This window comes from Eschrichtius robustus, chromosome 10 (assembly GCF_028021215.1).
Source record: "Eschrichtius robustus isolate mEscRob2 chromosome 10, mEscRob2.pri, whole genome shotgun sequence".
Taxonomy (NCBI): domain Eukaryota; kingdom Metazoa; phylum Chordata; class Mammalia; order Artiodactyla; family Eschrichtiidae; genus Eschrichtius; species Eschrichtius robustus.
Window position 1 is genome coordinate 6,694,845 of NC_090833.1, and position 70,651 is coordinate 6,765,495.

Here is a 70,651-nt window from a genome sequence, read left to right on the forward strand (position 1 = left end):
GTCCCCCAGCACTAAGATAGAGCCAAGCAAGACCTGCCTTCCTGGCTGCAAGGCCATGGGTTTTCTGTGACACCCGCCTCCCTCCTGCCCCATCTGACATTCCACCTGCCGTCAGTATGTGTAGCAGGGGAGAATCAATGGGGAAGGAGGGGAGGAAGAGGAGGGTGGGAGGAAGAAGAGGAGTAACCATCCTGAAAGCCCCCCTCCCCAGCCACCGGGCCCATCCCAGCCCCACTCACTCACAAGGGACCTCTGGCCACTCCCCAGACTGTCTGTCGCCCTCCTGCCTCTGAGCTTTTGCCCAAGCTGTTTCCCAGTGTTCGGCTCTGCAAACCTCTGGGCACCACACCCTGAGCTGGGCTTCAGGGGTGCAGCTGTGAACGAGGGGGCCACAGTCCCTGCCCTCATGGCGCTTTCAGTGTAGCATGAATGTGTTGAGCGCCTTTAGTTAGGCTTTTATAAGCATCCAGATATATATGAGGACATATCTGCACGTGCATTTTTGTATGTGTGTATTTGTGCGTTGTGTACCCGGGCATGGCTGTGCACGTGTGCATGCATGTACACATATATAAGCATGAGTGGCTCCGTATATGTACAAATAACTGTGTGTGTGTATGCATGTGTACATTTATGTAAATGTGCATCTTTGTGCACGTTTGTATGCACGTCTTACATGTGCCTTGTACGTCTGCTTGCACTTAGTTTTCAGTGCACATTTGTGTGTGGGTTGAACGTCTCTGTGAATGCTTATAAGCACATGGAATGGGCACCTCTGTGGATGCGCGGAGCTACAGGGATGTGTATGAAATGGCCGTGTGTGCCTGGACATCTGCTCTATGTTTGCATTCTGGGTGCGTAATGTGTGCACGCTGGCATGCGTGGGTATGCAGGTGCACGTGGTGCAGGTACTCACCTTTGTGGTTTCATGCCTTCCTTGTGTTTGCATATGCCCATGTGTAATTCCTCTATACACATGCCCGTTGGTGTAGGTAGCTCCTCCCAAGCGCATGCACATTTCCGAGGTTGCTTACATTTGTGCCTGGGTCTCTGTCTCCACGCACGTTTGGAGCATACACACAGCACCCTGGGTGTGTGTAACCCCACATTCATTAGGGAGCGCAACGCGCTCCCAGGGGGAGGAGGGCACTTCCCGATCTTTCAGCAGAGTGCAAAAGGACAGAGAGACCGGGGCAGGGCTTGGCTGCTGCCTACCTGGTAGAAGATTCTGAAGAGGGAGGTAGAAGCTGGCCAGGACGGCCAGCTGCCCCCGGCACCCGGCTTGGGTCCAGGGAAACGGCATCCTCCCTGCACCCCCCGGGGCCTCTAGGGCTGGCAGGGGCAAGAGACAGCAGGTGGCCCTGCCGAGCAGGCTGAGTCCTCCCCCGGGCCCCTTGCCAAGAGAGGCTCTCCTGAGGCTCTGAGCTTAGAGAGGCAGGCCGCCGCATGCCACGTCCCTGCTTGGGCCTCTCACACCTGCGGCCCGGCCCGTCTGCTCTGAGCATACTCGGGCACCAGTGGCAGGCCGTGGGGCCTGGCTCCTCTCGACTTTTGCACCATCCCACCGCCCTGGCTTCAAGGCCCAGGTTAGGGATGGGCCAGAGCTCTCCTCTCAGGAGCTGGAGCGTCCTGTGAAGGCATGCACAAGCGCATCCTTCCTTAAGCTGCCCGCCTGGGTGGTAGTGATGGAGCCCGGTGTGCAGAAAATGAGCTTGCTTGCACTCTCTTTTTCTCTCTTTCTCTCTCCATAGGAATCTCTGTGGTTCGTAACCCACGTCTGTGATGCTCTTCCACCCACCACAGCTTGCCTCTCCCTCCACCCCCACCCAACTCCCTCACCCCTTTGTGGTTCCTGCACCCTGGTCCCTGGGATCACCTCCTCACCCCTGGCACAATGCTTCATGCTCAGAAGACTTTGGGGCCTCCCACAGTCCTCCTCTCCTGGCTCAGTGTTCCTCTGGCACCACCAGGACGCCCTGGCCAATATGCTGGTCTCTCCCTTTCTCCATCCTGTTGTTTCCGGGGGCCTTGGCTTGGCCCCTGCACTGTGGTCCATGCTGACCTGGTCCTCACTTCCACGGCCGCACTTCTGAGGTCTGAAATTCAGACATCCCCGCCTCCACCCATCTAGTCCTCACTCTTGCGAGAATATTTTATGCTTGCCACCCTCTTCCAGACCCCTGGGGTCCCAACCCTCCCCAGGACATCTACCACTTTCTGTACAATATCCTGAGACAGTCCCGCCCTGGGGCCAAGCCAGCCACACCAGACTTCACCTCTGAGTGACAACATGGCCACTTTAGACCAGTCTCTCATCAGGGCCAGTCCACCTGGGTACCGTGCTCCTTGGGTTTCCCTCCTCCCTCTCTGCATGTCCCTTCTCAGCTCCCCATGTGGCCCTTCAGGCTCTGTCTCTTGATTAACTGATGGTGTGTCCTGGGGTCTGCCCCTTCAGCTCTCTCCAGCACGGCCCACCAAGTCCATGGCCTCCTGGACTTCTATCTCCATTCCATTGCCTTCTGAACACTAGACCCATCATGCCTGCTGCCCTTGACACCTCCATCTGTGTCCCTAAAGCTGACACAGATCCCACCCTACCTGCCCCCCTGCAGGCCTCCCCCTCAGAGAATGGTACCCCAGCCATGCCTCCTGGGCCAGAAGCAAGGACATCACCCTTGTCTTTTCCTTCTCCTTCACCCTCCACTTCCAGTCGGTCACCAAGCATCTGTGCTTGGGGTTCATTGAGCTTCTTGGATACAGGTTCCATTAAATTTGGAAATTTTTCATCCATGATTTCTTCCAATATTTTTTGTTCCCCTTCCTCCTTTCCTCTGGGACTCCCCATATATTCGGCTGCTTGGAATTATCCTACAGCTGACTGGTGTTCTTTCCATTTTTTAAAAAATTCTTTTTTCTCTGTTTCATTTTGGATAGGTTTTATTGCTGTGCCTTCAGGTTCATTAACTTTTCTCCTGTCTTGTCTAATCTGCCACAAATCCCATTCAGGGTATTTTTCATCTCAGACATTGTAATTTTCAACTCTTAAAAGTTAATTTGGATCTTTTTTTATAACTTCATGCCTCTAACATTTTGCAAATATGGAATACAGTTATAAAAACTGTTTTAGAATCCTTCTCTGCTAATTCTAACATCTGTGTCAGTTCTGGGTCAGGTTCAATTGATTGATTATTCTTTTCTTTATGGGTCATGTTTTCTTGCTTCTTTGCACACCTGGTAATGTTTAGTGGATGCCAGATGTGATTTTTGGATATTTTTGTATTTTTATAAATCTGCTTGAGCTTTATTCTGGGAAACAGTTAAATTACTTGGGACCCAATTGATCCTTTTGGGTCTTGCTTTATGATTTATTAGGTGGGTTTTTAGCAATGCTCAGTTTAGGGCTAATTATTCCCCACCTCTGAGACAAGACCTTCCTAAATGCTATACCCACTTCCCTGTGAATTATGAGTTTTCCAGTCTGACTGGTGGGAACAGGCAGTATTCCCAACCCCGTATGAGCATCAGACACAGTTCCCTCTAATCCCTTCAGATGGTTCTTTCTTGAAAACCACTGTTTCATGTATTTTTTGTGTGTGTGTCTGAATTTTTTTGTTGTTTCAAGTGGGATAGGAAATCTGGCCTCTGTTACTCCATCTTGGCCAGAAGCAGAAGTTAGTTACCAAGTCTTAATGATTCTACTTCTTAGTAACTCTTGGATCTATCTACTTCTCTCCCACCCCGCTGCCAGCGACCCGGACTCCACTGCCTCTTGCCTGGGGTGACACTCATAGCCTCCCAGGCTGTGTCTACTCCACTCAATCATTCCATGCGGCAGCAGCAGCCAGAGCCATCTTTCCAGCAATCTGACCATGCCTCTCCTTAGTTCGAACCCTTTTACTCCTCATTGTCTTGGAGTTAATTTCAAACTCCTACTTGTGGCTCATCAGGTCCTTTTTTTTTTTTTAAGATTTACTTTTTAAAATTAATTAATTAATTTATTTTATTTCAGCTGTGCCGGGTCTCAGTTGAGGCACGCAGGATGTTCGTTGCGGCATGCGGGACCTTTTAGTTGCAGCATGCAGACTGTTAGTTGCGGCTTGCGGACTCTCAGTTGCGGCGTGCAGACTTCTTAGTTGCGGCATGCGGGATCTAGTTCCTCGACCAGGGATCGAACCCAGGCCCCCTGCACTGGCAGCACGAAGTCTTACCCACTGACCACCAGGGAAGTCCCACTCATCAGGTCTTGATACAGCCAACCAAACTGAACTGCGTGTAACTCTCCCAAGGGGTCATTCTTGCTCTGTGGGGCCTTTGCTCTGCTGTTACTCCTGCCAGGAGCTCCTGCTTCCCCTCTCCTCTTCTCCTCCTCCTCCACCTGCTCTCACCCCTCCCTTTTGCGAACCTGCACAAATTTCTCTGGAGTGTAGCTGCCTGGGAGGTCTGTGTCCCCTAGTTTGGGCCTCCCTGAGCGCAAGACCCTGGCCCCTCATGCTGAGCCCTGCCTAACTTATCACTGAATGAATGAATGACAGGAAGAAAAGAGAATAATGGACAACAAGGAGGGCTGCCATGGAGGGGAGGGAGACCAGGACGGACTACGGCTCAAGGGACTGTGTCCTCCTCCCAGCCCTCCGCCGGTTGCTGTGTGATTTCGGGCCCTCACTGCACACGACGGAGTGGTCTCTGAGGTCTCCTCTGGATCTGTCACAACACTCGCCCGTTTCCACAGCATCATGGAATGAGTCGCAGTCATGCTGAACCCATCCTCCCTGTTTGACTGATGGGGAAACCGAGGCCCAGTGGTGGGGGCGAGCTGGACCCCCAGGTCACTCAGCGCATCATCGGCAGAGCCCAGCTTGAGGCCCGCGTGCTGGCTCAGTTCAGGGATTCTGGGCTTTGGTAAGGAGAGTGAAGAAGAAGGAGTCCCTACTCTCTGTGTCCTGGGGTGGCGGGGCGGGTGGCCTTGCAGGCAGGCTGGGGCACTCTGGGGCTGGGGCCAGGCCTTCTCTGTGCCTGGCACTTCCCCAGGATTCAGAACCCACCAGCAGAGAAGAGGAGAAAAGGGTCACTACGAAGCAGTCACACATCCGACTGGGGGAGGACCTGCGGAGAGGCTCAAGGTCAGTCTGAGGTCAGCACCTGTCCAGCCTAATTATTTATTAACCAGGCAAGTCCAGGCACTGAGTTAATGACCAACACGAGGCTGGGGACGGGGTAAATTCTTCCCCCGAGTGTGGGCATGACCTGCAAGGGCAGGGAAGCCTGTAAATGAGCAGCTGGTGGAAAAGCTCTTCCCTCATTCATTCATTCGTTCGTTCATTCATTCACTCGCTCACTAATCCACTTCTCTCTCTGTGCCTGTCAATGGGCAGAATCCTGGAGCCCCAGCTGGTGGGGGGACAGAGCCTTGGAGACAAGGACAGAGTGGTCAGTGATGTGGCAGGGGCAGCACAGGGGTCTGGGAAGGGCAGGGGAGACCCCCAGGCCAGCTTGGTGGAGTCGGCGAAGCTGCTTGGAGAGGGGGAGGCCCCCGAGGAGACCAGCAGGTCTCACGTGGCTGGACCACATCTGCTGGTTTGTGTGGTGTGGAGGGCCTTGTCGGGCTCTCAGCCCCACCCCACCCTGGCTCAACTTCTGTAACATCCCTGCCAGCAGGGACGACGCCATCAAGCCCACTTCTATCCTTGCTTTCCCTTCACCAAGAGACTAAGCTGGGGATTTCCTCCAATGGTCCGGCCAGCTCCTGCCCCCATCCCCGGCGCCTGGCCCCCAGGTAATACCCCTGGACCAATGGATGAGGAAGGGGCCCAGGGTGGCCAAAGTGCGGGCTGAGGAGGGAGGCAGGAAGTCCTCCCTTGGGGTCCAGTGGGGGCACCGCTGAGGTGGAGGTCCTGCCCGAGGGGCGGCTCCGTGGATGGAGAGGCTGCAGGGGCCATGTGGGCCTGGCCTTGGGGAGCCTTGTGTTTTAGGGTTGGGGTGCAGATGGGAGCTGAGCTGGGGGGTGAAGGTGGGGCTCAGCGGTGGGAGGGCAGGAAGGGCAGAGGGAGGGGGAGGGGAGAGACTGCTGTAGGGCCAGCGGGGGGGCAGGGGTCTTCTGGGAGAGTGGTGGGCTCTGCTGGGGCTTTTTAGAGGACACTGCAGGGGCTGGATTGTTGGGACTGGCCTGGGAGCTGGGGGAGCGGGGGAGGGGGGCCAGGTGCCTATGCGTGTGCTGTGTGCACACTCGTGTGTCATTACATGCGTGTGTCACTGCGTGTGTATTGCTGGTTCCCCACTCTCATGCTGCCGGATGGATGGCTCCCTTCCGAAGGCCCTGTCCTCTCCTGGTAAGGTCTCCTGCCTGGCAGCTCCCCGTCACCTCTGGAGGCGTCGTCGGAAGGAGGAGAGGGGCTGGAGCCTCACTGGTGCCCCTCCCCACCCCCCTTGTTTATCTGCTGAGATTGGGAAGCTCGCAGAGCTGGGCCCCGCCAGCGGCATCCTCATCCCATCCTCACCGCGCTGCAGGGAGCTGTTGGAAGGCCCCCGAATAAAGGCGGCTCCTCTTATTGAAACTAAACAAAACAACGCTGGGGACACTTCACAGCCCCTGCCTCAGCCTGTCCGGGTTTGAGAACCAGAATCCTGGCGCTGGACCCATGCAAGCAGGCCTCACTGGGGTGGGCAAGGGGAGAAGCGACCAGGGTGCATGTTCCGCCCAAGCTGGCCTTTAACCCCGCGGCCTCAGTCTTGGCCTCACTGCCAGCCTCAACCACTGCGGGAGGCCCCTGATGCCTCCTCCCCCCGGACCCGCAACCTGTGGGGCTGAATGTCATCCCGACGACGGGTGGGCCCAGGATTGGAGCCCATCGAGTTGGGGAGGAAGCGCTGGACCTCGTGCGCTGGTGGGCTTCGGGCAGCCAGCGGGCGCAGCTAGGCCTGGAGGTTGGGTGGTGGCAGGCGAGAGTGGAAACGCAATCCCAGCCCGGGCAGGGGCGGGCATCGGACTGTCCCCACTGCACTCCCGATAAAGCCCCAGCCGGCAGGAGAGGGAGTGTTTGTTCAGCTCTGGGGCTGGGGGGCAGGAAGCAGAATTTCAAAGCGGTTGCACCTTTGTTACCCCTTCCGAGGCCACCCTCCACGCCCCAGGCTGCATTCCAGAACCTGGGGGGTGGGGGTCCCGCCCCCGGGAGAAATCCGCGTAACCGGAGGCTCGGGTTACAGGCTAGCTGCTCGGGAGGAGCCGGGCCCTTCCCAGCCTGACACCGAACATTCCGGAAAGTTGGTCTCCAGGTCCACCCCATCCCCACCCTGGGACCCACTCCCGGCCCTCGAACCTCGAGGGGGAAGAACTGGGAGAAGGAGGCAGAGTCAGGGAGGACCTTCATCCTCACGTACGCGTTGGGCAAGACGGGGTTTGGGTGGCTTTTTGCGGGGGTGGGAGGGGAGCCAGGACTCTTCTGCCCTGGGTGTGACATCAGGCAAAGCCTGCAGGGTGACTCCTGATTTGGAAGTGGTGGGCTGGGGTGACGCGGGAGTCTTTCTTTCCAAATAGGGCAAACTGTATTTCTCTGCCTTTCAGTACTTTCTTGAGGTATACTTTACAGAAGATAAAACCAAACGCTCTCGTGTTAGTGTACAGCTCCGCAGTTTCTTACGTTTGTGTCACTGTGTGAGCGCCACCCTGAGCAAGAAACCATCCAAACACCCCCATCACTTGGGGGAAGTTCCCATCGTGCTCCACTCCACGGATCCACTAGTCTGACCTCCATCCCCACGGACAGTTGTTCCTTTACACACAAGTGTAATCAGAGGACGGTCTCTCTTATGCTTGGCTTTTTTACTCCGCATATTCTGGGGATTCGTCCATGTCATTGAGCCCACCGGTACCTTCCTTTTTCATTGCTCTGTTGAATTTCACTGTTTGTTTACCCCGTCTCCTGTCAATGGCTATTCTGGTTTCTGATCTCTGACTCTGATGAGTGAAGCTGCTGGGAACGTCACGTACCTGTCCTTTTGTGGAGAGGGAGAGACTTGTGACAGTTTTGCTTATCCCATGATTCCCGACTAGGAGCATACAGAGCCACAGGGCCTTTGCACGTGCTGTTCCCTCTGCTCTGATGCTCTGTTCCCAGTCCTTCTCAGAGAGGCCCTCCCTGACCCTCTGGTCTAATGATGTCCCCCCAGTCCTTCATGCCAGATTCCTGTTCCTGGATCTGTTGTCTTTGTGGCACTTGTTCATCTTACCCCTGGACTTGTTTCTTGGGTGCCAGGCCCCTCCCCAAAGGTTCCTGCTCTCTGAAGGCAGCCATTTCTGCCTCGTGTATCCCAGTGTCTAGCACAGAGCCTGGTGCAGGGTGGTGGTCCATCAAACATTTGTGGGTGTGTCTGTAGGCGCTGGGAGGTGGGGACCCTGCTGGGCTCTCTCCTGGGGAGGCTTCCTGCAACCATGACCCCTGTCCCAGGAGGCCAGCCAAGGAGGGGTGGGAGGTCTGTGGGCAACACTCATACCTTTCTTATCTTTTGGCTAATGGTTTGCCAACATTAGCAGACCATACAAGGAGAGGGGAGGTTAGGGGCAGAGTCCAGCCTTGCCCTCACTCCTGCCTCAACCTGAGCTGCTTAGCATTCATCTGTTTTATAAACACAGGTGTAGGAAAGTCTCCCTGCTAGAAAGGGAGGTTTGGAAACGGCTGCTGTAACCAATAGGGAGCCATGGAGGGTTTAAGCGGGGGAGTGATACGGAGGTAGCCAGCAGCGGCCATCTATCCCAGGCTGGTAGAAAGAAGGGCTGGACTTGATCATTTCGCCATCAGCCTTCCATGGGCTGGCAAATGGCCACACTTATTTGCAAGGTTGCTTTAAGCCCAGGAGCAGAATGGGGAAAGACCCGCAAGTCTTCAGAGCTGGGGGAGTTCAGTGAGTGAAGGCAGCAGGTTTAGGTAACACGGCCTGGCGGAGCAGACCTGCTTGGAACTGGGGAGTAGTACATGTCCCCACAAAAGACACTTGGGGACTTCCCTGGTGGTCCAGTGGTTAGGACTCCGTGCTTCCACTGCAGGGGTCTCGGGTTCGATCCCTGGTCGGGGAACTAAGATCCTGCATGCCGTGTGTGGTATGGCCAAAAAAAAAAAAAAAAGACACTTGGATATTGTGCATTCTGATGGGATGCAGGGACCCTGCTCCTGAGCTCTGGGGACCCCTGCTGTTGAGCCCCTTTGGCTGAAGGATGGAGGACCAGGGAGGGAAAGGGATGGGCCCACGGCCAGTCACCCAGCTGGTTAGAGGCAGGAAGAGGTGAGAAGTGGTGTCCTGAATCCAAGGCAGTGCTGGTCCCCTCACACTCCTATCCTTTCCAGCCCCCAAGAGCCAGGCTGCTGTGGGTTCTTCCTTCCCAGACTCCTCCTCTATTTACCTGCTGGCAAGCCACCCAGGGTGGTGCTGGGGGAGAGGCAGGGAGGGTGTGGAGGGGCTCTGCGTGCATTCCTGTGAGCATCTGGGGGGCTGGCCTGCTTCTGCAGGAGGGGGGCAGGGTGAGGGGACCAGACAGCCAGTACTTGCCCAGCCTCTGTCTCACTGCCAAAAGGTCTGGGGGGTACAGAAGGGTCAGTGACATCATGGGCACATTCAAGTGTTTACAGAGCTCTCAGTGTATGCCAAGAGTAATGTAGGGACCCCTGGTGGTTAGGATAGGACTGGGCCTGTCCTGGGGGGCTCAAAGCCCCGGGGAAGCCACAGTCCAGTGCTGTAATCTGTGATAAGGGACACTGAAGACCAGTAGAGGAGGGGAACAAGAAATGAGAGGAGGGGAGGGGAGGGGGCCCAGGCCAGGACCAGTATATGCATAGCCTTGGGCAGGGCTCCTGGGAGAGCTGCTGAGTTCCACAGGACTGGGTCCTCAGGACCCCAAAGAGGCTGCCATGAGTCGAAGCTAATTCTTGCCAGTGTTTTCCTGTATGGATCAAGCCCAGGTCACCCTTCTGTTCCAATGCAGAGTTTCTTCCTCACACTTCAGTGTGCAACAGTCATGCGGGACGAGGGAGGGGGGAGAAAAGCTTGCTTAAAATGCAGAGTCTCTGGCCCAGCATCCAGTGTTTTTAGTTTGGAACCCAGTAATCTGCATTTTAATAACCATCCTGTCTCCTAGGGCTGCGGTAAAACGTGACCTCCAACTGGGTGGCTTAATACAACAGAAATGTATCCTCTTGCAGTTCTGTAGACCGAAGTCCAAACTGAGTCTCACTGGGCTAAATTTAGGTGTTGGCAGGGTGGGTTGCTCTGGAAGCTCCAGGGGAGAATCTGTTTCTTGCCGCTCCCAGCTTCTGGTGACTGCTGGCATTCCTTGGCTTGTGGCCACATCACTCCAATCTCTGCCTCTGTCTTCAGATCACCTTTCCTCCTCTCTATCAAATCTCCTCTGCCTTCCTCCTATAAGAACACTTGTGATTACATTAGGGCCTGTCCAGACAATCCAGGATAATTTCCCTATCTCGAGATCCTTTATTTAATCTCATCTGCCGTGTCCCTTTTGCCCTATAAGGTAACATCCACAGGTTTCAGGGATTATGACCTGGTATCTTTAGGGGTGATTAGATTATTCAGCCTGTCACCCATCCCCTTAGTGATTCCAATGTAGAAGGTCCAGACATTCTCCTGAGAAACCCTGGTCTGAAGGCTTGTTTATTTAACTGATGGCTGCTCTCTCAAGATTCTCTAAACTTACAGAAATAGGGCACCGTTCAGCATTCATTTGACAAACCTTCATGGAGCACCCACTCCATGCCAGGCCCTCTCTCCCTTCCGCTGGACTCCAGGAAGGAAACAGGTGGCCTCCACTATTCCCTGAGGATTAAGCTCTGGCTGAAGAAGGGACGGCACCGACCCAGGAGCTGGCCTCACCTCTGGGCTGCCTGTTATGTTCTGTTTGGGTATACTTATTGCTTATGCCAGCCTGAGTCAGCATGCCCGTTACCTGCAGCCGGAAGCATCCTCACTGATGCAGCGTGTGGAAGAGGCAGCCAGCTGTCCAGATCTGAGGCTGCTCAGATCCAGGCCCACCCCCTCTTCCTCCTCAGTTACCCCTTGCCTATCTGCCACTCCCCAGGTGCCCCTCTGCTGCCACTCCCTTTCCTTGAGCCCTCCAGTTCTTTGTCCTACAATGTTCAGTTCACATGGTACCTCCTCTATTCTGTCTTCCCAACCTCCCAGGGCAGAAACACCACAATAATAAAGGCTCACTGACAGCAGAGCCCTTGCTGGGGCCAGGAACTGGCTAAGGCCTCTCCAACTTGATCAGCTACAAAGGAAGTGCTGTTATTATCACACCCATTTTACAGATGAGAGGGTGGAAGCCAGACAGCAGACCTGAGTTCTGCCTGGCTCCAAGTTCACAGTGGAAATTAACCACCAACCGTGAGACTCCTCTTTCTCTAGGCTCAGAATTTAGTTCCCCATCCTTGGGGATTCCTTGCCCCTCATCTCTCCTACACGCAGCCCAGGAGCACGGTGGGGATTGTAAAAAGTAAATTCTTGCTGAGGCCAGGGGCGCAGTGAGCAGAATCTCCTTACCAACTCTTGATGGGCAAAACTGCAAACAGCACCGCTAGAGCTGCATGTGGAGGGTTAGACAAAGGTGGGTGCTTGGGGAGGTGAGTGAGGAGAGGGCATCAGGCAGCGTCACCACAGACCCTTTAGCAAAAGGTGGCGGCAACCCCTCACTGCCATTCGCAGCAACAAAAAATCCTGTCTAATTTTTGCCAGGTTATAGAAACCGCTTCTAAAGCGACACTTCATTTAATCTGGCGTCAGCTACGATCACACTGATCGCTTTCTGGGTGCAGAGACCTCTGTTAAACACTCTATGCCCTTGACCTCGCTGGACTGCAGCCTTGTGAGAGGCATGCCTTTATTATCCTTGTACACAGAGGGGGAAACTGAGGCCCAGAGAAGGTAGGTGAATTGCCCAAGGTCACCCTGCTGGGAGAGGCAGAGACAGGATTAGAGCTCAGGCCTCCTAGTCCAGACTAGAGCATTTTGCACTGTACACCGTCACCCACTGCTGCCTCCACAGAGAGCCTGCTAACCAGTCCTCAGGAAGAAGGTGGGGGGGGTGGTGAGGGGGCAGGAGGTGAAAGGGGAAAGGGTGGGGGGAAGGCCTGGATTCCAGGGCCTGCTTTGCCTGTTCCTAGTGGGGTGACCCCAGGCCAGAAGGAATTTCACTTTTCTGAGCCTCAGTTTCCTCATCTGTAAAATGGGCACAGTGGTGGTGTCCACCTCCTAAGGTAGTTGTAAGAATGGCAGAACCTTTTTGTGGATTGTTACCCCTGCCTGGGAATTTCCTCTCTGGCCCTTCAGGGGACCAGCTCCTTCCCACCCTTTACATCCCAGCTTGAATGCCCCCTCCTCAGGGATGGCATCCCTGACCATCCCTAGCCAGCCTAGCTACCACCCGCCTCCTGCCTTGCCCACTGGTTGCTGTCTCTCTCACTGCCTTGCTTTTTTCATCCCCAGCCCTTGTCACCGGCTGTGACATCCGTTAATTGTCAGCTGTCTCTTCTCTACCAGACTGTGAGCTCCATGAGGGCAAGGAGCACCCCCAGTGGTTTATCCTCAGCGTCTGGCAGGGTGCCTGGCAAGAGGAGGGGCTCAGGAGACACTTGTCGAAGCGGCGAAGAAGCCAATGAAAGATGACGCATGTAAAATGCTTAGCCCAGCGCCTGCTACAGAGCAGCTGCTCAACGGATGCTAGTGAATGTTCTTACTACAAAACAAGCACAGACTCACATTTTGAGCCTGTCTACATAGAACACGGTGACCTTTGGGTCACTCTGCCAGCTCTACTGCCTTGAAGAGGGCACAGGGTGGGGCCATAGTGTCCCCGCTGCCCCCAGCCCCAAGCATGCTTTGAGTGCTGTTTATGGCGGTGTGGGAACAGAGGCGGGAAGGGCTGCACCGGCCTGGCGCCTGCCCTGGGAGTGGGGAGGCTGGGGTGCAGGCTTTGTAGGAACCGGGGCACCTGTGAAGTCCTCAGACCACCCCTCCACCCGCCCCAGCCCAGGTTCGGCTCACCTGTCATTCCGCTCGACCTCTCCCCAGTTCCTTCCCAGCCCCAGAGTGCCTGTAATGACACATTTATAGTTTGTCTAATGTGAGGGTCCTCGTCTGGAGTTCATGGCTGTATGCCCAGGACTTAGCACGCACCTGGCACGTAGTAGGTCTCAATAAATATGTGTTGAATAGATTCATTAAGATGAATGGGAAGCATCTCTAGGGCTGTGATTTTTAACCTTTCTGAATCACTGACTGCTTTGAAAAACCCACGAAACCTTTGGACAAACCCCCCTCCCACCCCGCCATGCACCCAAAGTGGGACATAAAATTTTAGGGATTTCATGGACTCCTCCACCTTAAGGTCATTCATAAAGCTCAGCTTAAGATCTTTCTATCTGGGGCGGGGGCCGGTCTTGAGATCCCGGGGAGATGGTGGGGAAGATGTTACCAAGAGGCGCACTGGGGGGGCCCAACCTCCCCCCAATAGGCTGGCGAAGAACGGGGTGAATGAACCCCTTTTCTTTGACTTTCTGCTGTCCAGGAGAAGGAAAGGAAGCGAGTCCGAGGCCATCTGGCAGGAGGGGGAGAGAGCGGGAAGCACAGGGCCAGGAGGAGAGGGAAAAGACAGGAGAGGACGAGAATCAGGGAGGAGAAGGGGGCGTGATGGAGAGGCGCAGCCCCGCGGAGGCAAGAGCAGGGCGAGCCGGAGGAACAAAGAGCGGGCGCGCAGCGAGCGAGGCGCGGAGGCGCCGGGAGGGAGAGGGCCGAGGCCGGCCGGCCGCCCGGGCTGTCTGATTTTCTGTCAGCCGCCGCTGATTAACGGGCCGCCTTCCAGCTCTGAGCGCGCCGCGCCGCGTTCCTGGCAACCCGGCGCGCAGCTTCCTGGCGAAGGCGGGGCCTGTGAAAGGTTACATTTGCACAGAGTGCCTCGGCGCGGCGGCCCGGAGAGGCTGCGGGGGACGGCGGGGGACGGCGGGGGGCGGCGGGGGACGGCGGGGGGCGGCGGGGGACGGCGGGGGGCGGCGGGGGGCGGCGGGCGAGCCAGGCGGGGAGAGAGAAAAGGCTGCGGCTTGCGGCGCTGCCTGGGTAATGGAAAAATTCCTCTGGGGGCCGTGCAGAAAAATATCAGGTTACACACCGGCGGCAAATGGCTTCTCTGAGGGGCGCCTCCTGCAGCAGCCCGCCGTGGGGTGTCCCGGCCGGGGCGGGGCGCGGGGACCGGCTCCCCGGTGCTCCCTGGGCGCTGCGCCCCAGCGGGTGCCCAGGCCCCGGCACTCCAGCCCGAGCGCCCCAGCCTGTGCATCCCAACTGGTGCGCTCTAGCCTGTGTGCCTAAGCGTGCGCCCTACCGTATGCGCCTCGGCCCGAGCATCTGTGTTCCGCGCACACCAGCCCCTGCTCTCTGGGGCGTCGCCTCGCCTTCACAGTCTCCATCTCTGCCTCAGAAGACAGGTGAAAGAGCCCCACTTTCCCAAATCTTAATGTCCGGGTCTCCCCGCTGCCCGTCCCCATCTCCCCAAGAAGGCCGATGGATGGCTGGGACCAGGCCCTGCGGCGAGGGCTGACCGGATCCGTCGTGTTTGCTGTGACTTAGGAAGTGGGGTCGCCACGTGCGTCTGCCCTTGCCTTCCCTCGTGAATTGCCGGGTCTGCCCAATTCTCAAAGAACTGGGCTGTTGCCTCCGGTACCCACTTGCATAGCGTAAGCAGTGTCCCTCCGCATTCCGTCACTCCCCAGCTCCCAGACCATCTGCAGCCCCCTATTACCGCCTCTACGTTCTAGTTTTCACCCTTGGGTCCTATCCAGCATCGGGGGTGGGGAGTGATGTCAAAACTCTCCAGCACCTGGGGTCCCCCCTGTCTGGTTGTGGCTGCGGGTTGAAGGGCTTCTGACCAGGCACCCATCTGCCCTGTGAGACACACTCTCTCTCTTTCTTTCATTGAACTGGTTCTCTCAGTAGACAGTGTATTCATTCGATGCCAACTAGATAGCAACCAGGTTCTGGGCCTTGCACTGGGCCCTGGAAGGAGCCGCAGCAGCCCTCGGGGAACTCAGGCCCCGGCAGGCAGAGTGGAGGCTGCCCAGTAAGGAGGTTAAAGCCTGGAGTCCAGTGGATTTGGATTTAAATTCTGCTTCTCCACTTACTGGTCGTATGTGTCCTGGGGCAAGTTACTCTCAGAACCTCAGTTTGCCCAGCTGTCAAATGGGGATAGAATAGCAGTAAGGACCACTTCACTGGACTTGGCTGGGTGGATTTAAGGAGAGACACCAGTAGCTCTTGGCACGGTACACAGTGGCACTCACTCCATGGGACATTTTATCACTGTTAGGGCTATAGAGGAGTCCACCAGTAACTAGAGCCAAGTGCATGGCAAGATTCTCAACTGCAGAAGCCTAAGCAAAGGTTCAGAAGGCAGGGTGATTTGGGGTGAGGCTGGTTGGTATGTCATGGTGCACACAGACCTACAGGTCAAAGCATGACTTCCCCAAGGCACACGCACCACAGGGACCACTGCGGTTCTTCTTTTTTTAAAAAATTTTTTTGATGTGGACCATTTTTAAAGTCTTTATTGAACTTGTTACAATATTGTTTCTTCTTTTTTTTTTGGGGGGGGGGGTTGGCGGTGAGGCATGTGGGATCTTAGCTCCCCAACCAGGGATCGAACCCACACCCCCTGCATTGGAAGGCAAAGTCTTAACCACTGGACCAGCAGGCAAATCCCTGCAGTTCTCCTTTAACTGGCCCTGGGGGAGCTGGGCTGTTTGGCTCAGGGAGCTGTGACCCTGGAGGGCACCTCCTGCCACCTAGCTGGAACAGGGTTTTCTCTGAACCAGCAAAGCAGGGGTTAGGACCTGCTGCTGCCTCCCAGGGAGGGCTGGCCTCTGTGAGCCCACCAGGCAGGGAAGGACAGACCAGCGGGGAGGGAGGCCTGTCAGGCAGCTCCCCTCCAGAGATTAATCGGGTCCTTGCAGAAGCTTGGAGCTATGGGGTCCTGGGCTTCTCAGAAAATGGTCCAAGGGCAAGTGGGGCAGCGATGGAGGGTCAAGAACACCCTGGGCTCGCTGCTGCCGCCTTGGTGGCACTCCCCAGGGCCTCAAGAACTGGTCTGGGAACTGTGTTCAATATCTTGTAACAAATCATAATGGAAAAGGATATGAAAAAGAATATATATATATATATACACACACATACATATAACTGAATCACTTTGCTGCATACCAGAAACTGACACAACATTGTAAATCAACTATACTTCAAAGAAAAAAAAAAAAGAAAGAATGATCCAAAAGGGCATTTTGGGGTCAAAAATTCCAAAACAAATAAAGAACTGGTCTGCAATCAAAGGGGGTTCCAATTCTGTCTCTGAGCTGGTGACTCGCTCCAGGCCAGTGTGGTTGCCTTGAGCCCTGGAACCTCAGCGAACCACAAAGTGACAGTTGGCATTGACCAAGTACTTAGCACATGCTATGAGCTCGCAGATCTGGTCTCCCAACAGTCCTAGGAAGTGGGTATCTGTTGGGGAATTCCCTGGAGCGCCAGCGGCTAGCACTCTGCTCTCTCACTGCCGAGGGCGGGGGTTCGATCCCTGGTTGGTGGGGCGCTGGGACCCCACAAGCCTCGAGGCGGGGCCAAAAAATAAAAAAAAGGAAGTAGGTACGTGTTAAGATTGTTTTTCACAGATGAGGAGACTGACAGTCAGAGAGTTTAAGCTACTTGTCATGCAGTCAGTCAATGGTGAGGCTGGAACCCAAAGCTGACCTTGCCAGACACCAGGGTCTGAACTCTTAACTAAGTGCCCTGGGCCACCTCCACGGTGGACGCAATGAACCGGCTGCAAGGGGTGTGTTGGGGTGAAAATCCACTCTAGCTGACAGGCTGCCTCTGGTAATGTACCCATTTTACAGATGAGCTAGCAGGGGCTTTGCTTTGGTGACTTGCCCAAGACCCCATTGCTAAGGAGTGGGGTCCATAAAAAAAAAAAGGGAAGTCCTAGCATATCGGAGCCGGAAGGCATCTCAGAACTCTTCTAATCCAAAACTCACTTTCCAGACAGGGAAACTGTGGCCACCCTCTGAAGCTCTTTCTCAATTATCTTGGGCTATACAACCTGCCCCAGTGAAGTGATGACACCCTGACCTGTGAGTTCCATGGAGCTTTTGAGAGGAAATGGAAGGCGGAATGGGGAGAGCAACAGTTAAATAAAAGGGTCCAAGTTCTCATCCAGAGGCCCATAAGGGATCTCCCTTGACCCTCTTCCAAAATTTCCTGCTGCCGTTTCCCAAGGCTGGGGGGAGGGGAGAGGGGAGGAGAGAGTAGAGGTGGGGGAGGGAGCAGTCTTCTGGATCCTCCCACGTCCCAGAACTGCCTTGCCTATGGAGGGTATAGTGGGGGCAGGGCAAGGGAATGGAGAAGTTCTGGGGCCTTTAGGCGTGAGGGCTTCCATTGCTGTCCAAGCTCATTAGGAGCCCCTGGAAACCTGCACCCTTTCTCCCTCCCTTCTCTGCATCCCTCCCTCCCCTCCAACAGCCAAGAGAGCAGCTCAGCAGAAGCCCCTGAAGCCAGAGCTTCTCAGTTTTGCACCTGAACATTGTGGGTGCTGCTCACCTCTCTAGGTCCTTCAGTCCAAGAAGCTGGGAGACTGATCGCCTGTGACTCTGACATTGAGACACTGGGGCCCAACGTCCTAGCATTCTGCACTCATGCATTCTACCAAGATTTATTAGGCTTCTAGTTGGCGCAGGCTCACTGGGGTGCAGCCGTGAGTAAGAGAGAAACATGCCTGCCCTCATGGAGTTCCCAGTCCCAAGGTCTAGTTCTCAGTCTAAGAGTCAAATGTTATGAGTCTATGAGAGCCTTATTCACACAAGAGTGGTTCTATCAGACCCATGATGTTTCTGGAAGGAGGAAGGAAGAAAGAAGGGGTGTGGAGAGAGGTGCGGGTCACACAGGGCACTGATTTTCATGTACATGTTCAGCAAATTTAACCTTCTGGGATTTATCACACTGATCAATATGAATGCCTTAAAATACCCGTGCTAATAGGAAAGTAGCACTAGTCTCTTTCAGTGGGCCATTCACCCAAGCATCTCAAATGCTCTGTGATCACTCAATAATTAAGCCCCAATTAAATACTTATCGACTGAAAATATACTTACTGCATACATTCAACTGGTTACTGGTTTGCTAATTGTGACTTAACCCCTGCTTTCATCATGCTTGAACTACATGACACGAGGCCGTTAGAAAATCGGGTTCATCTCTGGCAACGTGCAGGGATGGAGCTGCTGGGGACACTGTCTGCTGGGGACATCGATTCTAAGGACTCTGAATGGATCCTCAGGTCTTGTCCATACTCTGTCCTGTGGCTTCTTTTTATGGTGGGAGCTTACTAAGATGGACCATGCATGCCAGCCTCCTCCAGAAGAAAAGTTCTAGGTCTGCAGTAGCCTGGGTACCACTCCTGCAGTGTAAGTCTTGACCTTTACGCTTCTCATGTGAAAAGTGAGTGGGTCCCTGAGGTCCCTTTAAACAACTCCGAATTCAGTAATCCTCTAAAGGATTGGTCTGGAATTTAGAGCTTCTCCATTTCTTTGCCTTCTAGTGAAGGAAATGTAGTCCTGGAGGAAGCAGTGCTTGGCTAAGTTCTGTGTTGGCACTGGGGTGCGGGTGAAGGAGATATACGGTATACTCAGCTAGGGCCTGCTATGTGTCAGGCAGAGGCTGAGCCATCAGTGAACTGAAATTCCTCATCAGCACTTCCCAGGGCACAGGGGGATGGGATTGGGTGGTTGGTGTGGTAGAGATCCTCTGGACATCTTTGAGCAGAACGGCAGGCAGGAGCAGAAGCCCCCACTCCAGGATTGGGATATGTGGCCAGATACTTCTTCCTTTGTTAAAGAAGTATACAGAACCAACTGGTAGTGAGGAGCCCTATGGAATTGTTTGAAAAGCAGAGAGAGAAGGAAAGTTTGGTTTTTGCAGTGGCCAGAGATGTGGAATTTTGAAGAGCATATATGTACAGGGGAGTCCTAGGACTGTGTGAGACATGGTGCCCCATCTACATTATTTCTTTCTTTCTTTTTGGCTGTGCTGCGAGGCTTGCAGGATCTCAGTTCCCTGACCAGGGACTGAACCCAGGCCACATCAGTGAAAGTGCCAAATCCTAACCACTAGACCACCAGAGAACTCCCCACTCCTACAGTATTTATTGTGGCTTCCATGTGGTACCTCTGCTTGTATTTGGGTTACATCAATGATAGAAACCCAGCTGAATTTGCTCAGGAAAAAAGGGGAACTCATGAGCTCATGTGTGAAACCAAACAGTGACAAGGTCAGGAATGGAGGAATGGAGTGGATCTCAGTGAGGTCATCCAGATCTCTAGCTGTTCCTGCCTGCTTCTTTCTGCCTCTAAGGAACAGCCCTGTCTCATTCCTCTCCAATGTATTTGTGGTTTCTTTGGGGAGGTGGAGAATGGAGAGGGGTGATTTTTAAAATACTGCTTTCTTTTCTTTAATGGTCACTAATGTATTTAGTTTCTTCTTCTTCTTGAGTAAACTTTTTAAATGAATGAATGAATTAATTAATTTTATTTTGGCTGCACTGGGTCTTAGTTGAGGCACGTGGGATCTTCGCTGTGGCGTGCGGGATCTTTAGTTGTGGTATGTGGACTTCTTAGTTGTGGCATTCGGACTCTTAGTTGCGGCATGCATGCAGGATCTAGTTCACCAACAAGGGATCGCACCCGGGCCCCCTGCATTGGGAGCATGAAGTCTTACCCACTGGACCACCAGGGAAGTCCCCTTCTTGAGTAAACTTTAATCATCTCTATTTTTCTAGAAATTCTCTATTTCATGTTTTCATATATAGTGGCATAAAGTTGCTCATAGTATTCTCTTATGATTCTTAAATCTTCTACTATATCTGTAGTTTCATTCTCCTTTCATTCTTAATATTAGATATTTGTGCCTTTTTCCTTCTTTCCTTGATTAATCTTGCCAGATGTTTTATTGTCTTTTAAAAGAAACAACTTTTAGCTGTTGATCATTTTTGTGATTGTTGATTTCCTTTTCATTTATGCTCTTATCTCTACTGTTTACTTCCTTCAACTGTTTTTTTTTTTAAGCTTCTTTAGATAGTTGAAAGCTTTACTCATTATGTTTAAGTCATTCTTGTTTTAGAGTAAATGCACTTAAACTATATATTTCTCTACATACGTCATTTTAGTTCCATTCTACAAGTCTTGTTTTGTATCTATCTCTTTATCCTCAGTACCAAATATTTCAGCATTCCCATTGCGATTTCTGTTGATGTCTTCGAGGGAGCTCAGTAAACAATTTCTCTTTCCTCTCCTGGACTCCTGGATTTTGAACTGAGAGACAAGACAAAGAGTGGGGCGAGGTATCTTTTTTTTTTTTTAACTGATAAAGATAAGGTTGGAGGATAAGGATGAGGGTAAATGTGACAGCCAAATGGGTTTCCTAATACTGAAAATGGGGATTTGGCAACCTTAACCCCTGGTCACTGTGATGCTGTGGGTGGTGGATGGGGGACAGACAATGACCACTGCCTGTAGGCAGCTCACTTTCAAGAAGAGAAAGGAAGTCGGTAAATCAAGTAAGCCCATCTTATATTCCCCGCATTGACCAGCTATGTCACTCTTCCTCCCCTGGGCAGAGAGAGGCTGGGAGTGCTACACTAATTTGGTTCCCTCCACAGAGAAGGAAACATCAGGACTAGGAAAGAAATGTTCCTACAACAAGTGTGCTTTTTAGTTTTCAAAATTACAGCTGTTGTTAATCTGCCTTTGTTGTTGTTGTTGACTTCTAATTTTGCTGCATTGTGGGTAGAGAATGTGGTCTGCTTTACATCCACTTCAAAAGTTGTTCAGGCTTTCATTTGTGACCCAACACAAGGACAATTTTTTATAAATGTTCATGTGTTCATGACAACCATGAACCCATTCCTTTTGTGAATTCCTCAGTTTTTCAAACTAATTCTTCCAGTTTTTGCTTTACTTATTTCAAGGCTAGTAGTTAGGTATAAAAAGCTTATTATTGGTGGATATTTTTGGTGATTTGTTACTTTCATCATCCTATAGTGTCCCTCTTTATCTCTTTTAATATTTCATGGCCTTAGGTGTATTTTGCCTGATAATAATATTCTATGTCAGATTTCTTTTGGTTACTATTTGCCTGGTATATCTTTTCCCATTATTTTATTTTCAGCCTTTCCTTTTTCTTTTGCTTTAGAGTGTTCCTTCTAACCAGCATGCTATTGTATTTTGTTTTGTTTGTTTTGATCCAATATGACATTCCCTGTCTTTAAAGAGACAAATGAAATCAATTTACATTTGTAAAGACTGTTGATATATTTAGACTTACTTCTACCATTTTATTTTGTTGTTCTCTTTACTCTACCTTTTAAAATTATGATTTCTCATGTTCTTTCATCTATTAAATTTACAGTTTTCTTTATTCTCCTTTTTTCTTTGATAGTTTTGAAACTATAGATGTATTTCTGTTGTTTAACTGGTTGCCCTTAAATTTTTTATTTATTTATTTATCTATTTATGGCTGTGTTGGGTCTTCGTTTCTGTGCGAGGGCTTTTCTCTAGTTGTGGCAAGCGGAGGCCACTCTTCATCGCGGTGCGCGGGCCTCTCACTATCGCGGCCTCTCTTGTTGCGGAGCACAGGCTCCAGACGTGCAGGCTCAGCAATTGTGGCTCACAGGCCTAGTCGCTCCGCGGCATGTGGGATCTTCCCAGACCAGGGCTCTAACCCGTGTCCCCTGCATTGGCAGGCAGATTCTCAACCACTGCGCCACCAGGGAAACCCGCCCTTAAATTTTTAACACTGATACCCAGATATATATTTTCCCAACAATGTCCAAAGCAGTGCTGTCCAATAGAAATATAATGAGTCACATGTATTATTTAAAATTTTCTAGTAGCCACCTTAGAAAAACAGGTGAAATTAATTTTAATAATATGCTTTATTTAACATAATATGTCAAAAAGAGTATTTCAAAATGTAGTCAATATGAGATTATTAATGAAATAGTTTATAGTTTCTGTGCTAAATCTTGAAATCTGGTATGTATTTTACACTTAACAGCACACCTCATTTTGGATCAGCCACACTTCAAGTACTCAATTGCCGCATATGGCTGTGTCTGCTGTATTAGACAGCACATGTCCGATATAATCTACATATAGTACTTACACAATTTTGATGAGTTTTGAAAAGTGAATATACCCATGCAACCACCACCAGAATGAAGATAGCAAACAACTGATTTTTGCTTTCTTTCACTCTAGATTAGTTTTGCCTTTCCCCCAATTTCATATAATTGGACTCCTACATTATGAGCTGTTTTGTATCTGGCTTCTTTCACTTAATGTAATTTACTCATGTCAGTAGTTTGTTACTTTGTTCATTGCAAAGTTGTCTTCCGTTGTGTGGTTATATCACCATTTGTCTCTCCATTCACCTGTTGGAGGACATTTGGGTTGTTTCTAGGTTGGGGCTGTCATGAATAAGGCTGCCGTTAACATTTGTGTACAAGTCTTTGTGTGGACATATGTTTTCATTTGTCTTGGGTAAATACATACCTAAGAGTGGACTGGCTGAGTTGTATGGTAGGTGTATGTTTAACTTTATAAGAAACTGTCAGACAGTTTTCCAAAGTGGTTGTACCACTTTAAGTCCCTCAGTATTGTCTGAGAGTCCCACAGCTCCACATCCTCCACAACACTTGGTATGACTAGTGATGTTGAGCATTGTTTCACGTGGATGAAAAATATACACATTTTCATATGGGTGAAATAATGTACAATGAAAAATTCATACATCTTCTTTTGGGAAGTATCTGTTCAATTCTTTTGCCTGTTTTTAATTGGGCTATTTCCCTTTTTCTTATTGAGTTGTAGCAGTTCTTTAAATATTTTGTATGTTAGTCTTTTATCAGTTATTTATATTGTGAATATTTTCTCCCAATCTGGGGTTTGTCTTTTCATTTTCTCAGTGGTGTCTTTTGAAGGGCAAAAGTTTTTTTTATCACTGATGAAGTCAAATTTATCCATTTTTTCCCCTCTTACAGCTTGTACTCTCATGTTTTTAAGATATCTTTGCATACCCCAAGGTTGAGAAGATCTTCTCCTGTGTTTTCTTCTAGCAGTTTCATTGTTGTACCTTTTATACTTAGATTTGTGATCTATTTCAATTTAGTTTTTGTGTCAGGTGTGAAGTAAGAGTTGAGGTTCATTATTTTTCCAAGTGGATATCCAGCAATTCCAGCACCAGCTGTTAAAAAGCTATCTTCTATGTTGTGTTACTCTGGCACCTTTGCTGAAATCAATCAACAGTGAATGTATGGGTCTATTTCTGGATTCTTTCTTCTGTTCCATTGATCTATTTGTCCTTAGGCCAACCTCTCATCGTCCTGATGACTGTAGCATAATAGTAAGTCTTGAAATCAATTCCTTGTTATTTTTGTCTGGAATTTCAATTCTACCTTTTTTTTTTTTTTTTTTTTAACAGGTGGGTAGTGTATAGGTTTACAGCATATCTGCTGAACCTGGTTTGATATCTCTTAGCATATCAGTCTAATTCCTAACATTGTCACTTGTTTCCATCTTTGTGGAAGTCAATCTTTACTTGCTATGTTCCAGATGGAACCTCTTGATTTTACATGGGAATTTCACTCTTTTGCAGACACTTGACACTGAGTATCATTTTGCAAACTGCACACATTATCACTTTAAAAAAATCTCCCTTGCAGGCTTTTTTTGCTAGGACATATTTCCTTCTTGATTTAATCATACTTTTTTAGGGTAAAAATTTAATTAGGATTATATAGTTTTTATAGTCAATGGTTGTGGTGGAGTTGCTGGTTGTCCCACAATACCTGATCTGTCCATTTGCAGACTAAAAGAATTTTTATCTGGGCAGATGGCTGTCTTGCTAAGGACTACATTTCCCAGCCTCCCTTGGAGCTAGCTGTCACCAATGGGATGCAAGTGGGAGTGATATATAAGCAAATCACAGTTCCTGCTCTTTAAAGGAAACTGTGTTTGCCCTTTCCCTGTTTCTGCTAATGAGAAGGTAGATGCAGTGGAGAGCCATCTTGAACTCTGGGGACGAGAACAACACCACAGGTATTATAAAGGAACAAAACATAAGGAGCCTGAGGCCCTGACACCTTGAAGCTGTTATATGAGCTAGTTATGTCCAGACTGTACTGAGAAATAATTTCTATCTTTGTGAGCCACTAGAATTTTGGATCTCAGTCAGATCAGCCAAACCTATATCCTAATATAATAATTAGATTTACCAATATCATTTACCTACATTTGTTCATCATTGCTTCTTGATACTCCTTCCTTTTTGGTTTCTATTTTCTTTTAATAAATTTATTTATGGCTTCATTGGGTCTTCATTGCTGCACACAGGCTTTCTCTCTAGTTGTGGCGAGCAGGGGCCACTCTTCGTTGCGGTGCACGGGCTTCTCATTGTGGTGGCTTCTCTTTGTTGCGGAGCTCTAGGTGCACAGGCTTCAGTAGCTGTGGCATGTGGGTTCAGGAGTTGTGGCTCGCGGGCCCTAGAGTGTAAGCTCAGTAGTTCTGGCACACGGGCTTAGTTGCTCCACGGCATGTGTTATCTTCCCAGACCAGGGCTCAAACCCATGTCCCCTGCATTGGCAGGTGGATTCTTAACCACTGAGCCACCAGGAAAGTCCCAGGTTTCTATTTTTTAATTTATTTATTCATTTATTTGGTTGCACCAGGTCTTAGTTGCAGCAGTTGGGCTCCTTAGTTGCTGCTCGCTGGCTCCTTAGTTGCAGCATGTGGGCTCCTTAGTTGTGGCATGCGAACTCTTAGTTGTGGCACGCATGTGGGATCTAGCTCCTTGACCAGGGGTTGAACCCAGGCCCCCTTCATTGGGAGTGTGGAGTCTTATCCACTGCACCACCAGGGAAGTCCCCAGTTTCTATTTCTTCTTGGCAGAGGACATCTCTTAGGAGTTTTTTCATCAAAAGTTTGGGGGATGAAAAATTCTTGTTTTTTGTAAGTTTGAAGATGTTTTCATTTTGTTTAGTAATAGTTTAGCTAGGTATATTATTCTAAGTTAGTAGTTAATTTCCCTCAACACCCGGAATACCTGAAGGTATTACTGCATTGTTTTCTTATCTCTTTTGTGGTTGAGAGTTCTCATTTCAGTTTATTTATCATTTCTTTGTGAGCAACCTTTTTTCCCCTTCAGGGTTGCTTTTAAGATTTTTCTCTTCATCTTTGAAATTCTGAATGTATCTAGGTGGAATTTTTATTTTTATTTATTTAGCATGGCATTTGTTGCGCTTCTTTATTTTGAGAACACATGTCTTTTTTCACTTCTTGAAAATTCTTAGCTATTATCTCTTTGAATATTGCTCTCTTGTAATTCCTTCTACATCATACTTCTGGAAATTTCTGTTATATGTATTCTTGATCTTCTAATGTTATTTTCCATTTCTCTTAACTTCTCTCTCATATTTTCCATCACTTTTTCTATATTGCCTTCTAAATGAATTCTTCAGTGCAATCTTTCTATTACCCAGCTCTCTCTTCATCTAGTTTACAGTTTATTCCATCTTTTGAGCTGTTATGTCAATGATTATAATTTTTTATATCCATTTGTTCTTGATTCATATCTGTTTGTTTTATATCATGTTTTTTGTTGTTCCTTATCTCTTTGTGGAGCTTGAGCATGTTTATTTAAAAGCATTTCTAAGAAGGTTTCATTCTTTGAATTTCAACAGTAGTGAATTCATCTCCTGATTGAACTTGGAAGTGGATTCATCCCCAGTCAAGCCTCCAGATAAAAACACAGCCTAGTTGACACTTTGCAGCCATGTGAGACCTTAATCAGAGGAAGAAGCTAACCTCTGCCTGGACTTTTGACCCACAGAAACCATGTGAAAATAAAGTGTGTTGTTTTAACTCGTTAGATTTGTGATAATTTGCTTGAAGATTAGAGGACTAATTATACATGTCCCTATATTTGAGTTATAGCTTATGAAGTTCTGTCTTTAGTATGAGTGAAGCTCTTGGAACTTATGTACACTGAATGGGGTAGTCCACCAAAATGTGAACAGTGGTTATACATGGATGAGAGACCATGGGTTATTTTTATTCTCTTCTATAGTTTTCAGTACACCAAGTTTTAAAATATGATATCTATGTAAAACAGCCAATACTATTTGTTTAAAGTAAACATTTTGTTAAAGAATAATAACATAGAGAAAATGGTGCAAATCTTAAATGTTCAGTTTGGTGAATTTTTACAAAGTGAACACATCTATGTAATCACCATCGAGGACAAGAATTAGAATATTAGCAGCATCCTAGAAGCCTCTCCTCTTGTTTCTTCAGTTGTTAACTCCAAAAAGATAATCATGAATTTGACTTTTATCACCAGAGGTAAGTTTTGCTTGTTTTTGAACCTTTTATAAGTGGAATCATTGAGTATATTTATTTATTTCTGACTTCTATCATTCAACATTGTGTTTGTGAAGTTCATAATGTTGTCCTGTGTAGTGACAGTTCAATCATTTTTTTTTTTAAAGATTGATTGATTGATTGATTGATTGATTGCTACGTTGGGTCTTCGTTTCTGTGCTAGGGCTTTCTCTAGTTGCGGCAAGCGGGGGCCATTCTTCATCGCGGTGCACGGGCCTCCCACCATCGCGGCCTCTCTTGTTGCGGGGCACAGGCTCCAGACGCGCAGGCTCAGTAGTTGTGGCTCACGGGCCCAGCCGCTCCACGGCATGTGGGATCTTCCCAGACCAGGGCTCGAACCCGTGTCCCCTGCATTGGCAGGCAGATTCTCAACCACTGCGCCACCAGGGAAGCCCAGTTCAATCATTTTTAATGTTTTTTAGTATTCTGTTGTGTGATTATATCAAACTTAGCTGTATTATACTACTGGTGGATATTTAGGTAGTTTCCAGTTTGGGACTTGCTATGGACCGAATGTTTGTGTACTCTCAAAGTCCATATGTTGGAATCTTAACCCCAATATGGTGGTATTGGGAGAGGGTCTATGTGAGATGATTAGGCCATGAGGGTGGAGCCCTCATGAATGGGATTAGTACCCTTATAAAAGGGACCCCAGAGAGCTCGCTCACTGTCTTTCTGCCAAGTGAGGATACAAGAAAAAATCAGCAGTCTGCAACCTGGAAGAGGCTTCTCACCAGAAGCCAATCATGCTGACACCGTGATCTTCAACTTCCAGCCTCCAGAACTGTGAGAAATAAAAATGTCTGTTGTTTGTTAACCACTCAGTCTATGGTATTCTGTTACAGCAGCCTGAACTGACTAAGACAGGGCTATTATGAATAAAACTGCCATGAACATTTGTAGGCATGTCTTCTGTTAAATATATGTATGCATTTTTTTGTTGACTATATACCTAGGATGTATATACATACATTCAGCTTTAGTAGATAGTGCTTTTGTTTTCAAAGTGTTTATGCCAATTTATTCTCCAACCAGCAGAATATGAGCATTTCACTTGCCCTGCATCCTTGCCAACACTTGGTTTTATCAACTAAAAAATTTTAATTTAGTGTGTACAATGGTATCTCATAGTGGTTTGACTTGCATTTTCTTGATAATTAATGATGTTGGGCACCTTTTCAGATATTCATTGGTCATTTGGATATCCTCTTTTTTGATGCCCCTATGCAAGTCTTTTGCCTATTTTCTAAATGAAGTTGTCTTTTTCACATTACTTTGTGGGAGCTCATCATATATTCTGGACATGAGTTCCTTTGTTGGAAATATGTATTGCAAATATCGTATTCCACTCTAATTTACATTTTTGTTCTGTTGATGGTTTTTGTGTGGGTGTGTGAACAAAACTTCTTATGCCAATGAAGTCTAATTTGTTGATTATTTTTTAAAGACTAGAACCCTTTGTGTCCTACTTAAGAAATATTTTCTTAGCCCACCATCTATTTCCAATTCTCTTAGGTTTTCTTAAATGTTTTTTGCTTTATCTTTTACATTTAGGTCTATGATCCAACAGAAATGTATTTCTACACATGGTGTGGCAGCAGTCAAGATTCATTTTTTTCCCATATGGATATCCAGTTGACTCGGTACCGTTTACTAAAACAGAGCTACCTTTCTCCCGTTGCATTGTAGGGACATCTTTGTCACAAAGCAAGTGACTAAATATGTATGGGTCTCTTTATGCACTCTTTATTCTGTTCTGTGGTTCTGTGGGCCTCTTTTTCTATCCTTGCTAATATCACACCATCAATTTCAAATTTATAATTCTTGATGGTGTAAGTCTTTAATTTTGTACTTCTTCAATGTTGTATTGACTATTATTGGTCCTTTTCTTTCTTTTTTTTTTAATTTCTTTTTTATTTATTTTTTTTGCTGCGTTGGGTCTTCGTTGCTGCTCAAGGGCTTTCTCTAGTTGCTGCAGGCGGGGGCTACTCTTCATTGTGGTGTGCGGCCTTCTCATTGCGGTGGCTTCTCTTGTGGCAGAGCACAGGCTCTAGGCGCGTGGGCCTCAGTAGTTGTGCGCAGGCTCAGTAGTTCTGGCTCATGGGTTCTAGAGCACAGGCTCAGTAGTTGTGGTGCACAGGCTTAGTTGCTCCACGGCATGTGGGCTCTTCCTGGACCAGGGCTCAAACCATGTTCCCTGCAATAGCAGGCGGACTCTTAACCACTGCACCACCAGGGAAGCCCAGCCCTTTTATTTCTGTTATATTTTGGAATCAACTTCTAAATTTCCACAAATATTTGCTGAAATTTTGGTTGGAATTACATTGAATCTATGGATCAATTTGAGGAGAATTATATTCTTTCCAATATTGAATCTTCTGATCCATGAACATAGTATATTTTTTTAGGTCATTAATTTTTCTCAGTAATAATTTGCAGTTTTATGTATAGAGAACTTGTCTGTCATTTTCCCCTAGGTACTTGATGTTTTCTGATGGTATTGTAAATGGTATCATTGTTTATTTTTCATCTGGTAATTGTTTATTGCTAGTGTATAGAAAGGCAATTGATTTTTTTGATGTTGACATTTTAGCCAGGGACTTTGCTAAATTCACTTATTAATTCTAATCATTTATTTTTTAATTCTTTTGGGTCTTCTATGTATACAGTCATGTTGTCTGTGAATAATAACAGTTTGTTCTTTCTTTCCAGTTGTTATACTTTAAATTTTTTTATTGCTTTATCCCACGGAATAGGATCTCATGTTGTCTGTGAATAGTAACAGTTTGTTCATGTTGTTTGTGAATAGTAACAGTTTGTTCTTTCTTTACAGTTGTTATAATTTAAATTTTTTTATTGCTTTATTGCACTGAATAGGATCTCCTCTACAATATTGAATAGAAGTGGTGATAGTGAACAGCCTTATCTTCTTCCTAACCTCTGGAGGAAAATTTTCAATATTTTGCAATTAAGTATGATGTTTGCTGTACTTTATGTTAGATATTTTATTAGATTAAGGAAATTTCCTGTCTCTTTCTAGCTATTAAGAATTTTTATTCTGAATGAATATTAAATTTTATTGAATGCTTTTTATGCATCTACTGAGATGATCATATGATTCTAGTTCTTTATTTTGTTAATGTTGTGAATTATGTTGACTTTTTAAAAGATTTTATAATTGTTAAATCACCCTTGCTTCCTGGAATGAATCCCCCTAGATCATGGTATGTTATTGACAGCACTTGATAATTTTTTTTTAATTTAGCCTTTTTAATTGGTGTGTAATGGTATCCCATGTGTGTGTGTTTTTTTTTTTTAATTAATTTATTTTATTTTTGGCTGCATTGGGTCTTTGTTGCTGCACGATGGCTTTTCTGTGGTTGTAGCGAGGGGGGGCTACTCTTCATCGCCACACGCAAGCTTCTCATTGCGGTGGCTTCTCTTGTTGTGGAGCACGGGCTCTAGGCGTGTGGGCTTCAGTAGTTGCAGCATACGGGCTCAGTAGTTGTGGCTCACGGGCTCTAGAGTGCAGGCTCAGTAGTTACGGTGCACCAGCTTAGTTGCTCTGCAGCATGTGGGATCTTCCTGGACCAGGGCTCAAACCTGTGTCCCCTGCATTGGCAGGCTGATTCTTAACCACTGCACCACCAGGGAAGCCCCCATGTTGTTTTAATATGAATTTCCCTAGTGACTAGGGAATGAAATTGAGCATCTTTTCATCTACTTATTTACCGTTCATATATCTTCTTTTGTGAAGTGACTGCTTAAATCTTTTGCCCATTTGAAGTACTGCCTTTTTATTGTTGAGTTTTGAGAGTTCTTCACATATCCTGGTTGAGTTTTTGTGGGCTATGAGATTTGCAAATATTTTCTCTCAACCTGCAGTTTATCTTTCATTCTCTTTTTTTAAAAGTTTTATATTTATTTATTTATTTATTTAGGCTGCGCTGGGTCATACTTGTGGCACGCGGGATCTTCATTGTGGCATGTGGGATCTTTAGTTGCAGCATGCGGACTTCTTAGTTGCGGCATGCGGACTTCTTAGTTGCAGCATGCAAACTCGTAGTTGCAGCATGCATGCGGGATCCAGTTCCCTGACCAGGGATTAAACCTGGGCCCCCTGCATTGGGAGCATGGAGTCTTACCCACTGGACCACCGTGGAAGTCCCTAACTTTCATTCTCTTAGCAGTGCCTTTTACAGAAGCAAAATTTAAAATTTTTGATATAACATAATTTATGAATTTTTTCTTTTATATGCCATGCTTTTGGTGATATATCCAAGAATGCTTTGCTTATTCCAAAGTCACAAAGATTTTTTCCCCCATATTTTCTTTTAAAAGTTTTATTATTTTACTGTTATCATTTGGGTCTATGATGAATTTTGAGTTAATTTTTGTGTAACACGTGACAAAGATTGACAATCATTTTTTCAATATTGCTATCCAAATTATTAAAATCCATTTGTTGAAAAACAACAACAACCAGCTATTCTTTCTCAGTAAAATTGCCTTTGCACCTTTGTAAGAAATCAACTGGCCAAACTTGTGTGATTCTATTTCTGGATTCTATTCCTTGCTCCACTGATCCATGTATCTATCCCTTGACCAATTCCACAGTAATAACTGTTGCTTTATAGAAAGTCTTAAAGGATGTAGTGTGAATCCTGAAACTTTGTTCTTCTTTTTCAAAATTGTTTTGGTTATTCGGGTTCCTTTGCCTTTCCATGTAAATTTTAGAATCAGCTTGTTGATTTTTACAGAAAAGCCTGATAGGACTTTGTTTGGGATTAGACTGAATCTGTAGATCAGCTTGGAGATAATTGACAGCTTAACAAAATTCAGTCTTCCAATCCATGAACATGGTATATCTCTCCATTTATTTAGGTATTTAAAATTTTTTTCATTAGTGTTTTATAGTCTTCAGCATACAGATTTATGCCCAAGTATTTCATTTTTTCCAGTGCTATTTCTTAATTTTAAGTTCCAATTATTCATTGTGAGTATATAAAATACTTTTTTTTTTTTTGGTATATTGACTTATGTGATCTTGCTAAACTTATTAGTTCTAAAGGATTTTTCACGTAGACAATCATGTTACATATGAATAGAAGGAGATTTCTTCCTTTCCAAGCTGTATGCCTTATTTATTGCCTTATTGAACTGGCTAGGAATTCTCTTATGTTGTTGAGCAGGAGTAGTGAGAGAGGGCATCCTTGTTTCTGATCTTAAGGGGAAAACATTCCATCTTTCATAATTATGTATGATGTGAATAATCCAACATCAAATTCCAAACCAAAGGTCTGCTTTCTAGGGCCTTAGTAAGCAGAATTAAAGTGAAAGTGAAGTGCCACTAATGTTTTAGGGAGTGTAATCCCAGGAAAGCTGAAGTGGGAAAAAGGAAAGGAGGGAGAACCAATGTGAAGGTACATTATTGAGCTGGCCACTGCTTGATGTTAATCACAATTGATTGCTTCATCTCATGGAACTATCTTGCACATGCCTGGGCATTGAGTGGATCCATGGCATTTCAAGCACCAGCAGCCACAGGGAAGCACATGGGGGTAGGAGGCAGAAATGCTATCATGCTGTGTCCGTGTGGAGTTAAACAGAGCCCATGCAAAATTGGTTGGGACAAAACAACTGGCCAAGACTCTTGTAGACTAGTGGAGCTGAGAGGATTCAAGCTGGCATATAAGAGCATATGAGAAGTTTATTGTCCAAATCTATCTCATCTGTTTTTTAGATTTTCATTTGTATACATGCATATAGTTTAAAATATCAAGTAGGTCCACAGGCTTATTATAAAAACTGCAGTCTCTTATCCCCCATCCCCAAATTCTTCCATTTTCTGCTCCCCAGGGGCAAGCAACTTCTACTCTTTTAACTATTGCTTTTGGAATTTACCTCTATATCACAAAATAATATGCTTTATTATTCCTCCCCCCTCCCCCCCCCCCGCCCAGTTTTAGGCATTATCTGTCAACTTTTCACAATAGAAAATGAGGAACTGTCTGGCTTTCACCAGCACCACCCCTCCCTCTACCTTGCACACACACACACTTCCTATCCCACCATTCTTCCAATAGAGTTTAAATCATAATTTAAAGTTTACATTATTATGATTACATAAACTCTATTCACCATTGTGCCATGTAGAACACAATAGTTATTTTTCTTCCACAATCTTTTGCTTTCTTTGTAGTTAATACTGTCTAGTTTTTATTTGTTTGCTTAGTTTTCTGTCTAATTATCATGAATTCATCCCAAATCCTTCCCCAGCAGAACCAACTGCCTCTTGATACATCCAAGCACATTTCCCAATTGCATCACCTTGGAAACATTTTTCACAGACCTTTCTGGTCTCTTCCAATTTCTTCTGGCTGCTCTCCAAGCCTATTGGGCTCTCCCTTCATCAATAGCTTGAGGATTCACATTATTTCTCTTATGCATTGATTTCTCACCTTAACCTCTTTCTTGATTTATTGCCTGTCTTAGTGGTGACATTCTCTAGTCAATTCCCAAGAAAGGATGTTACAAACCAAACCTGGGTCTACTTGCCCACACGCAGTAAAGCCAATCTATTGACACCAGGTCGTGGTGAAGGAAAGTGCAGGGCATCAAGCAAGGAGTCCAGGTAGCTAGTGCTTAAAAGGCCCAAACTCCCCAAAGGCTTTCAGGGAAAGGGTTTTAAAGATAGGGTGAGGGAGGGGTTTGTGGGGTATGTGATCAGCTCAGGGACATTCTTCTGATTGGTTGGTGGTGAGGTAATTGGGAGTCAACATCATCAACCTTCTGGTTCCAACTGGTCTGGGGTCACATGTGCTTGTGGGGAGCATAGAGGTAACTTCTTCCACCTGGTGGGGGTTTCAGTATCTGCAAAACAGCTCAAAGGATATAGCTCAGAATATTACCTATAGCTCTTGAGGAGAAACTAAACGTCGTTTGCTTTGTTTAATGGCTAAACTATTATTTTGTCTTGCTTGACTGTTTTCCTTTCTTTCTGATTTTTCTCACTTCTCTGATTAAATTTATTCTTTGACTAAAGTTTTTCTACAGACAAAAGGCAGGAGGAGGACATGGTGGGGTGGAGTGGGTATTCTGTTCTGGGAAGGTACCATAGGGTCCTGCTCTGTTACAGACGCATGGGAGTTAAAATTTTTGAGACCATTCATTTCTGAAAATCTTTATTCTATGCTCACAGTTGATAGTTTGGCTGGGTATAGAATTCTAAGTTTGATATATATGTTTTTCTGGATTTTGAAGGCATTGTGGTCTAAATCAGTGTTGCTGTTAAGAAATCTGATGCCATTCTGATTTTTAAAAAATTTTTATTTTATTTATTTATTTTTTTGGCTGAGCCACTTGACATGTGGGATTCCAGTTCCCTGACCAGGGACCTAACTCATGTCCCCTGCAGTGGAAGCGCAGAGTCCCAACCGCTGGACCGCCAGGGAAGTCTCCCATTCTGATTTTTGATGCTTTGTGTAAAATCTAGTTTTTCCCTCTCTGGGAGTTTGTATGATTTTTCATTTGTTCTTAGTGATCTAAAATTTCATAATGATATGTCTTAGTGTGCAAACAGCATCCATTTTGTTCAATACTTGGTGGGTATCTTCAATCTGGAAACTCATGTAATTTAATTCAGAGACATTTACTTGAATAACTTATTGGATGAGTACCCCTCCCTCTTTTATTTTCTCTATTCTTTCTGGGATTTCTTTTATTTGGATGTTAGATCTCCTAGGTTGATTCTCTAATTTTCATGTCTTTTCTCTCTTATGCTTTGTCCTTTTGCTCTGCTTTCTGGGAAATTGCCGAATCTGCAACCTTATCTTCTAAACTTACCACTAAGCTTTTAATTTGTTCTACGCAAGAGAGATTTTTTTCTTCTCAGAACATTCCTTTTTAATAACATCCTGTACTTGTTTAATATGTGCTATATCTCTTACGTCTTTGATGCTACTAATGATAATTTTTTGGCATGTTCTTCTTATCATAGTCATGTGTGTTCCCTCCAAGTTGCTTTTTATCTGTTTCTTATTGTTTGGTTCTGAGTTAGGAGCTTCCCTTATGTGCCCAGTGATCCTTGGCGTCTACGCACAGAGTCTGCTCGGAAGCTCAAAGCTCAGAGCTGGCTGCCCACCAAGGACTCCACCGAAGGGTGATCTGACTAGGCTCTTTCACTGAGCAACTTCTTTTTTAAAAAAAATTTTTAATATAATTTTTTTAATTAATTAATTTGTCTGTGTTGGGTCTTTGTTGTTGCATGCGGGCTTTCTCTAGTTGCAGTGAGCAGGGGCTACTCTTCGTTGCGGTGTTGCAGTGGCTTCTCTTGTTGCAGAGCATGGGCTCTAGGCATGCGGGCTTCAGTAGTTGCAGCACACGGGCTCAGTAGTTGCAGCACATGGGCCCTAGAGTGTGCGGGCTTCAGTAGTTGCAGCACGTGGGCTCAGTAGTTGTGGCTCACAAGGCTCTAGAGCGCAGGCTCAGTAGTTATGGCTCATGGGCTTTGTTGCCCCGCAGCATGTGGGATCTTCCTGGACCGGGGCTCAAACCCATGTCCCCTGCATTGGCAGGCGGATTCTTAACCACTGAGCCACCAGGGAAGTCCTCACTGAGCAACTTCTGATGTCACTGCCTTTAGGTCTTTCCTCCTAGGTTTCTCAAATTTGCAAAGATCTTTTGATCTCTTGCCTGGAGGTTCATATTAAGCCTGTTTGCCATTTAGGAGTATTAATATTCAATGTGAAGACCTTCACTTAATTCTCCCATTTTCAGTGTGATGCCCCTGCCCCCAGCTGGATCTGCTCTTCCCCAGTGCAGAGTCCCATGGTTTTACCCACTCCAGGGAATAATATTCTGTTGGGATATAGTAGAGTAAGTCACCTTGGGAGATGGGATCTTGGTTACTAACTACCTTTTAAAGTCTCTTTCAACAAGTCCCCTGTGGTTCCCTCTGCTTCCAGCAGTACATGATACTCAATTCCTGAACCTTTGGGGGTTCTGTGTGTCCTAGACTTTCCTCACTGCCGGTTTAAGACTCAATTTTTTTGCATCCACTAAGTCAATTCCCACTTGTCGGTTTGCTTTCCAATTTTGAAATTATCCCATTTTCTTTGTCATTGTAGTACTTTAAAAATTCCTTTTCTGCCATTTTTAAAGGAGTTTCAGGAGGGAGCAGGGATAAATGCCTGTGCTTAATCTGCTGTCTATATGCTCGCTTCGGCAACACACATATTAATCTGCTGTCTGTAACCAGGAACCCTGGCTGTTCTTTTTTCATTATATTAATTCTTCTTGATATTTCCCAAAACATCTTAGTCATTGTATTCACAGGTATCCTCTGGTCTCTAACTCCTGGATCTATCATCTGAGGTTCGTGGGATGGGTGGCAGGGAGGGGGTGGTGGTGGTAGTGGTGGGTGGGTGGGTGAGGGTGGGGCAAGCTTATTGGTTTTGCCACTGACTCTTATGACTGCTTTTGTTTTGTGATTTTGTCTTTGTGAGCTCATCTGCAGGAACCTTTGTCTGTGGGAACACTGGGCAGCCTAGGTTGAGGTCATGGCCCTCTAGGGAGTGTTTGCATTTGTTTCTGCCCAGTGCCCACAGGCATCTCCAGCCAGGGACCCTTTTCTGTGTTAACTTCTTGCTTTCAGAGTCTCCTGAACACAAGGGAAGCAGGGTAGTGTAAATTTAAATCCCAAACCCCTTGGGGCTAAGTCTGTGGTTACAAATTCCCAGAGCCCAGGCTGTAGCAGATGAGCTGATTGGTGCTCTGTCTGAGCAGAAAGTGGGTTTGTTTTTTTTTTTTAAATCCTTGCCCACTTTTTCACCGAGACTATAACTCTGAAGAGTCTGGCTTGGAGGTGGGTCTCATTTACAACTCCTGGCTTTGTGGTGCCCAAAGCCTTATATCTCGTCCCCACAGGGGCTGTAAAATCCAACCCCAGGCTGCTGAGACCCACAGCTCCACCCTGCCCGTGCCAGCACAGCACCGATACTAGCCCTCCTGATTCCTGCTCTGGTTTTCAGCTCCTTCTTTGTTTTTATCCCTGGGGAGTTCCCTTCCTTTCTTGCAAGCTCAGCCATGCATTTAAAAGCATGTTTGTTATATTTTAGCCACCACCATTTCCAAGTAGTATTTTGTAGCAGGAGGGTTTTCTGCAGTGTAACTCACAATTGTGTTGGAAATAAAAGTCCTATATTTTTTGCTGGTTTCTACTGTCTTTTGCATCTCAGTATTCCCCACAGCAAAGCATCAATAGAGGCCCCTGTGAATAGCGAATACAAGGAGTTGAATTGCCGCGACTGGTGTCCTAGTCACCTAATTGGCGATTTTGCCAAAGGCACAGCAAAGCGAGTCAGGGTTTCCTCTGGCAGTCCTGCTGTTTGGAGCAGGGGTCTCAGAGAAGATTCAAGATCCATCCTGGGCTGGACCCAACCTACCCGTGGGTACCGTCTGATGTCCTGCCAGCCCTCCCAGGCATCCTGCCCTCCAGCCACACACCTGATCACAAGCTCCGTCTCACCTTTCTTTAGCTCCGTCTCACCCTTCTTTGAACTTGCTGTTCCCACCCCCTCGCTCAGGCAGGGTGCCCACCCAGAGCCTCTGAAGCGCTGCCCGTAGAGCTTCGCTGGGGCGGTTTGCTCGCTTGACCGGCCTGCTCCACCAGACACCGGGAGGAGGCCGGGCTGCTTTCCCCTTTGTATCTTCGGCATCCTCATGGTAACGGCGTAAACAACCGAAGCGCTCCATAAATGTGTGGCTAAAGCGTGAACGAGAGGGCCGGCATTCCCAGAGAACCAGCTCCAAGCACGGAGTTCGGATTTTATAAAATTAAAGCAGCTGTTATAGTCTGGTTGCTGTAACATCCTGGGCCGGGGTGGGGGGTGGGGGGTGGGTGGGTGCGGGGAGGGACTCCTCCCCCAGCCCCTCCCCTCCCCCTCTCGCGGGTGTGTGGGGCTCCCTGGCCCAAGTTTGAGAAGACATCTCTTTCCACAAGGGGAACTGGCTGTGTGTCTCCCCAGAGCTGTGGCCCCCAGCAGCTTTGTCTCTGTGGGTGCCTTGGCTGCCAAGGTAGTACACAGATGAAAGGAGGTCGCAGTGAGCCGCTCACAGTGAGTTTACAAAGCACTTCCCCTCTGATGAAGACAAACCAGGAAGGGACTCGGCCAAGATCACACAAGGCTGGGGTGGTGGGGGTGAGGAGTCGGGGTGTTAGGGCTGCACTATCCAGCGGCCAAGAGCTGCGCATGTCACCACCGAGTGAGCACGGAGCACTGAAATTCTTAACTGAGATGTGCCTTAAGTGTAAAATACACACCAGAGTTCAAAGACTTAGTATGAAAAATCAAAAGGGTAAATGTCTCATTAAGAATTTTAAATATTTATGACATGTCAAAATGATAATATTTTGCATGTATGAGCTTAAATACAAATATTGTTAGAATGAATTCCACCAGTTTTCTTTTGACTTTGTTGTAATGAAGCTACCAGAAAAGGTAAAATTACCCATGTGGGTTGTGTTTGTGGCTGGTGTCTTTTTTCTGTGGGAGGTACTTGTCTAGAGTGTGGGCCACGTGATTCCTAAGCAGACCTTCCTTCACTCACAGCCCTGGGCACCACCTGGTGGGTGGTGTCTCTGCACGCCCCAGATTTGGACTCTGCTACACCACCTATGAGCTGTCTGACCTTCCCCAGGACAAGTCCCGGTTTCCTCATCTGGAAAGGCCACCGTTTTGCCCACAGGGGAACGAGATGGTTTTGAGGATTCAGGATTCAATAGAGCCCTTCCTGGTGGTCCACTCATATCCTCATCACAAGAGCCACGGGGCTGTAGCAGCGAGAGAGCGGAGCCTTGCCTGCTGTAGGGTGAATGAATGGATGAGTGCTTGTTCAACCCCACTGAACGCTGGCTTATCCCTTTGGCTGTGAAGACATTCTCGATCTGGTTTCCACCTTCAGGTGTGTATCATATTCATGAGCTGCACAGCCATGGGCGCAACCAGATTTGAGAACTGCCACTGTCCTACTTTGGGATCCTTTGAAAGCAGAGCCTGAGTTAAGGACTTCGGGGTGACCCCAGGAGGCAGGAGAGCAAGGCAGGAGAGGAGGAGAAGCGATGGGGGTGTCCTTCCCTGCTGTGGGTGAGAGAAGGCTGGTTTCCACCAGGAACTCTAGAAGCATACAGAATGCCTCCCAGAATTGTCTTCTGGAAGATAGGAGGTGGGAGCATCCATCCACTGGCTCCTGTTCTCCAGTGCAGAAGGTTGCTCAGGGGTCTTTACTCCCCACTCCTGAGCTGTCTAGTGGCTTCAGGAGGTCTTGGGAAAAGCCCCCTGGCAGAAAAGCTCCTGCTTGAGATGGCGCAAGTCATGCTGAGTCAGGACTATCCACCTCATTGCAGCTGAAATCAGAGGTGGGACAAGGGGGTGTGATGTGGCACAGAAGTGTCTGCTACAGTCCCTAAAGTCTAGAAATACACCAAAAAGAATTCAAACTTGCTACAACAAATAGACAAAATCAGTAGCTCAACTTAAGGTCTGTACTTTGACAGAATGGGCTATGGCTTACGGGCAATTTCTGGAAAGTTAGGTGAAACCTCATTCTTTTGTTCATGCATTCATTCACTCATTCATTCATCCGTCGATATTTATTGGACACTGATTCTGAGTCAGGCCCTCGCCCACCCCAGAAAGGACAGCAGAATGAAAGAGAGGGGTAAGGATGTCATTGTACCAACAAAGTGGAATCTTTTCTAATTTATAAATTAGGTGTTACCTGCAAACTTCAGTCCTTTAATCTTCACTGGTAACAGGGTACTGATGTTGAAGGTCACCCATTGTTGGGTGACAGCAGAACCCAAAGCCCCTGAAGAGGATTTGGCCTGTTCCTTGGGTCAAGGAGGACTTATAAATGAATTCACCCACCCATCCTGCCTTCCTGATCACTCAGCCTGCAGCCTCTGAGCACCTACTTGGTGCCAGGTTCTGTGAAAGTTCCAGGAATGCAGTGGTGAATGAGACAGAGCCCTGCCCTTAGGAGCTCGCAGTCTGGAGGGGGAGATGGCAGCACCCTTGCAGAGTCCAGAGGCAGGCTCCAAGCCCTGGGGAGAGGGGGAGGGGGCTGCAGCCTGCTGGGTCTTGGAAAGCTTTCTGGAGGAGGCGCAATCGGATATTCACCCCAAGGCCTCTGGGCCCCAGATGTGAGCTTCTGGCACAGAGCAGACCTGGCTGAACCCCATAACTGGCTGCTTGGCAGAGGACACTGGCAAACCCAGGCTTGCTCTGGTCCATTTGCATATCATTTGCATCTATCTGCATATGCGGTGGCACAGCCTGGTCTCTTATGCATTTAAATTGCAAGTTATTTGTCTCTCTTTGAAAGCTCTCATTTTTTTTTCCCAAGGGTGGGCTGGCTCCATTTCCCCTCCTTGTCTTTATAATGCAAGACTGTTGAGTTTGCCAAGCATGGTGCAAGGCTGTAGATCTGGGGTATGATACATGTTTGCTATTCTGGCTTTCAGAATACTTTGTTATTTTTAAGGGCTCCATGGCAGCCTGGTGCAAAAGGGAGTATTGAGCATGTGTACCCCATGTTACAGATGGGGAAACTGAGGCAGAGAGTGATTAAGTGAGGTGACCAACCTCACTTCCCATGTTGGAGGCAGGACCATGGCTAGGCATCAGGTTGCCTGATTTCTGATCCCACATTGAGAGGGCCTTTAGAGGTCATCTCTTCATACAGATGGTGGAAGGAGATCCAGAGAGGGATAGGGACTTGCCAAAGGCCACTGGCTGGTCCAGAATGCAGTCTTGGCTTCCACAGCTCTGCCTGAAGACAATGAGCCCTTCTGTCAAGGTGATTGTTTTGGTTGCTGTGTTGGTGGCCTTTGCCCCTTCAGAGGGGGACCCTCCCCATAAATACCATTGATATATTGGTGTCTCCTTATTTGGGTTGCTGTTTAAGCCTGGTGAGTGTCACCCAAGCCAGCCCATCCCATTTGATCAGGACTTGACTTAGCCCAGACATGAGTTGGCAGGAGTCCTTGTTGGTCTTCTAAGGGGGGACCTTCTGCTGCCAAGAAGGCACAGTTAGGGCCATCCCAGAGGATGCAGGTCTCTTGCTGCCCTTAGAAGATGCACCTCTGACATGACTGTGAAACCAAACTTGAAGACATCAGCTTGTCTCTTAAAATGTGTCAACAGAGTAGAGTCCCCACTCTACTCTTTACTCAAGGTCAACACTGGGTCTGGCTGATCATGACGTCATTGGGGATCTTTACTTGTAAGGACAGAACTGCTAATTCATTGCTAATAACATCTTCCATTTATTGAGCATCTTACCATGTGTAGACGTGGGTCTGGGCTTTTGCTCAGGTTACTTCCATTCCTCATCCTGAAGACGGGGACTGTTATTCCTGTTACACAAGTAAGGCCACTGAAGCTCAGTGAGATGAAGAACTTCGTTCAAGGTCACACAGCAAAGTATCAGGATCAAGACTCAACCGTAGGAATGGCTGGCTCCAGACCCCAACACAATGGCCTGCATTTTCCACTAAACCATATTGCTTCCAATGTCAAGTCTAAAACTAGACCTAACATGAGCACTAAATTATGTCTTAGGCAACATGATGTAGTGATTTATAAAGCATAGACTTGCTGGTAGTAGAAGAGTAGTTTATATCAGATTAACTTTCTGCTGGTAACAATTATAAAATCTGGACAAAAATATATAAAACAGATTTGCTTGGAACTACTGGAGAGTGACCAAAAGCAGACAAACTAGAGGAGATATGACCCTTGAAACCAAGAAACTATGCTGACGAGAGACACATTTATCTGGATTTTCCCCTGAGGGCATTCCCTAGTTTATGTTGTGCATGGGGGATAGAACTCGAGCAGAAAGCGGAAGCCTTATTGACTGAAGAGCAAGAAGTTGGAGTTCAGGGCCTGCAGAGCAGCTGGAAATTTAGAGAGAGAGAAATCCCAGAAAACAGAGCTGCAGAGGGAGAAAACTCCCCTCAGATTCTTGGCTGACTCTGGTGTGGGGCATGACTCCAGGGAGCTCAGGGGAAAACACAGCTGGAGGGCTGAAAGAGCTGAGCAGAGATTTCTGCAGCTGCTTGGCATTGGGGATACGAATTTTCTAGTTCAAATCTCACCAAGTTAGAGTGGCTTGGTAAACATGCCAGCCTTTTCACTGAGATCCTGGGAGACCATTACTTAGGAGTAAGGACCAAAATAAACCTGCCCTAACAAAGTCTAAAACCAGGGCTTCACAAGATCGTGGTGAATGGCCAACAGTTAAACAGAAATGATATACAGAACTCTTCAGAGGAAGATAACACAACCCAGAAGCTCTACATTATATCATCACAATGTCCAAAATAAAATAAAAAATTATTATTGATAGACATGGAAAGAAACAGGAACATGTGACACATAGACAAGATTTTTTTAAAAGTCAGTAGAAACAGATCCAAAGGCAATCTAGATGTTGGAATTAGTTGGCAGATTTTTAAATCATTATGATAAATGTGTTAAAGAATTTACAGGAAAAGGCAGTGGATGAAGGTGTGGGAAATTTCAGAAGCGTATTAGTTTCCTAGGGCTGCCAGAACAAACTACCACAAACTGGGTGGCTTACAACAACAGAAATGTATTCTGTCACAGTTCCAAAGGCTAGAAGTCTGAAATCCAGTTGTTGGCAGGGTTAATTCCTTCTGAGAGCTCTGAAGGGGTATCTGTTCCATGCTTCTCTCCTAGCTTCTGGTGACTGCCAGCAATCCTTAGCATTCCTTGGCTTGCAAGAATTTCAATCTCTGTCTTCACTTGGTGTTCTCCCTGTGTCTCTCTGCTTTCCTTATAAAGACACCAGTCATATTGGATTAAGGGCCCACTTTATTCCAGTATGACCTCATCTTAATTTACCTAATTACACCTGTAGTGACCCTGTTTCTAAATAAGGTCATATTTTGAAGTACGGGGGGCCAGCACTTCAACATATCTTTTTTTTGGGGGGGGGACATAATTCCACCCATAACAAGAGGAGATATGGAAACTTTTTTTCTTAAAAAACAGGATCAGATCAAATTCTAAACTTGAAAATACAATAACTGAAGTTGAACACTCATTGGATGGGACTAGACCCAATAAAAAAAGGATCAGTGAGTTTAAAAACAGATCAATAGAAATTATCCATACTGAAGCACAAAGAGAAAAATGATTGAAAAAATGAACAGAGTCTCAATAACCTGTGTGACAGCATCAAGCAGTCTTAACATACATGTAATTGGAGCCCCAGAGGTGGGAAGAGAGATAATGGAGCAAAAAAATTGTTTTTTTTTTGATGAAATATTGGCTGAGAATGTTCCATGTTTGAAAAAGCAGTCAACCTGCAGATCCAGGACATTCAGCAAACCCTAACCAGGATAGATACAAGGAAAATCATACTCAAGCACATCATGGTCAGGCTGCCAAAAACCGAAGATGAAGAGAGAATCTGGAAAACAGCTAGAAAAAAATATATAATAATTATGTATAGGAAAACAATGATGCAAAAGACAACGGACTTCTCGTGAAAATAATGCAAGTCAGAAGACAATAGAACAATTAACCACAGATGAAGTTAAAATCTGTCAACTTAGAATGCTAACAGTGAAAATATATTTCAAAATGGAAAAATAAAAACATTCTTGAATAGATAAAACAGAGACTTTGTTTCCAGTAGACCTGAATTATAAGAAATGCTAAAGCAAGGTCTTTAGGCTTAAGGAAAATGATACCAGATAGAACTGCAGAAAATTTACAAGGAAATTTTTACAGGAAAAAGTAGCACTGGGAATGGTAAATATGTGAATAGATACAAAAGACTCTTCCTTTTCTTAACTTCTTTAAAAATTAATTGGCTCCTTAAAGCAAAATGACAGTGTGTTCTGGGATTTATATCACATATAAAAGTAAAATATACAACTATAATAACACAAAGTACAGGAGAGGATGAAATGGAATTCTATTTTTGTAAAGTCCTTACAGAATTCATGAAGTGGTGCATTATTATTGGAAGGCAGACTGTGATAACTTAAGAATGCACATCGTAATCCCTTTGAGAGCAACCCAAAATTTAAAGAGGTAGAGCTAAAAAGCAAACAGGGAAGACAGAATGGAATGTTTATAAAAGTACTTGATTAACCCAACAGAAGTCAGTCAAGGAAGAACAAAGGAAAAAAGAAGAGAGGGGACAGATAGATAACAAGTAGCAGGATGACAGACACAAACCCACCCACAATAATAAGAACATAAATGTAAAAGGTCTAGACTCTCCAACTGAAAGGCAGGTATTGTCAGACTTGATTTTAAAAATAGTCATGTCTGAGTTATTGGTGTGTTAAGTAGGAGAATTAAATGAGGTTGTGCACCAAAGCTCTGAGCAGAGGGCCTGGCCCATGGTGGGTGCTTCTTAAGTGAAAACTCTGAACTTATTTTACAATCCCTTTCCTGGAAGCCTGTCAATGAACTTCCCATGGGGAGGCCTCAGTCAGCCATGCACATAGCATTATGCCCAGCTGGGCATTCATCCAGCCAGACTTTGCTGAGCAAAAGCTTCATACCAGACAGTCAGGACCCTTCTCACTGGCATGTGGATTATACGCCTGCTCTTCAGGAGCAGGGAATGACCCTCCTCCTTTACCTGCTCCAAAGCTGGGAGATGGGGAGGGGTTAAGGTACAAAGAACTGGATCCTCAAAGCTAGGATTGGAGCTGAGCTTCCCTGAGGCTGCCTGGGGTCGGTGGCCTGCGGCTGGTGTGGCTGCCTCATGCTGCCCAGCACCCTCTTCTTACCTGGAAGCTGGTGCCAAGGTCTCCACCAATCTCCAGTGCCCCAGGGCTACAGGCAAGGCTTCTTCCCCCAGAGGAGCTCTCGTTCTCTGGCTTGGAAGGCCAGCCCTTTCTTACCGCTGGCGTCTAGTTCCCTCCAGCCAAGCCCAGGCACCTAGGTTACCACTTGCGAGTTGGTCTGTGTGGGCAAGGAAAGGGGGCCAGGGGACCCTGAGCTGCATGTCTATGGGTCCTTCTCCTCCCCCCATATCTGGCCTCTCAGTTGAGTCCAGAGCCTTGAGGACCACAGTGCTATTTCTAGCAATTTCCAGACTGTCTAGTCCATTGGCCTCTCCCTCCTCCAAATCCCCAGTCGCTAACCCTCCTCCTACTTGTGGGTAATTCTACCCTGATCTCTAACACCACAGACACCTCTAACCACAGACACCACAGACATCTCTAACACCACAGACTAATTTTGCTTGTTTTCGTCCTTTATGTAAATATCTTTTCCACATCATGTTTGTGAGGTTCATCTCTATTGCTGTGGCTAGTTGTAGATCATCCATCCTTAAAGCTGACCAATCATCCACTGCACCAATAGTCTACAAATTGTCTGTTCTACAGCTGCAGGATATTTGGATTCATTCCATGCAGGGCTACTATGTGAATAGTGCTGCTGTGAATATTCCCAGTCACACCTTTGGAGAGCGCAAGGATAAACTTCTGTTAGGTACACGCCTTGGAGTGGAAGTGTGGGTCAGAGGGTAGGGCGTGCCCAATTTGAGCAGACCTGACACATGCTTCCCACAGTGGTTGTACCAATTCACATACCCGCCAGCTGGGTGTGAGTTCCAGTTGCTCCACGTGCTTACCAACACTTGACATTGTCAGTCTTCTTCACTTTAGCTTTTCTTGTGTCTGCTGTGGTAGTTCACTGTGGTCTTAATTTGCATTTCCCCTTGATGAGTTACGGAGCTGAGCACTTTATCACGCATTTGCTGGTTATTTGGCTATTCCCTTGTGAAGTACTGTAATTCATTTCCTCCATTTTTCTCTTGAGCTGTCTGCCTCTTTCTTCTTGGATTATAAAGCCAATCTGCTCTGCCCCACAGACTCAAAGCCACAGTAGTTGGGTCATACTTGCACTGTAGGTGGTGACAGGGTTTCAAACAAAAGATACGTGGTATGAAATTAATCTGATTTGAATTGATTTTGTACTTGATTGACCAATTTGTCTTGGTTTTATGGTTGTATAAGAGCTATAAGGAGTTTATGCTTCATTTAATGTTTGTACCTGTCCGAATAACGCCACAGTAAAAATCACTTAAGGCAACAAGGAGGGCCCATGAGGTCCCCTCTCCTCTTGGTAAGCAGGAGGAGATTTTCAAACCACAAATCCAATCTGGTAACTCCCGTGCTTAACGTGACTCAAAGGATCCCTTCTGTCTGGGATGGAGACGGGCCTCCTCAGCCTGACTGCTCCCCTCGCACCTGCTCCCCTCGCACCTGCTCCCCTGTGTCATCCACTGAAGCTGCTGCCCCTTCCTGGACCGTGATCTCTCACACTGCGCTTTCACTCTGCACAGGCCCCCAGCGCTTGCTGCGCCCTGTTTTGGAGCAGCCTCTGCCCTTGGCCACCTTCCCCTTTCGTTGCTTAGAGTTGATTCCTTGCTCAGACCTCAGCTCAACTGTTACTTCCCAGGGAAGCCCATCCTTTCAAGGATGGCCCTGAAACACACCATCCCAGCTGATGCTTTCCTTCTTTGCATAAAATCAGCTGCAATATTTGATTTCTTTGTGGCACTCTTCCCTCCTAGACCGCAGGTTCCACAAAGGCAGGGACGGCATTTCCCTGCCCCCCCGCCCCTTTTTTTCTCTAGTGCTTGGCAATTAGTGAGTGTTCAATACACGTTTGTTGAGTGACTTAACGACTTGAGCTCGTGTAACCCTCTCAATTGTATTGATGCTGAAAGGCAGGGAGGGCCCAAGGTCACGCACGCAAGCACAGGGAAGGGCTAGAGGCAGGCCTGGGGCCCAGCTCTTCTTGTCTAACCGCATGAACGTGAAGGAGAGTCCTCTGGGTAGCAGGATGGGGGCCAGGGTCACCTCTTCATGGGCCCGGAAGACCCTTAAGGATAATCCAGTCCAATTCTTTTGTGCTTCAAATGAGGAGACTAAGAACCAAAAAGAAGATGGGGATTGTCTAGAGTCACATGGTAAGGCAGGAGCTCGGTGGGGTCTGGGACCCGTGGGACCTGACGCTCAGCATTCTTTCCGCTGCCCCACTCTCTCGTGGAGCAGGAGACCAAGGCGGGTGAGAGTTGCCGTTTTCATAATCCTGACTGGGAGCCTCTGAGCGTGGCTAGGAGTCCCAGCCGGATGCAGACAGGAGACTGATGACAAAGGCCTTCCTCGTCCTCCTCCAGTGTCTATCTCGGGTCCCATGGGCTCGTATTGAATTCTTGTCTATGGGAAGGTGAGAGAGAGCAGGAACATTCTGGAACAAAGACTGAGGACCCTCCAAGTGAGGCGGGAAGGACAATTCAGAGCCGAGGAAAGCTCCAGCTGCCTGGTAAATGCCCACTTGTCCCCGTCCTGGGCCGGGCGGTTGTGGGGTTGGGCAAGAACGAATTGCAGTGGTTTACGTAACCCTTTCTGGGCAGAGGCAGATGGCATTTTTTTTTTTTTTTTTTGCCACTCTGCGCAGCCTGCAGAACCCTAGTTCCCGACCAGGGATCGAACCTGCGCCCTCGGCAGTGAAAGCGCCGAGTCCTCACCACTGGACCGCCAGGGAATTCCCCAGATGACATTTTAAAAATTGAAATTTCCATTGAGATCATTGTAGGCTGACGTGCAGTTGTCAGAAATAACACAGAGATCCCCTGTACCCTTCACCCAGTTTCCCGCGGTGGAATCATCGAGCAGAACTACAGGACAAGATCACAGCTGGGCTGTGGGCATTGACACAACCCACCAATCTTACTCCGATTTCCCAGTTTTACTTATAATATTTCGTGTGTGCGTTTAGTTCTATACAGTTTTTTGTTTTTTTTTTTAATAGAGTGTATGTAGGGCTTGGTACTATCTGCAGTTTCAGACATCCCCTGTTGATGAGAGGGGACTACTGTATTCTTTATTTATTTATTTATTTATCCTTGGCTGTGTTGGGTCTTCGTTTCTGTGTGAGGGCTTTCTCCAGTTGCGGCAAGTGGGGGCTACTCTTCATCGCGGTGCGCGGGCCTCTCACTGTCATGGCCTCTCTTGTTGCGGAGCACAGGCTCCAGACACGCAGGCTCAGTAGTTGTGGCTCACGGGCCTAGTTGCTCCGCGGCATGTGGGATCTTCCCAGACCAGGGCTCGAACCCGTGTCCCCTGCATTGGCAGGCAGATTCTCAACCACTGTGCCACCAGGGAAGCCCTAGTTCTCTACAGTTTTATCACAGGTTTGTGGATCCTCCGTCACAGTCTCACAGTCGGGATACAGAACCTGTCCATCGGCACAAGGATCCCGCCTGTTGCTCTTTTGTGACCACACGCCCATTCCACCCCCTTCCAGCCTGTCGCTAATCCGTCCTCCATTGCTAACATTTTGTGATGTTGAAAATGTTATGTAAAGGGAATCGTAGAGTATGTAACCTTTTGGGATTGGCTTTTCCCCTGGGCAGATGCCACTTTTGGGGCCAGCATCGTGTCAGGGGGATTGCAGAGCCCCAGGGCGTGGGCTCTGTTACTCTTCCAGCTGAGCAAAGTGAGCCCTTGAAACTCCAGAGCCTGCACTCTTGGTGGCCACAGCAGGGAACGCGTCCTCCAGGAGAGGAGGGTGAGGTGGGCTGGGGGTCCCCTGCCCCTTCCTCAGCCCTACTGTGACCCAGCCTGTCCTGTGCTGCCTTGTGTGGGGTAGGTCTCTGTCCCCACTCCGTCCCCAGGGCTGTCTCTTTCCTCCACAGAGAGGCAGTGACTGGAGACCCCGCTTGGCTACTGAGAAGCTGTGTGACTTGCACGGTGGCCCCATCCTCAGAACCTGTCTCCCCCCGGGGAAAACGGGGAGGCGGGGGAAGGTTCGCACCCTGCAAATCCGCGAAGATGCAATGAGGCAGCGTGTGAGGAGCAGTCAGCAAAGTGCCAGGCGCTGAGTGAGCCCCAGCGCACAGTTGCCCACCGCCCCATTTGGCAATGAATTATGTATGGCCTTCTGGCAGCCCTGCTCACTGGGGCTGTGTGCCTTCTCCAAGCTTCTCCCCGGCCTCTCTCTCCAGTGAGGGGTGCAGGCACCCCCAGGGGGGCGGGCAAGGTTCTTTGTCTCTCCTGCAAGGACCTGATCCGCTTCTGGTGGCCGATATCTCAGTCCCCTGGATGCCCATTTCAGAGGCTGGAGAACCAAGGTCTGGGATCAGCTCAGGAACATAGTAATGATGATGATAGTAATAACAGCAGCAACATCAGTAATAACAGTAATGGCGATGGCACCAGCTGTGCTTTATTGAGTCTTTCTGATGTGCAAGGCACATTTAACAGACAATCGTTCATTCAGCAAAAATCAGAGTGCCCATCTGTGCCAGCTCTGTCCTAGGTGCCGGGGCAAAGTGGGTGACAGCACAGAGTCCTGCCCACGCAGAACTCGGATTCTGCCGTGGGAGAGCAGGCAATTAACAAATGAGTAATTTAATCAATGATACGTCAGATGTTAGAGGCTGGGAACAAAGAGAAAGGAGAACAAGAGGGGCGGGAGGAGACTGGGACGGCCAGGGCAAGCCTTGCTGAGGAGAGTCCTGAAGGAGGTGAGAGAGCGATCTTGTGAGATGTCTGGGGAGGAATATTCCAGAAAGGAGCAGCAAGTGCCAAGGGCTTGGGGCAGGACAAGAGCCTGTGTCTGAGGCCCTGCGGGCTGGCTATTATCATGAGAAGCATCAAATCCTTAGGGCAACTGTGTGAGCCGACTACCACCATTGCTCCACTTTAGAGATGAGAAGACTGAGATTCAGAGTATTTATGTCTTTGTTCAGAGGCTTTGCTGCAGATGTGTTAACATGTTTGATTACGGGGGTGCCCCACACTTCATTGGGGGTATTAGGAGCTATGTGGTCTCTGTGTCATACTTTCCTCCTACAACTGGAAAAATTCTGAGTTCTGGACCCATCCGCCCAGGGATTTGGGGTCCGGGATGGTGGGCCTGTGCGGTCTTCACCATAAGTGCTCCTGTACCATCCCCATCGGCCTTATATCATGTCCCTGTTCCTGTTTTTCTCCTTTTCCAGCCTGTGAACTCCCAGCACCAGATACACAGTTCAGCGTTTCAGTCTAGAGACGGGAAGTAGTGTCTCTGCATGTCCATGGCTCCCGATTAGGCCCAGGCTTCGCATTCCAAGTCAAGACCCAGGCCCAGGGCTGCAGGCAGGCCCGGAGGTGGCAGGCTGGGAGCTCATCGATGGATCTACCAGTGTTGGCCACTGGCGGCCGAGAGGTGTACAGGCGTGGACTCACGCTGTCTGACGTTTTTGTTGATGGCCTGGATGAGGACTGAATGGTGAGAGTCCTCCTTCCATTTCCAGCTGGGGGCGGAGGGTGTGAGCAGCCTACGGGGGGGGGGGGGGAGTCGGTGCAGAATCAAAATGACTCTGCAGACTGGAAGAGCGGCTGGAGATGAGGACAAATCTGCTTGGGAAGGAAAACCCGGTCAACAGCGGCCTCCTCCTGGCCTCCCCCCCAGCCTCCCTGCCTCCAGGTTTGCCCCTTTCATCCATCCTGCAAAGGTTCCAGATGAATCTTCCCAGTTAATCTTCCTACCTGAGCTGTCAAACCTTCGCTGCTGACCTCGCTTCCAAAGGAAACTTGGTACCTGGCCCCACTGTCTCCTTCCCAGAGCACACATCTGGCTCCCCTCACCTCCACACCTTCGTCCTCACTATGTCCACGTCTGGAATGGCACTGAAGGCAAACTCATAGGCCAACCCCCAACATCAGAGGAGACTATCCTTCTAAAACTCCGCAGGGTCTCTCTCTGATCCACCCAGCCTACCCCATTCCACATCCTCCTGGTTATCCCAGCCCTGCAGTTCCCTAACCAGCCTCCCTGCCTTGGGATAGGTCCCACCTCCCAGCGGCCTGGCAATTGAGGCCCTTCCTAATTGCAGCTCCAGCCTCATGGCTCCCCCAACTCCCTCCTTGGCCCCTGCATCTGTTCAGCCCAACAAAGCTGCTTAGGCACCTCTGGTTCTCTGGGATGACCCTGTTCTTCTCTCACTTTGGGACCTTCTTATGTGTGGTTCCCTCTGCCTGGAACACCTTTCCCTTCCCTCTTAAACTGCCCAACTCTTACGTATCCTCCAGGACAGTGTTGATTCAACCTCCTCCAGGAAGCCTTCTTGGATTCAGGGTCCCTCCCCTTGATCCCCAGAGGCCCTGCCTCCCTCACATCATCATAATTCCCCGTCTACTTTGAAAGTGACTGATTTGCCAGTTCCCTCTAGGCCACGGTCTCATGAGGACAGAGCCCCACATTGTCTCCCCCAGCCTAGCTAGGGCTCAAGAAAGCCCAGAGGGGAGAAGTCAGAAATGGAATAGCAACATTTATTGAGCTTCTACTCAAGGCCAAGCCTTTCAGGTGCAGCACATGGATTACTAGGCCTTTCTGATGTGGAGTTAGGTCACCATCTGGCCACACCCAGCAGCCCTGGGCTATTCTCCTTTAATGTAAATAATGGGCATAATCCCGGATCTTATCTAACAGCATTATGAGGATAAAGGAAATAGTACATGTAAAGTGCTAATCTCAGCCGCAGGTATTCAGTAAGCATTTAATCCTCCTATTGCTATTAATTATTGGGGCTCTGGAGCCAGCCTCTGTGGCTTCAAATCTAGGCTCCTCCACTTGCTTGGCTTTGTGACTTTGGGCAAGTTACTTAACCTCTCTGGGCCTCAGTTTCCTCATCTGTAAAATGGGACAAATCATAGGCTTCTGCGCACGTGCGTGCTTTCTCTCCCTCTCTCTCTCCCTCTCTCTCTGCTGTTGGGAGGATTAAATAAATGGCGCAGGGAGAGGGCCGAGCAAAGGCTGCCTGTTATTATTACTGTCTCAAAATCACACCGAGGGTCTCGATTCTGATCCCAGTGAGATTCCAGATTCTGGAAAATATTCCAGAATTACTGATCTGAGTTGGGGCAGGGACAAATCTTAGAACTTGTGAAAATTCACTTCCCACCCCCTGTATCTCCTGAAAGCACTCTATCCGTGGCTGATGGTCAGAGTCACCAGGACGTTCTTCCTTGGACCTCTGGTGATTCCTCTGGGTTCCCATCCAAGCCTGGATGGAAAGATGAGGGAAGGAGCCGATGAACCCCAGAGCTTCCCAGCTCAGCACAGAATCCAGCAAGGTGAGCGGCCTGGGATCCTGGGGGGCCGACAGTCAGGAGGGTTTGCTGGGCTCAGTCTCCTCCAAGGCCTCCCAGCCGCAGCCAATGCAAAAACACTTTTGTTCCCTGATTTCAGGCCTGGAGACCAAAAGGGGTGAGTGTGAGTCTGAGGGTGGGAGGGGGAGAGGGAGTGAGAGATGTAGGGTCTGAGCAGGAGGGAGCCAGGACAGACGGGGACCCTGGGCAGCCAGAGAGGGGAAGGGGTGTGGGAAACACAGGGCGTGGGGCAGGGCCGGCAGCGCTGGGAAAGGGAGCCTCGGGGAGGCCAGCGAGGCGCGGGAGAGGGAGGCCTCATACCAGACACTGTCTAGACGCAGCAATTATTGTCAGCTCGGAACACCCAGGCTCTGCCGGCTCAGCTGAAAGGGAGCTTAACAAAGAGCCGAGAGAGGAAGAAAGCAGGGAGAAAAGCGCCCGCGGAGCCGGCTCCTCGCCTGTCGGGCTCTTTCTCTGCCCAGCTTACCCCCCTTTGTGCTCCCATCGATGTGAAAGCCAGCTCAGAGATGCCTGATGGGGACCCGGCTCCTCCTGGGCCCAGCCGGCCAGGCCAGAGTCACTGTGTGGGTTTTGGGGAGGGAGAGAAGGGTGTCCTGGCGGGGAAATGCATTTTGCACTTGATTTTCTTTATTTGGAGGGCGGTGGGAACCGAATCCCAAATCCCAGCAGGCCTGAGAATTTGAACCCTTCCTTTTGTGTAGGGCCAGTTACAAATTCCTCTGAGCCTCTGTTTTCTCATCTGCAAACTAGGAACAATACCACCACCTGACCCGTGGTAAGTCCAATTCTCTTCCACCTTGGAGGGCTGCAGCCCACACCCCTCGTCGTCGTACTGCTGCGGAAGCTTCAGGGCCCCAAGTGACCTGGGACAGGCCCCTTTCCTTGCTAAAGGCCTTACCTCCATAGTTTCTCTGCCTCTGCCATTATTATCCCCATTTTGCCGATGAAGAAACTGAGGCACAGAGGCCAGAGCTCTCAGCCAGCCAGGCAGCAATGGGTATGGATTCAGGTTTGTTCCTTAATCTTAACCATGACCTTATGATGTGTACCTGCCCTAGGGGGTTGGGTGCTAATGGTAGGTAGCAGGACTGATGGGAAAGCCACAGGTCCACGTGTTCCAAGAGTCTGAAGGTGGGGTCAGAGCTGCAGGTGGCCACATCCCCCAGCCACTATCTGGAATCAGGCCTCAGCTGAGCCACTGGACCCTCATATTAAACGCAGCACTAGGCTGAGCAGATCTGCCCTCCCATCCTGGGAGAGGAGCAACCTGGGCCCTGAGTGGGAAGTGGGCATGGGTGACCCTGGGTTGCTGCAACAAGGCCTCCTCGGAACCGTGCAGTAGTTAAAAGCATACAGACATTGCCCTCCAGCCAATAACCTAGCACCACCCACACCAGCTCCTTTGTTGGGGGGTGGTCAGATGCTGCTTCCGGGTTCCAGAATGGTGTGTGTGTGTGTGTGTGTGTGTGTGTGTGTGTGTGTCTGTGTGTCTGTGTGTGTGTGTGTCTAGGGAGTTCCAGAGCTGTGGCCAGGGGCTGAGGTCCTCCTCCATCCATCCTCCCCCTGGTCTGGTCTGGCCTGGTCAGACCACTCTCTGGTCCTGGAGGATTTGGATGTGTCCCCCAGGTCCTACCTCAAGTGAAGGGCAGGACACTCAGTGCAAGGGACACACACACACAGTTACTCTCACTCACCCACCCCACAGGCTGTCCCAGAGGCGGGCTCATGACACGCCCCAGTCATACCCATCACCCCTCCGGCCGTGGGGTGCAGGCACCAGCTGCCAGAGGTGCAGCCCCTGCCCGCCCTCGTCACTGTTTGCTGGGTACCTACCCTCCCTGTGTCCTTCTTCTGTTCCCACATTTCTGCTGCTCAACACTGACTATAGGCTGAGTTCAGACCCCTTTGCCTGCAGTCAAGGCCACCATGACCAGACTCAGCCCCTCTTTCTGGAAGATTCAGCACATCCCGAGGTACCACATGCGGTTCCTCTTGCCCTTCTCCTCTCTGCGCCTTTGCTCAAGCTGTTCCTGCAGCCTGTCCCCACCTTGTCCCAACACAAATGCTTGACCTCCTGTGAACCTGCTCCCTGGGCTGCCCTCTGTCTTAGGGGACAGCCCCTGACTCTGTCCTTGCAGGAGTCAGAGCCTGGCACTTCCCTGACACCTTCTTGGTCTTCTTCAGCCCCACACCATGACACACCAACTCCTGTCCTCTGGACCTCCCGAATCACGTCCAAGGCCAGCCTCCCCTCTGTCTCAGAAGCCGCTGCCCCGGGCCAGGCTGCCATCACTCTCCTGGGACCTTGGTACCACTCCTGTATCCACTCTTGTCCCCTACAGCCCAAGTGAACTTTGCGGATCTGGTCTGCTCACTCTGCTCTATAAAACTTCCAAAGCTTCCGGTCACCTCTAGGACAAGGGCCTTGGTTGGCCACACTGATCCTCTCTTGGGCCTTCAGGTCTGTGTCCTTGGGACCCCCATCCACGCCATCCCCACTCCCTCCACCCGTCACTCTTCCCTTCTTTAGTTAGCCCTCCGGTCCTCAGGCACCCCTCCTCCCTCCTCGGGGATCCCTCCTATGACCCCTGCAGAGATCAGGCCCTTGGGACCGGCCCCTTCAGCCCCCCCGTACAGTCCCCTCCCAGCCCACCGCCCTCTTGTCACTATTGGCTGCACTGTTCAGAACGGTCTGTGCAGCCTCAGCCTCCCCTGCAGGACTGTGGGCCCCGTGCGGACCCGGCTATGTCTGTCCTGTTTGTCACTGTGTCCCCAGCACCCTCCCCATAGGCCCCCTCACCAGGTTTGCTTTTCAGCTTGGCTCCACCCCAAGGCAGGAGAAAGGGAGCCCGAGGTCCCTTCTGCCCTGCTTCTGCCCTTCCCTCCAGGAACCCCTCCCTGCAGAGGCCATGGGGTTTTCAGGGCAGCCCTCCTTGCCCCCTCCCCCAGTGAGCACCACCCGGACAAGGGCAAGTCACCAGGCTGCTGTGGGCTGGAGGGCACCCTGCCCCTCCCCCCCGCCCCACTCCCCAAGCCCCAGTGCCTTGCATAGCCCTGGGTTGGTGATACTCAAGAGGGCGCTGCTCTCAGCTCAGGCTTGGCAAGACCAGGATGGGTGGCCTGGGGGGTGGGTCCAGCGGGAGCACCCCCGCCCCCAGCCAGGGGCCTGGGAGAGGAGCCAGAGGGGCGCAGGGAGGGGCTACAAGGGTGGCAGTGCCCTCTTCCACATCCATTCCCCTCCCAGAGACCCCTCACCCACAGCTGGCTTCCCTCACTCCAGCTGGCCCAGTCTCTCCCCGCTCTCCCCTCCCTGATCCCACAGTCTGCCCCTTCCCCCCTTCTGCCTTCCCTCGCCCCTCTCTCCTGCTCGCCTTCCCTTTCCCTCCTCCACCCCATTCCCTTTCCCTCCCCCTCCCCATTCCCTTTCCCCATCCTCTCCTCTCCTCTGCCATCCTCTCCTCTTTTCTCTGAGTCCTTCTCCCTCACCTCCTTCCTTTCTTCTTCCTGGGTTAAAAATAATCAACTTTCTGGGAAGCAGCAGCTCCTGCTGAGCCGCCCTCCCCACACTTGGGAGCCCCTGAGAATAGCTTTCTGCGGTTCTCAACTCGAGCCCCTCCTCTCCCCCACCGCCCCTCTCCCCGAGAGCTGACTAAGAAGCCCGGGCCCGGCAGCAAAGCCAGCTAGGCTAGAAAGGCTTTAACCACTTCGTGCCCAGACCGCGGGATCGGCGCTCGGCCCCCTGCAGGCCGGCCGGGATGGGGACCCCGGGTCGCGGGCAGCCCCGGAAGCCGGCCAGGCAGCAGCCAGACCCGAAGCTCTGAGCCGCACGTAGTAGACGCTCAATTAATTTTGGTGGTTCGATGAACTTTGACCTGTGACCACCAAACCGGCTCCTCCAGCTGCTCTTGCAGCTAACTTGGGGCTTGGAGGCAGCGAAGCGACATCGCAGACACCCAAGGGATAGGGAGGGGCTGATACTTTGGGGTCACAAGGAGGGTGTGACTGGGCCGGTGAGTCTCCCTCCCCTTGGCCTGGCAGACTCCTTGCCCCCCGGCGCTGGGCACTGCCTGAGGGGGGCCAGGACTGTGCCCGCTACAGTGCGGGCCAAGGGCAGGGAGGGGCTGAAAACCGTCCTGGGATCCAAGAACGTCCACCGCTGGTCTGGTCTTCAGCGATCTTCTTGCAAAAGGGGAAACCGAGTCCCGGAGGAGGCAGTACGTCTCAGGGTTCCTGCCGCAGACCTTAAGGGATGCAGGGCCACCCGAGACCCTCAGCTCCACCACAGGGGTTTCTACGGGTTTAAGGCTGCGGGGTGGGGGGGGCGGGGGACATCAAGGTCAAAGGTGAGGGGTAGGTGGGGAGGGAAAGAACTCAAATCCTGCGAGGACCCCGCCGGCTCCGCCCACTCCGCGCGGTCCCGGCATTACCTCATCGCGGCGCGCGCCCATTGGCTGGTTCCCCCGGAGGCCGGCCCAATGCGGCGAAGCTCGTTAACCCTTCCCGCCCCGCGGACTCAGCCTTGGCTGTGCCAGTTGTCCCCGCGGCCCCACGCGGCCTTCGGGAGTCCACGGGCCACGGAGATCGGGAAGGGTACTTGGGGGGCTGGCCCGCAGGCAGAGAGCTCAGTGGTTAGAGCACAAGTCAGTCAGCCTCTCTCGGGGCCCCATCCTCCTACAGGCTGTGTGACCTTGGGCAAACAACCTCACCTCCCTGAGCCTCCTCTACTTGTTTTCTCAGCTGTAAAAAGAAGTGAATGATGTAACTCCTGCCCTTCCTAATTCCTTCCCCAGTACTTGCCAAGTGCCGGGCACACGTGGGCTCCGCGTTCCGCATTGCCTCCTCACTGCAAGAGGTACACTTATGATTGTGGGTTTTCAGAAGAGGAAACCGGCTCAGAGCAGAGAAGCGCCTCCCAAGGTCACACAGCAAGAAAGTGACGGAGCTGGGATTTGACCCCAAGCCTGTGTGCGTTCTGAGCCTGGATTCCTACCCAATGCAAGATACTGTTTCTGCTGGGAGGGGCTGCTTCTCGGAGCTCCTGGTCCCGCAGGAGGGACAGGACTCACATCCCCAGCCAGTCAGACCACGCACGAGGAGCCACTGTGACCTAATAACACCAGTGACAAGCTGGAGAGCCATGGCCTCCAGGGAGCGAAGGCTTCCTGGAGCAGGAGGGGCTGGAGGTGAACATTCAAAGGGGGAGGCAGGAGGACCCTTGGATAAAGACAGAGGATGGATGTGCAGTGGGGGCACGCGAAGTTGGGTCTGGGAGCTCTGAAGAAGCCTGAAGCATCCCCTGCGGTCGCCCTCCAGGTCCAGGGTCAGCCAGCCGACGCCGATGTGGAGCCCGGGAGGCTGCTCTTCTCCGGGCAGCACTGGAGGGCAGGAGTGCAAGCAAAGGCCCACATACCTTGTGTCTAAGTATTTACAAGTTATAAGTCAAGCTCACGAACTGCTAAATAAAATATGTTCTGTCCTCCTTCCTTGACAAATACACCTTCCTAAGGACAAACACACCTGGAAGGCTGGGTTTGTATTTAGAAGTCGCAGACTCCTGGGGTCCATGCTGGAAGTGGCAGCATGAGGAGAGGCAGCCCTGGCCTCCGGTTTCCACTCAGCCCCTCTTTCCTTTCTGCGCAGGTTTTGCTCTTTTCCATGAGGGGCTTTACGTGCTTGTGTGCTGACACTCCAGCCTACATGAGTAAACTCTGCCCACACCCATTGCAAACAGCCACCTCTTGGCCACCCCTAGGGATTAGGGGTACCCAAACAGGCAGCTCAGACCACCCCCAGGAGGATGGACCCAGGAAGTGGGCTGGGGGGCACTGAGCAGGGAATTCCATGGTCTCAGGTGCCCAGATCACAGATTCCTTGCCCCATGAGGAAAGGCACAATCAGAAAAGGGCCAGAGTGCCGCTCTCTAGACTGGGACTGGGGTCTGAGGACACCGCTGTGGTCCCCGGGCGCTGCTGCAGACTGGGGTGGCCCAAGCTGGATGCAGCGCTTCCCCTCTTTTTGGAACTTGCTCCTGACCATCACTTCCAGCCATGCACCTGACCCTGCCCAGTTCCCAGGTGCCATCGCAGACTCCTTCTCCCCAACCCCCAAGCCCAATACTTACCAAGACCTAAGGAGCTTCCCACTTCAAGAAGTCAGCTCCCTTCACCCTGTGCCCACTGCCCCTGCCCCAATCCAGGCTGGGCCCCCAGCTCCCACTCTCTGCCCACCTCCCTGCCCAGTCTGCCCTCTATGTCCCCAGACAGATCTTTCTAATATGCAAGCATGATTGATCACTTCCGTCCCTCTCTGGCTCTCCAGGCTTTCAAAGTAGCATTCCCAGGCTCCGGATATCTGGCTCCCCTCAGCTTCTCCTCCCCTCCCATCACCTTTGGTTCTAAGATCCAGCCATTTGGACCTTCTCTCCAGTCTGGACAGCTTTATGTCCTTTCTGCCCCAGGGTCTTCAGGCATGTCATTCCCCCTGCCTAGAACCATGCTTTCTGCTCTTCATTTTGCCAATCTCAGCTTAAGAGTCCCCTCTCCGTGGCACCTTGCCTGAATCCCTGGATCAGCAGAAGTGACACCGTAATGAGCTGATTCTCTCTGGAGTTACCCATTTCAGGTGTTTCGCATCTGGACTGTAGGTGCCAGGAGGGCAGACTTGGACTGTCTTGTTCACTGCTCCATCTTCAATGTTGGCAGAGTGACTGGCCCAGAGTAGGTGACACTGAAAGTTCATTGGACAGATGGGTCTGCACTGGGCTAGAAATCAGGAGACTGACAGGAATTCCCTGGTGGTCCAGTGGTTAGGACTCAGCACTTTCAATGATGGGGCCCAGGTTCAATCCCTGGTAGGGAACTAAGCTCCTGCAAGCCGCGAGGTGCAGCCAGAAAAAAAAAAATAGAAATCAGGAAACTGAGAATGACAGTATCCATTGCACACTGTATACCGAGCCCTGTTTTTATTCATAGTGTATGCTTATTTCTCACAACCATTTTTGAAATAGGAACTATTATTCTTCCCATTCTACAGAATGAGAACACTGAGGCACAGAGGGTTCAGAGACTTAGGCTCACAGCTGGCAAGCAACAGGCCCAGATTTGAACCTGGGCAGTTGAGTTCCAAAGCTCAACCACCTCCCTCTTCCCATCTAGTCCCAGCTGGACCAGTACCTTGCTGTGGGTCCCTGGGCCAGTGTCTCTACCTCTCTGAGCTGAAAATTTTCTGTCTGTGCAACATAGGGTTGCCAAAGTTGTGATCCCTGAGCTCTCTTCTAGGCTGACACCCTGGGGTCTCATGACGCTTCCTGGGAAGTTCCCCTGATGATCTGCCCTTTGGTGAGTACCTGCTCTCAGGCCCCGTCCCCAGGTCTCAGGCCAAGGCTGTCTGTGGGGGTCCTATGGGTGATGCCCAAGGAGTTGAATGGATGGAGAACAGTTGGGTGTGAGTTAGGGAAGGCAGGTGGGGGTGGTCAGTACTTAGAAGCTGTGGTCAATTTTCCTTTTTTAATCAGTGAGCCCCAGAGGCAGGAGGCAGGGCCCATGGCTCCCCTCACCAACTTGACCCTGTGCTTCTAGAACTCATCTCTATTTGAAACGTTCCACCTCGGACAGGCAGGAGCCCGGAGTACTCGGCTGGGTAACCAAACTGTCTTGTCATCATGGCCAGCTGGTGCTGGGCCTCCCCCTCACAGGGACTGCACATACCCTCCATAAGCTGAGCTGCCAGGTACTGGGGTTCAGGCAGAGACAGGAGGCTAGTGGTCCAGGGGGCCTGAGCACAGCAGTCATGCCCAGGGGGCACTTGGAATAGACTCAAGCTTGGGTCCCCATGCCAGAGGGGACACTTCACCACATCTCAGGGACTCATCACAACAGCCCTGTGGGATATGTACCCATTTTCCAGAGGAGGACACTACATGAAGACTCAGAGAGGGGCAGTGACTTGCCCAAAGTCACACAGCCAGGAGGAGGAGTCTGGATTTTGCTCTTAATCACTCTGCCCCCTGCTTCAGGCAAAGGTGTTCAAAACACATTCGTAGGGACTTCCCTGGTGGTCCAGTGGTTAAGACTTCACGCTTCCAGTGCAAGGGGCTCAGGTTCGATCCGTGGTCGGGGAACTAAGATCCCACATGCTGCGCGGTGAGGCCAAAAAAACAACAAAAACCAAACACGTTAAGAATGAGTATGAGTGAAGTGATAAGAAAAGTTCTGGAAGAAACTCTGGGACACAAATGTAGGTCCACGTAAGGGAGTGGTTTTTTGGTTTTGGCCGCACCGCATGGCTTGCGGATCTTCGTTCCCTGACCACGGATTGAACCTGGGCCACGGAAGTGAAAGTGCCAAGTCCTAACCACTGGACCACCAGGGAATTCCCAATGTAAGGGAGTGTTTATAAATGAGCATGAGTGCCCCTTCTTCACCATCCCAGCATCCCCCCTTTCCGGCTTTTCTCATGCTGCCTTCATGTATTCACTTCTTGGACTCTAAGCTCCATGAGGGCAGCAGCTGATTCGTTCCTCACCATGTACCCAGGACGTAATTCCATGCCGGGCACATGGAGGTACCAGTGAACCCCAGTGAACGAAAATACAAGTGACTCCAAGAGCAGCACGTGGCCACTCCGCACCCCCCCCCCCCGCCCCTTTCCATGTGTCCTGGCCAGTCCTCTCCCTGCTCTGGCCTCTGTTTCTCCATCTCTGCCTATGGGGTGGTGCATGCCAGCCTGAACCTGAGCTCAGGTGAGCTGCTGGGCTCCTGCTGGGCCAAGGGAGGGGCCCTAACACCCAAAGGGCCGTGAGGACGAGGGTGGATGCTGTGAGGTTCTAGGCTCATCTTCCCCATCTCCTTGAAGAAAGCGCGCAACTCAGCTCCTTCCCCGCGTCTGCCTTTCTCCCCTCCTTATTCTCCTGACTCTCATCACTCTCCAGGAGAGGCCCACCCTCCTTCTCTACAAGTAGCTCTACAAGCTACTTGTCAGGAACCCCAAGCAAACACCCCACCCCCAGGACTTGGCACAAAGTGTCCCAGGGACCCAGTTTGCCAGAAGGGAAGGGCATGACCAGGACACTCAGTTGGGGAAGGGCTCACATAGGGGATGAGTTGCACCTCCCAAAGCTCAGTTCACTCACAAACTCGGCCCAGCAGGAACCCAGTAGCCCTGAAATAACATCCACTCTGACACTTCTGAGTTTCTGCAAGGCACTTTCAGTGTCCCCCATTTTACAGATGAGAAAGTTGAGACTCTGGAGAGAAGTGACCGCAAGGCTCTGGTGCTGTTCAAGTCACCAAATATTCCTGAGGCCCTGGAGGGGTGGTGGGGGTGAGAGGGGGTGGGGACGGGGAGCAACTAGACACTGTCCTTCCTCTCCAGTAGCTGTGGTCTGGGTGGGAGTGCGGCTGACCAAAGCCCAGGTAAGTGTGTGTGACCTGCAGGTGAGAGGGCCAGGCCTGGAGCGACTCTACTGGGAGCGAGGACAGCTCCTGGCACAAATGGGGGCAGGTACTCACTTGAGAGGACCTTGATGGAGGTGGGACTGGGACAATGTCGGCCATGGGAGGGGGTCAGGGGTCCAGTCACTAACTGAGCAAGAGTTGGTGCAAGGCCCTGTGCTGGAATGGAGGAGAAGGAGGATGGGTCCCTGCCCTCACCGGAGTGGGGGGGGGTAAATACCATGGGGGGGGAGCAAGATTAGGATCTGTAGGAGCCCAGAGGAGGGGCACCACTGTTGAAAGGTGTGTGTGTGAATGTGTGTGCGTTTATTGTGTGGTCAGGGTATGTAAGGTGTGCACATTGAATGGTCTGTGTGATACGGGTGGGGGGTGCGTCTGCGGCCTATGGCATATGGAGCGTGTACACACGCAAGCGTGTGTGTGTGCCTTTGTGTCTGTGCCTGTGTGCTGGTGTGTGTGTTGTGGGGTGGTGGTAACTGGGACATTCCCCAGGGGAAGAGCTAAGGAGAGATGGCAGAGATGTTAACCAGGAAAACGGGGGAGCAGAGGAGGTGTTCCGGGCAGAGGGAGGGAACAGCACATGCAAAGGCCTCTAGGCAAGAAGCGGGCGCCCAGAGCACTGGAGCACTTGAAAGAGTTCCAGTGAGGCTGGGGGACGGGTAGGGCGGGTCTCTTTCTCTGATAGCTTGAGGGTGTGCCGGGCAGGAGTGCGGGTGGGAGTTGGGGGGGAGGGGGTGCGCCGAGAGGGTTCAGCCGCACTGACCAGGCCGGGGCGGGGGAGGGGGAGGCGGGCCTGGACCAGGGGCAGATGCTGGGTGGAGGTGGGGCTGCGTTTGCGGAACAGCCAGAGCCACGGCCATGCGCGTCTGGGAAGCTGTGTGGTCTGGGATCCCCGGACCTGAGCCTAATCCCGGCTCAGCCGCTGAGAGCAGTAGCCAGAAGGTTCTTAGTTTCCCGTCTATAAACTGGGTCCCGAGATTATATGTCAAAGACCCAAGAAAGAGCCTAAGAACTGTCCGTGTTTTCAGTGCAGTCTGTGTGTCTCTGGTGAAGGGTGGGGTGGGCATTTGCTAACAAGCTTTCCCAGCACCCCAGGAGGCTGGAGATGCGGAAGATGGCAGCCCTGGCACAGGGCTCAGCTGTTAGTACCTGGCCTGAGGGCACAGAGGAGGGCATGGGGTGGGGGACGAGAGCCAGGATTTGAACCCAGGTGACCGGACTCCAAAATGGCCCTCTCACCTGACTGCGGTAGGTTCATAATCCGGATCATGCGCTAACAGCTGCCCCAGAGCCTTCACACTGCATGGTCTTTTCTTATATATTTTATCCTTTTCTTATTTCTTGCTAGATTATCAGTCGTGCTTTAGAAATGAGAAAACTGGCCAGGACTCAAACCCAGGCGGACCTGCTCCAGAATGCGCCCCCTTCCCCCACCTTGTATGTATGCAGCCGGTTTTCCCAGCATGTGCTGAAAGGGCCCTCAACTGCAGGTGGCTAAGAGCCTTCGGCAAGGCAGAAAGGACTTGGGCCCCGAAACCCAGCTCTGCTGCCCACGTGCCGTGTGACCTTGGGTGAGTCTCTTTCCACCTCTGGGCCTGGGGTCAGCCAGCTGTGCAATTCGCTTACTGAGTCTGGGAAGATTTGTTGAGCACCTGCTAAGTGGCAGATGAGACCGACGTTCAGAGAGCCTAAAGGACTTGCCCAAGGTCAAGCAACCCGCATAAGGCGACTCCGGGTTTGAACCTGGAACCCCAGTGTGTGCCCTTCAAGGCGGCCTACTCCACAGCCTCCAGGAGTGCTGTCCCCGCCCCTAGCGGCCCGCAGCGCGGGGCTCAGGGGCCCCACGCGGTTCCAGGCCCGGCCAGCCTGACGTCAGGCCGGGTCCAGCGGGGCCTAGCTCTGCACAAACAGACGGCGCGGGCCGGGCCGGGGGCGGTGATGACTCAGGGCCCCGAGACGGCCGGGAAGCGGAAAGTTTTGTGCAGATGACATCACCGGGCCGCGAGGGCGGGAGGGGGCCGGCTCCGGAAAACGGCGGCCTGGCGGGCGGCCCGGCCTAGGGCAGGGCGCGGGAGGGCGCGGGCGGGGGGAACGCGGGGTCGTCACGCTCTGCCGCGCCGAAAAATACCGACCCCGCCACCCCCGGCCCCCCGCTCCCAGCCCCCGGCCCGGGATCCAGGCCCTGGAGCCCGATTCCGCGCTTGCCGGCGAGGAGCGGGTTCCACCCGCCTGCTAAGACGCCGCGCTCCCCAGCGCTCCGGAGGCAGCCGCATCCATCCTGCTGCGTCCCTGCATTTTAATTACCGCTGCATTAATATTCATGAGCCGGGACTCGAGGGGGACCGCGGGCTGTCATTTCCCTCGCCCGCGCACCCCCGCATCCCTCTTCCCCGGCTGAGTCGTGGGCTTTTTTCCCTCCCGCTCCCAGCCCCGCCCGCGCCAACAGTTGGTGCACAGCCGATTTGGGGTGTGTGTGAGTGAGCATGAGTGTGAGCGGGTGTGGGTGCCGTGGGCAAGGGTAAGGGCCGGGTGGGGAGGACCTGAACGCGGCGTGGGGCGCGGAGTGGGAGGGTGGGATGTGCCTGCGGGGTCTAAGTGTAAACGTGTATGAGTGTGGTTGTGTGCCTGTGGGTCCGCTTGTGTGAACGTGTGTGCCCGAGGGAGCATGGGCCTGCGGGCACACGTGTAAGCCTGTGTGAGGGCCTGTGTGTGTGTGAGCGTCGCCTGTGTTTCTCTGGGCAATCCCAAGGGCTGTGTGTAAGTCTGGGGGAGGCAGCCGTGTGCACAGTCTGGCCTGGGGCTGGGGGAAGGGTCACAGGGTCTGACTGTACAATGGGGAAACTGAGGCCTGGGGAGAGGCTGGGCCTTGTCCAAAGTCACCCGCTTAGTGAGTGGCATGGAGGGCCCAGAACCCAGGGCCTGGGTGTTGGGTGCTTTCTGCTCCCTGCTCTCCTGTGCCGTTCGTTCGTTGTTTACAACAATGGCAGACAGAAGGTGCTGAGTTGGCACCTCTCAATCGCTCTCCCCAGCAAACCTGTGCCACAGGGGCTCCATCAGGCCCCTTTGCAGACAAGGACACTGAGGCACTGGTCTAGCAGGTGAAGGGTGAAGCTGGAGCCCAGAGATGTCCAAGTCCACAGCCCCTGGCTTTAACAACCCTGCCATGCTGCCCCCTGTGGAACTGTTTGTGGGGGGTCCCCTCTGGGATGATCTGGGGGTACCTGAAAGTTCTTCAGGACCGCCGGTGCTGCCAGGGCCCAGAAACATGGCTGCTTCACCGTGGTGCTCCCAGCCCCCCAACTTGCCTCCCCCTCCTTTGAAGCCTGCCCATGCACCCCGCCCCGGCCCCCAGCCCAGGCACATCAGGGGCTCAACAGGACGCAGGAGGTCTTGCTTCACAAGGGAGCAGGCCGACAGACTTCAAGGCTCCTGGCCCTCCTCCTTAGGCCTGGGGTCAGGCAACCACTCACTCACTCATTCATTCATTCATTCATTTGTTCATCCAACTGATGCTTAAGTGCCTACTGTGTGCCAGTTACTGTTCTCGGCACTGGGGATTCTCTGAGTGTAGGAGGAACCCATGCCACTCTGTTCCCGGTGCTGGTCATCTCCACCCTGGGGTGGAGGCCTCTGGGCTCTAAGAGGGGGTTTTCTGTGCTCAGGCTCACTTGGGGTGGGGGTCTAGGGTACCTGTGCACAGAAGACAGTTTCCCACCCCCAGCCTAGCCACAGAGGTCCGCGTGCACACACACTGGGAGGGCCAGGCAGAAAAGGGCTGTCGTCTTGGGGCTAACGCAGAGCGGGGCAGACCAGGCTAGGCAGCCTGGATCTTTGCTTGCTTCTCCTTCTGGAATGTGTCCTTCTCCTTCAACTAATCCCAGGGACTGGCCAATCTGTCTTTCCCTGGGTGAGGCAAGGCCTTCCTCCCTCTCACGTCTACCCTGCCCCAGTCCTGCCCTTCTGAGCACCCAGAACCAGCTGTTTCCTCCTCTCCGCCCACACGGGGCTGGGCTGGAACTCATCTCCCAGCCATATCCCCTGAGTTTTCTCCTCCCCTCCTGGGGAACTCTATGGGAACATAGATAAGGGGACAGGAGGTACAGTCTGGGGCTCTCTGGAGAGGAAGTCATGGTTTCACTGGGCTCCACAGGTCAAGTAGGTGTTCGCCCTGTGAATGGTAGGGAGAAGGGAGGAGAAGCATCCCAGGCAGTGGGAATGGCTCAGAGGGATGACTGCGGCCCCTCTTCCGGGAACCAGAGCAGGCCAAAGCCATGAGATCTGGGGAGACCAGAGGGATAGATTTTCTCCTAAAGAGCTGGAGGCACTACAGCCTAGTGGTCGGGACTCCTGGGTGAGCCCACCCTGGGTGAGACTCACACTACCCCCACCACTGTGAAGCTTGGGCAAGACTCTGAGCCCCATTTCCCCATCTGTCCAATGGGGAGAGCAACATTTTTTTTTTTTTTTTCTGGATTGTATTCAGATTAAGAGACACTGCCCGTAAAGCACCTAGCACAGTGCCTGGTGCTCCTACATGGGACAGTCTGTCCTCAAGGACAGAGGGAGGCCCCTGGGATAACTGTCCCCATATAGCCCAGAATGGGATTTAAGGCTCAGCCTCTGTCCCACAGTGGGGATGAGTTTGGTGAGGACAGTCTTCTGGGGCGAGTAGGGACAGGCTGAAGCCATCAGTCAGGGGAGGCTCAGGCTCTAGGTAACAGGAGGGTCTCCAAGCCCTACAGCCCCTGGCCTCACCTATAGATCTCTGAGAAGGTGCTGCCAGATTGCCCATCACTCAAATCGCCGGAAAGCCATCAGTCAGAGGTGGCCTGGACCCACTCATCCTGGCTCAGTCCGCTGCAATCTCCTATGTCTCTGTCTCCCGGCTCTTTCCTTTGCAAATTTCTTTCTTTCCTTCTTTCTTTCTTTCTTTTTTTTTTTTGGAATAGACATACCTGTACAGGCAAAAGAAAAAATTTTTTAAGGAAGTGCTGCAAAAGTTCATGCAGTACATCCTCACCTATCCTTCTAGTTTTTTTGCCTGTATGTTTCCAGGACATTTCTCTGCCTACAGAACTGTCTTTCTCCATCTCCCACAGGATGATATCCACCTCTGCTCAAAGACCTTCGGTGGCTCCCTACCTTTATACAGCAAAGGTAGCTTTTCTAAGGCTTTTAGCAACACCACCCCAAGTGTGTTACCTCCTCTCAGGCTGCCATGCCTTTGCCCTTGCAAAGAGCCTCCACCAAAATTCCTCTTCATTGCTGCAAACCAGGCTTCCCTGTTTCTGGGCCTCCTCCCCCAGCTCCTGCCCTCCCTGCCCCCTACCTCTCTCCTGGTGCCCCGAAGCCCCGGAGGTTCTTTTATGGTGGTGCTTTTCGCATTTAACTTTCACAAGGGTGTTATTGGAGTCGTGTGTTCTCACTCAACTATGAGTTTCTCGAAGCCTCCGCCACCCCACTCTTAATTTTGTTGCCACCTACCTCGATGTCTTACACATAGTAGGTGCTTCAAATGTTTTATTTTTGAAAACATTCAACTTGCTTTTTCTTTAGGGATTCAGGCTCCAAGCCAGCAGATCAGGGTTTGAATCCTGACTCTCTCATTTCCTAGCTGTGTGTCCTTGAGAAAGTGAATTGACCTCTCTGAGCCTCAGTTACTTCATCTGGAAAATAAAGTCAATAATAAAACCTCCCTCCAAGAGTAACAGTGAGATGACAATGTATGTAAAACACCCAACATCAGCCTGAAGCAGAGCACATGTTCTACTCATTCGAGTTATTCAGTCCTATTCAGTCTCATTCAGACTTGCCCAAGGCCACCCGTCCAGTTGTGGGCAGCGCAGGGACTCGACTCCCATCTCTTCCTACTGCAGTGCGCCTGACTTCCCGCTGATGAGTGACGCTCACAGGCCACCGTCTGTTTTGCAGATAGAACAGGGTCCAGAGAGGCTGAATTGTGACCCCAGGTCACACAGCCCTGTGAGCAAAGCAAAGATCAGTCTGCCAGGTCCCTGGTGGGTTCCCCCGGCCACTTCCCCACAGCCTCAGTGAGACCCACCATCCTGATCAGAGCCTCTGGTCCTCCTGGTGGTCAAGGAATCAGCAAAGTGGGCCTCTTGGAGGCCCGGTGGCCCCTACGATTGGGGCAGTCAATAAAGCAAAGAGCCCCCGCTTGTGGGATGCTCACAGTGACCCCGTTATCCCATCTTCCAGGGGCGCTCACTCAGACTCCTGCGGTACAGGGGCTTGCCAAAGGAGGGGTATGGCCAGCATTCTTCCTGCCCCAGCCCTCATGACCAGCAGGACAGTGGGCTCTTGCCTGGGCTGTAGAAGCACCGGGGCTGGAGATGGAGGCCAGGCGCGGCCCAGGGTCGGGGGTGCTTCCCAGTTCTCGAAGATCATCTGGGGGCCCTTCCCCAGCCCTGGCCCCGCAGAGCCTACCCAACTGCGTCTCTGAGCCGCACCCAAACTCTTCCCGGCTTTGCCAAGGAGACTGGAAATTTCTGCCCAGCAGCTTCTCTGGGAGGATTTCGACACTCGGCTCATGGGGGTTGGGGAGGAGAAGCCAGGCTGCTGCGAGGCGAGGCTCAGCGTTCTCACGGCTCTGCTTAGGAGGACAGGGAGGGGGGCTTCGCTAGGCCTTGGTGAGTCCTTCAGAAATAACAGTAATAACAACCAACCAGCTCCAACAACAGTGACTGTGTATTGAGCACTTACTGTGTGCCAGACCCTGTGCTAAGTCAAGACTGGCATGGCCTAACGGAATCTTCCAGAGCCCAGACGAGGCTGGCACTGTTACTAACCCATCTCACAGGTGAGCAAGAGAGGATCAGAGTGGTGAAGGCGGCTGCCCCAGGCTACACAGCTGGAAGCTGAGGCCAAACCTTCGACACTCTGGAACCCAGTGGGTGCAGGTCACTAACTGGCTGAGAGCAGGCAGGGCTGGTAGGCGCCCAGGGGTGGCTGGGGTGGGGGAAACACTAGGGGCCCCTAAAGGAAACTTCGATACACAGAAGTTAACCACGGCTCGACCACAAGCTGCAGTCCAGGGGAAGGCCTGCTTGGCCCTGGGGTCTCTCTGTTAGCATCTAAGAGTGTCCTGCTGCGGTACACTGAGTCCCCCTGGAGACCTCAAGGGGTCTGGAAACTTCTCCCTACAACCAGTCCTGGTAAACCAGTAATTCCAGACACCTCCCACCCCTGCCCGGCCCTGGGGCTGTGGGCGTCTGACACTGTGAGGTCAGATGCACGGGCTTGCTCACTGCGCTCCGGGGTCCCTGGAAAAGCGCCCCAGTCAAACTCAGCCAGTGGCTAAGGTGCGCCTGCCTACAGTGTGCCTGGCCCTCAGACCCCAGGGCTGTCAGCCGACCCAAAGTCACGACCGGGGGAGAGGGGTGAAGGGAGAGTCTCAGGCCTTGGGCAAAGGAATGGGGCGGGGTGGGGGGGAATCAGACACCCCGGCCAGGCAGCTGAGCGGCCTGCCGCAGTGATGAGCCTCACTGGGCTCAGGTCCCCCACCCCTTAAATGGGCAAACCTATCCCTTCCCTCCCAGGCAGCTGAGGCTTCAGTGAGCTCCCGGGAACAGCGCAGGGGGGAAAAAGGGCCACCCCAGGCCTTGCTCCCCGCTCCCCCCGTCACCCCCCCCACAACCCCCGCCCCCGGCCGGGCGCCGTTCCCCACCCGGGGCCAGGCCGCCGAGGGCGATGCGTGCAGGGCGCGGCAGCGGCGCGGGCCCAGGCGCCCAGTTCAGCGGAAAGGAATGTCTTGCTCGGCGGGGGAGGCCGCGGCCCCCGAGGCCGTGTAAACCCCGCCGCCCTCCCCGGGCCTCATTTATTGCGGCTCTAAAGCCGGGCTCGTTCCGCCAGCCGGGCTGCTCGCCGGGTCCGCCGCATGACTCACCCCCGCGCCCCGCCGCCCACTCCCGCCCCACTCCCGGCCGCCACCATCAGACCCTCTAACAACCTTCGCCCAAAGTCGGGGAGGGTCTCCCAATGGGGGTGCGCGCGGCCCTGCCCGCCGGAGCCCACCGCCCCGCCCCCACCCGCTGTGGCGCCCCCCCCTCCCCTCCCAGCGCCGCCCGCCCGCTCCCTCCCCTCCCCTCCCCCCTCCATAACTCAAAAGCTTGTCAAGCTGGTTCCAGACTCCTGGCGCCGGGCTCCGCTCCAGGAAAGAAAAAAAGGAGAAAAGAAAAAGGGAAAAAGCCGGCGCGAGGGAGCGAGAGAGAAAGAGAAAGGCCCGCAGAGCGAAACTGCGCCCCCGGACCCGCTCAGCTCCGTGGTCCCCGTCCCCCCAGCCCAGCCCGGCTCCCCTAACCCTGCTGGGGAACCCCCGCGCCCTGGGGGCAGAGGGCGCGCCCGCAACACTGATCAATTATTTATGGGCGAATCAATTATTCAGCTGCCCCGGGAAGGGGAGGGGCGGGTGAGGCCGGGGAGAGGGAGAGCGGCTGCGGAGACCACCCCCCGGGAGGTCGCGGCTCTCCCGCTGGGCCTTGGGGGTCGGGAGGCGTCCCCACTCTGGGGGTCCTGTTGTGAGAAAGCTACCTCGGGGTGGGCTCCAGGAGGAGCTCGGGGAAATCCGCAGAAGCAAGATAGCTGAGATACCACCCAATTAGATTGGGGAGAGGGGTGGAGAGCGGGAGGCTTGGGTTGGAAAGAGCTGGGTGGGGATGGGGTGGGTGGCGTGGGAAGAGCCCGGCCTGTGAATTCTTTCCTTTGTTACTTCATTCATTCCCATCTTTATTGCGAGCCCACTACGTGCCACTGTGCCCAGAGCCTAGTGTGCCCGGTGGCAGGAGAGGGTTAAGGGCAGGAATCTGGAGTTAGAGCTGGGTCCAGTTCCTGGTTTGTACCGTATTCTCTCCAACTGTGTGCCCTTTGGCAAGGGACTTGCCCTCTCTGAGTCTCCACTTCCTCATGTGCTGGATGGAGAAGAGCAGAATGAGAGCTTGAAGGAGGCCGTGTGAGGATTCAGTAAAATGGGGCACGTGGGCAGGGCCTGGCACAGAGTGGGGTGTGGGGGGGGTCCTCTCTTCACATTGAGGAGAATATGCCAAGGCCCCCAATATCCTTCCCTCTCCCCTGTCCCCATCTGTGGGTCCTGGATAACCTGCATCTTTCCCTGGTTTCGGACACTGAAAGGTCCTTATCAAAGCCAAGTCAAAGCCAAGGCCTCTGCCCAGGGCTCTCACCTCTGGCAGGCTTCTTACTAGCCTGGCCCTTCAAAGCCTAGTGCATAAGGCAGCTAGAGGGGTCTGCATGCGCCTCAGTGGAATCCCGTTGCTCCCCACGTCCTTCCCTCCTCCAAAGCCTCTTCCCTTCCCCATGTCCCCCCCTTCTCCTTCCAACCTGCTCCTCCCTGCTTCCCATCTGGGCTGGAAAGGTCTGGAGCCCTGAGGCCATGGGGACAAGGGACTGTCAGAATAGGCCTGGGGCTCAGACTCTCC

General features: G+C 50.8%; 3 long non-coding RNA genes across 3 annotated transcripts; all 3 read left to right on the plus strand.

The window, feature by feature from the left end:
- The first annotated feature begins 5,367 nt into the window (after positions 1-5,367).
- LOC137770686 (uncharacterized) lies at positions 5,368-49,714 on the plus strand. Its single transcript, XR_011075206.1, has 3 exons — positions 5,368-5,427; positions 5,656-5,773; positions 49,599-49,714. It is a non-coding gene; the product is annotated as an uncharacterized lncRNA (long non-coding RNA).
- Positions 24,104-26,010, plus strand: LOC137769835 (uncharacterized). Its single transcript, XR_011075094.1, has 2 exons — positions 24,104-24,182; positions 25,823-26,010. It is a non-coding gene; the product is annotated as an uncharacterized lncRNA (long non-coding RNA).
- Positions 49,715-49,774: 60 nt separating the features above from the next.
- LOC137770687 (uncharacterized) lies at positions 49,775-52,518 on the plus strand. The gene is made up of 3 exons (XR_011075207.1): positions 49,775-49,867; positions 51,562-51,714; positions 52,452-52,518. It is a non-coding gene; the product is annotated as an uncharacterized lncRNA (long non-coding RNA).
- The last annotated feature ends 18,133 nt before the right edge of the window (positions 52,519-70,651 follow it).